Source organism: Lolium perenne, chromosome 5 (assembly GCF_019359855.2).
Source record: "Lolium perenne isolate Kyuss_39 chromosome 5, Kyuss_2.0, whole genome shotgun sequence".
Taxonomy (NCBI): domain Eukaryota; kingdom Viridiplantae; phylum Streptophyta; class Magnoliopsida; order Poales; family Poaceae; genus Lolium; species Lolium perenne.
In genome coordinates this window covers 127,533,514-127,605,602 of record NC_067248.2, presented here as the reverse complement: position 1 = coordinate 127,605,602, position 72,089 = coordinate 127,533,514, and the positions used below count along the sequence as shown (strand labels likewise).

The window sequence follows — 72,089 nt, the reverse complement described above, 5'->3', positions numbered from 1 at the left end:
CTATGGCTACTAATGAAGTAACTTGATCACATGCTACTTGGGTTTTAGGTTTGGAAACAATCTAGGCTTCACACATAAAATAGTGGAGCTAGGGTTTCTAGTGGAATTAGGGTTTGGGGTTTCACATACAATTATGAGGTTGTAATCTTCATTCAATATGAAATTAGGGTTTGCTATTTACCATATAGTCTTATGGTTAATAACTTCAATTTAAAGTTGAAGTTATTAGTAATTTGTAAATAAAAGAATATTGAATTTAGCATTTTATTCTTTTTAAACAATTAATAATTTGGGTAATTATTAATCAGGGTTTAAATTTCTCTAATAATGATTTAACAAAATAACAAATTAAGATAATTATTTTTAATGTTTTCTATGTTTGTTTACTGGTTTTTATTTAATTTGAACAGTTTTCCTAATTTCTGAATTTTAATTGTATTAAGAATTAAAATTAAATGTTTAAATAACAAGTATTAAATAATTAAATTTTTATTGAAAATAAAAATTTCATTTTATATTTTTATTGGATAGAGTTTTCTTTTCTAAGAATTTTAATATCTTATATTTATTTTTCTGAGTTATATTGGATTTTCTACAATTTGCCAAAGTTGCAGTAATTTGCTGGAATTGAATTTAAACAGTAATGACTAAATGCACCCGAGATTCTACCCAAATAGTCACTGGCTGGTGGGCCAGTGACCAGGTCATCTGCCACGCAGGCATTGACCAAGGTCAAATTCGCCATGGTGGCAGAGGGGACTCACTGCCGGTGGAATTGGCGACGATCGCCGGCGATACGGCGCTCGCGCGGGCAAGCTACCCATACAGCGAGGCTCAGCGCGCCGAGGTGAACACGCAGGTACCATCACCGCCTCTATTTGGTCGCCGGAGCAAGCTCGCCGGCGATGCCGCACGGTGGTGCTCACGGGTTAACGGCGCGGCGACGATTCGGGAAGCAATAGGGCTAGGCGAGCATGCTAGGAGGGTCAGTGGCTCACCAGGAGCACGATGCGCATGACGGCGAGGTCGGAGGTGACCTCGTTCGCCGGAATTGAGGGCTCCGGCCGTCGAAGAAATGAGGTCGGCGGCGGCGATTTAGGTCACGGCGGCTCGATTCCTCCCGTGGGCGTAGCAAGTCGAGGACGGCGGTTGTGCTGGTGTGCTCGGCTTGGCTCGGGGAGGCCTCCATCGCCGGCGGTAATGGATACTAGCGGAGCCAGGGTTTCGGTTTGGGGGAGAATTGAGCAGGAGGAGGAAGAACTCGGGCCAGAGATTGTCTCTCGGCTTTTATACGGTGTTGGAGCACGCCTCGTCACGCCGTCGAGGAAGGAGAGAGGAGAAGAGGAGCACGACGTGCTACTGGCGTCCATGCGCGTTGAAGAGATGAGGACGAGTGTAACACCCCAAAGTTCAAGGAAAAGAAAGTTAGAGAATTCCAGAGAACAAAATTTCAAACCAACAAAAACTTTTCTTTTGCATATAGTACCATGCATAGGACTTGTGCATTTGAGTGATATGCCATGATGATTGTTAGTACTTGTTTTTTTTTTATATATGCTCTAAAACCCTAGAGTGATCATATGAGGATCACCAACCAAATAAATCAAAGAGGAAGAAATTCCAATATTTGAAAAACCCTAAAAACCCTCACATATGCCCTATGGCCTTTTTATAAATTTTGACCCTAGACCTATTTGGTCTTCACCATTAGTTGAATAATGTTGTTAAACACTTATTACAACTTTTGGAATCAAGGGTTCACAATTCAAATGATTTCCAACACTTTTCCCACTCACATGTGATGATGGCCAAATCTGCCAATTTTAGTCTGATCCCCACTTTGAGCCCCTGCAACTCAATTTTCTCAAATCCATTCTTGCTAACTCCTTGCACCTTTTCAAAGTCAACATCAAGGTGAACAACTTTGATGAAGACCACCCTGCCAAATTCATCTTTGATCACTAGCTATGCTCATCCAAAGTTGCAACTTTATAATAAGATCAACAATCTCCACTTAGCCATTTTGGCCAAATTTTGAAATCTAATTTTTCCACCACCACCTCAATTCATCTCTGGTCAATTACAACTTATCCCAACACTCACATTTCAAAAAGGTTCACCATTTGAATTATTTCAAATTTGGACATTTTTGTGAATTTCCAAAATTGGGCACTATTTGCAACTATTGCAAATAGTGATCTACATCACCTAATCTAAACCAAAGCTATACTACATTGTTCCCTGGTCCCCTTAAACCCTCAAGGCAACATAGTGGAGCTAAGGAGAGGAGGAGAGAAGCTAGGACATGGCCATGCCGGCCATGTCGCCGAGCTCGACCACCTCCCCCTCTCTCCCTTGCTCGCCAACCCTGGCCCCCTCGCCACAGCACGCCACCACACCGCCTAGCCTCGCCCAGCTCCGCCCTGGTCGACGAAGACGTCGACAACGCCCGGAACACGCGCGCCCAAACTCGCCCTGGACGCCGCTCGCGTCGCGCGTGTGCACACCGCGGACACGCACTGGCCACGCGCTGCGCCATCACCTCACGCTCGCCCTGGCCTCGCTGATCAGCCGTTGAGCACGCACTCGCCACCTGGACATCGCCAGACACGGCCAAGACCACGACCCGTGCCCGCCGTCGCCGTAGACGACGACGCGATCCCGCGACCAACGCGGCAGACACGGATGCAATGCTTCGCCCACAGACACCGCCCGACCGCGCCATTGCCACCTACAGATTCGCCTGGACGAGGAGAACGTCGTAGCACCCTTGCCTAGCCCAACACCACGCCGGAACCGCCGCACCTCGGTCGACTTCTTCACGGCCACGCAGCACCCTTGGCCATCTATAAATACGGAGTTCCTTGGACGAAGCTGAGCACACCATCTCGTTCACCATCCTCCACTGCTTCTCCCCCACCCAACCACTCGCTCGATTGTCGCCGGAGCTGCTCCAATTTGAAGATCGGAGCCCGCCAGCATCGCACCTCGCCGCCGTCGATTGGAGCCAATCCAGGAGTTGCCGCCGGTGCCAGGAGCTTCGCCGTCGTCCACATCTACATCACGCACACTGCCAGCCACCGCGGGAGCCCTGGTTAGCTCTCCCACCCCCTAGGCTCGCCGCCAGAACCTCTGCTTCTCGCCGGAGAAGACGACGACCGTGCGCCGTTGGATCGCCTTCTAATCCAACGCGCCACGTCGCTCGTACCGTTTCGGGTTTTAAACGCCGCTGACATGCGGGACCCTCTGTCAGGCAGCCCGCGCGGCACTGGACCGTGGCTGGGCTGGCCTTGGGCCTGTTTAAACCTTTTCGGCCCAGCTTCGTTTTCCCGCCGGCCCTTTTATTCAAATTTGATTTAAACAATTACATCCCTTTTTCAATACTGCCCAAACTTTGAAATTAAATAGTTTCAAATTGGCTAAACCAAATTTAGTGATTTTGATATTGTTGGAAAGCCACTGAAATTCTCTACAACATGCCACTGGCCTCATGGTCAAATTCTTTGCAGAATTAATGTGACAAAAATAACAAGCCAGGGACTTTTCCCTATTCAAATAATTCTTAAAAATCAACCAAAATAGATATTAAGTTAATTCCAACTCTAGTAGCTCACATTTGACTTACACTAATTGTTTATGCAATAAAATGGTGGGGTCACTTTGCATGATCATGCCATGGTTTAATGAATGGATATTTTGACTAGTTTAACTAGTTGATATTGTCCAAAACTATTAAAGTTAAATTGTGTGAAGTCTTATACTTCATTTAAACTTGTCTCACATGAATTCATGGGATGTTTGGACCCCTGGTTCCAAAATCTCCTATATGAATTTCTTGAGATTTAAATCAAATGTAGTGTAAATTAAATGGTATGAGGTGTTTCACCTCATTTAAATCATTTTCCCAAATGATGATGATGATGAACATTTGACTTAGGTCAAGATGAGTTCATCCATGATTGTGGGGAAATTAAATCTTAAGAAGATTTCAATGAGAGGAAATTATTTCTCAAGAACCCTATGGAAACTATCATTTACATGTGGAATACAAATCCTATTTAAATCCCACAACCCATGCACCCTAGTTTATTTATGTGTGTGCATAGGGTAGTTTGTGTGTTTATTTGTGATGTGTGGAATAGCCATTGAATTAGTGAGTAATTATACTCGTATTCACATTTAGACGGTAGCACCGGAGAGTACGCCGAAGAAGAAGGTTGCTACCAGGAGGAGGAGGAGGAACAGTTTGAGAACTACCAAGGCAAGCTAAAATACTATGCAAGCTTTTATTCTTGCCAAGTGCAAAGCCCCTTGGGGCAAGGCACCATGTTTCTTATCTTTTCTTATGTGAACCCATCCCAAGTTTTTACTTTTTTTCTAAATGATTTACTTTTATAGTTAACTTTGGTCAAAATACAAGTTAGTTATTAGAGTAGTGAGTTAGTCTCTTCCAAGCAAAGCAAGGTAGCACCCCTCATGAATTAGAGCTAGTGCTAATGAACTAAAACTTGACTACTCTAGATGGGAATCTTGTGATTTTGAAAGGATTTTGAAACCTTGGAATGAAGATGCATTCCATTGAATGATTTTTGAAGGTGAATATGACCAAGAGAAGATGGTGATTTTTGATAAAACATGATGTTGGTTTGAATGCGATACCTTTCCAATTATTAAGTACCCCCACAATACCCGATTATGGGTATGGCTTAACTGGAAGTTTCTGCGTCTTAGTATGGGTTCCCTCTAAACAAGCGTCATCGGGGTTATGCCGAAAGCTGCCTCTACCACAAAAGAAACGATACGATATGATGCGAAATGAGGTGAATGTCCGGCCCAAGCCCTGTGCGATTCCAGTGCCGACCGATTGTCTTCACCGGGAGGCCAAGCTCATGGGGAGAGGTGCTCATACTAGGATTCGTAAGTGAAAGGTTATGGTTGATGATCCGCGTCTTGTGTTACGATTATTCGGGAAATCCCGACGGATGAAATCAAATGTTGTGGCACAAGTGTGCAACCTCTGCAGAGTGTAAACCTATTCGAATAGCCGCGTCCACGGTTACGGACGGTTGGAAAGGCCATACGATTTCCGATGTCATATCTTTGAAAATGATGTTGAAAGGTGATGGTGAAATGACTTGTGGTGGATTGATTTGAAATCACCACTTGAATGGTGGGAATGACACTAATGTTCCCACTTGAGTTAGTTAGCACTGGAGTAAGCTTTTTCTCAAAACTTTGTGAACTAAAACTAGCTTTATGCAAATAAACTAGAGCTTAGCAAACCCTACTAGAATGTCTAGCACTTACATTAGTATTACTTTGCGAGTACTCAACGTACTCACGGCTTTGTCCCTGGCTATTCAAATGGCCAGAGTATGAAGACGACCAAGGAGATGACCAGCAGACGCCTACGACAACTAAGCGCCTTCCGACGTCAAGCGTTGGCTTTGTGGACTAGAGAGTCCTTGTATCTTACGCTTCCGCTATGTTGAACTATGAACTTGTGTTTGTTCGTTGATCAATAGATCAACTATTCGTGTAATATGGATCAGGTGATTCCAATTTGTAAGACTTATGGTTTGTAATGAATGATGACTGTGATACTTAACTATTATGCCTCGCAACAACAATATTCCTGGGATTGCGATGTATGACATAATAGGCATTCGGACTTAAAAATCCGGGTGTTGACAAGTTGGTATCAGAGCCATTGTTTGACCTTAGAAGACCTTAGTTAAAATGGGCGTTCTGAAAAATTTAACTTTGAAATCAAATGAAAGAATTATTTGTGAAAATTTACTACACTCTTGTCTTTGAGACTTTGCCAAAATGTGATGAATCATGTCTATCTTGTTGAATCAACTTAAAATTTTGCCACACTTTGCACTCTCTAACTTACTCATCCAATTCTCTTTCAGATGGAGCCGAATGAACCCCTCAACACCAAGTTTTATCAGCTTGGGAACGGAGGAAGCTTGATCTTCGAGCATGACCTCGACTCCCTGTCGGATCACCTTGGCCGCCCACACCCCGAGTTTCACGGGATTCAGGTGGACGACCAGCCAGGAGGGGAACTGCAGTGGATTATCACTGCCGATTTGAGGGGCAAGCTGGAGCCTCCCACCTCGGAGAGGATCCTTTTCTCTTTCAGGGAAAGCAACTGGCTCGACGGGCTTGCACGTGCTCTTCAGGAAGCACTTGCTCGTCTGTGCGGACAGAATGCAGAAGCCCTTCGTGAGGAACGCTTTGCGCATCTCGCAAGGCGTAACTCTGACGGAAGACCCATGGATGTGCCACTCCACCCCCAGTTGAGGCACCATGTGGATCACTTGGACTTCATGCTCTACCAGACTCAGAGGGACCTCGACGCCTCTCGCGCTTACGCGAACCAGACCCATGCTCACATCATCGAGCAGGGTGAGGCGATCAAGCTACTCAACAACGACCGCAGGAACCTTCGCCAGCAGCGTGCCAAGAAGGACGCTACGATTCGCCGCCTTCGCGACCGGATCGCGTCACTTGAGGCCACTGTCAAGGCCTAGGAGGATCAGATTCTTCAGCTGGAGGATGACGATGGAGGCATCGACGTTCAGGGAGGAGACGCCTTTCTGAGCGATGACGATGACTTTGAGGAGGACGAGAACACCGAGGAGGAGGACTACGAGTTCCTGGAGGCCGGACAGGATGACTACGTCCCGATCGATATAGATGATGAGGAGTAGTTGCACTAGTCTCACTTATAGTAGGTGTGAGTTGTATCCCGTCCTTTGTATCGTAGCATGAGAATGGTTCTTAAAACCATTGGAGTATGTGTAGTTTGTACTATGTGTTGCATGAATGAATGAATGTTATGTTTGTCACGAAAAGATTACAAGTTTTCAAATGTTTTCCAAACTTAACCAAAATAAACCATAGAATGTTCCCTCTTATCTCATGATCTTCTATATCTTCAGATGGCCCCTCCGAATCGCACCAACGACGCGATGATGCAACTTCTGCAAACCACCTTTGCAGACCGGAAAACCGAGAGAGCCGAGCGACAAGCCAACATCATCGCCCTGCAGAACATCGCCAACCAAGGCCATGGAAATCATGACCACCCCGGATCCAAGCTCAAGAACTTCCAGAACACCAACCCTCCGGTGTTTAGCAAGACCGAGGAGCCCCTCGACGCCGATGATTGGCTCCAGACTATGGAGAACAATCTGGAAGTAGCTGGAGTGGAAGCCAACGAGAAGGTGTTGTTCGCCACTCACTATCTCGCTGGACCAGCTCGCGCTTGGTGGACATGTACCCGTGCCATGAACGGAGGTCAATTCATGACTTGGGAGGATTTCAAACTCAAGTTCAGCAAGTACCATGTACCCCCGGGTCTTATCAAGAAGATGAGGGATGAGTTCCGTGAACTGAAACAAGGTCGCATGACGGTGGTTGAATACCGCGACAAGTTTCTCACTTTGTCAAGGTATGCCCCTGATGAGACTGACACCGTTGAGAAGAGGAAGGAGAGATTCCTGAACGGACTGCATGATGAGATGCAGACTATCCTCGTCAACATCCCCTTCGCCGACCTCGAAGCCCTTGTTGACTCCGCCATCCAGATGGAGGGCAAGTTAAACCAAGCCAATGAGAACCGCAAGCGCCGCATGGCAAGTCAGAGTGGATCAAGCCACCCCCAAAAGTTTCGCCCTAGCTCAAGCGGAGGTTTCACTCCGAGACACAACAAACCCCCGATGCAGAACTCTCGCCCCAGTTATCAGAACCGGAGTGGAGGAAACTCCAAGCCAGGAGGCTACAACAACAACTACAACAACAACAACTACTACAACCGCGCTCCACCCCGAGCCCCGAACACCAACAACACCAACACCAACACCAACCCCAGAACCGGGAGCAATGCCATTCCCGTTGCGAACAAGCAGGACAAGAGCACTATCACTTGTTATGAGTGTGGTGTAGTGGGGCACTACTCCAACGAGTGTCCCAAACGTCTTGCCAAGCTCGCCGGCAACACCGCTGCCCCTGCTCAGCAGCAACGCCGTGTCTCCACCGGCAAGAAGTTCGTCCCCAACAACCCCAACAACCGCAACGGCCGCCTCTACCACATGAACGCCGAAGAAGCCCAGGAAGCACCAGATGTTGTGCTGGGTATGTTTTCTGTCAACCACACCCCTGCTAGAGTGTTGTTTGATTCCGGAGCATCGCATTCCTCTGTCACCGAAGATTTTGCATCAACAAGTAAAATTCAACCCCTCAGTTTGAAGCATGTCATGATAGTTCAAATTCCCGGATCAACCACCAAAGCCAGAAAATTTTGCAAAAATGTGCCAATCAAAATCCATGATGTAGATTTCTTTGCAAATCTAATCATACTTGGAACCAAAGGTTTGGAAGTTGTCCTAGGAATGGACTGGATGTCCAAGCACAATGGATTGATAGACTGCGCCAAGAAAGCCATAACCATGACTAGCAGCACCGGTATCGTAGTTGAGCACGTCTCTGAAAAATTACCCAGAAAATTTACCTGCAACCAAAGTGTATCCAAGCCAACTCTGGATCAAATCAGGGTCGTTTGTTGCTACCCTGATGTGTTTCCAGATGATCTACCCGGTATGCCCCCGGACCGGGATATCGAGTTTATCATCGAGTTAATCCCCGGAACTGGACCCATAGCCCAGAGAGCCTACAGCATGAACGCAGCCAAACTTGTGGAGCTGAAGAAGCAAATAGATGACATGTTAGCCAAAGGTTTGATTAGACCAAGTGCATCCCCCTGGAGATCCCCTGTCTTGTTTGTCGACAAGAAAGATGGTGCAAATCGTTTATGCACAGACTATCGTAAGCTTAACGATGTCACCATCAAAAACAAATACCCCCTACCCAAGATCGAAGACTTGTTTGACCAACTCACCGGATCCCGAGTTTTCTCGAAGATTGATCTTAGAACTGGATACCACCAACTGAAGATCCGAGCCACCGACATTCCAAAAACTGCCTTCACCACCAGATATGGGTTGTATGAGTACAACGTCATGTCGTTTGGATTGACCAATGCCCCCGCTTATTTCATGAATCTCATGAATAAGATCTTCATGAACTTCTTGGACAAATTTGTCGTTGTTTTCATCGATGACATTCTGGTCTACTCCAAGTCCGAAGAGGAACATGAACAGCATTTGGAGATTGTCCTAGAAACCCTGAGACAGCACCAGTTGTATGCCAAGTTTAGCAAGTGTGAGTTTTGGCTGGAAGAAGTTGGATTCCTCGGACACATCTTGTCTGCAGGAGGGATTGCCGTAGATCCCGCCAAAATCAAAACTGTTATGGAATGGAAAGCCCCAACCACACAAACCGAGGTCCGTGCTTTTCTTGGATTAGCCGGATATTACCGCAGATTTGTAGAAGGTTTCTCGAGCATCGCTCGACCAATGACCCAACTGCTGAAAAAGGACAGAAAGTTTGAATGGACCGACAAGTGCGAAGAGAGCTTTCAACAGCTCAAGAGTAGACTGACAACAGCCCCAATCCTGATCATGCCTGATATCGCAAAGCCCTTTGACGTATATTGCGACGCCTCCAAGACTGGACTTGGATGCGTGCTTATGCAAGAAGGCAAGGTGGTATCCTACCTTTCTAGACAACTCAAGCAACATGAGCAGAATTACCCAACCCACGACCTCGAGCTTGCAGCCGTGGTCTTAGCCTTGAAAGTTTGGCGTCATTACCTCATGGGTAATCGATGCGAGATCTACTCCGACCACAAAAGCCTCAAATATATTTTCACCCAGAAGGAGTTGAACATGAGACAACGCCGATGGATCGAATTGATCAAGGATTACGACATGGAGATTCACTACCACCCCGGCAAGGCCAATGTGGTAGCGGATGCTTTGAGTCGACTGCCGTGCCAGTTGAACTCCATGCTCGCAACCGAACAGCCCAGTTTGCACCAAGAGTTTGAACAGTTCAGACTTGAACTTGTAAGTGAAGGATTCCTAGCCAGCATAGCACTGCAACCCACCTTGGTTGGTCAGATCAAGGAAGCCCAGAAAGACAACGCTAGCATTGACGGAATCAAGAACAGATAGCCGAAGGAAAAGCCCCCGGATTCACCGTAGACGAAGCCGGAGTGCTGTGGTACAAAGAACGTCTCTGCGTACCATCGGACTCTGACTTGAAACAAGTCATCTTGCAAGAAGCCCATGACACCCTTTACTCAATCCACCCCGGAGGTACCAAGATGTACCAGGACCTAAAGGAACAATTTTGGTGGCACGGAATGAAGAGAGAGATCGGTAGCTATATCGCTAAGTGTGACATCTGTCAGAGAGTCAAGGCAGAACACCAAAGACCCGCTGGACTGTTGCAACCCCTTGATTCCAGAATGGAAATGGGACTCCGTAGGAATGGACTTTATCACCGGACTGCCCAAATCCAGCAAAGGCAATGATTCCATATGGGTAGTGGTCGATAGATTGACCAAAGTCGCCCATTTCATCGCCGTCAAAACCACCTACCAAGGCCCCAAGTTGGCTGAACTTTACATCTCCAGAATAGTCGCCTTGCACGGAACCCCCAAATCGATAGTGTCTGATAGAGGATCACAGTTCACCTCAAGGTTACGCGAAGGTGCATGAAGGACTAGGCACTCGCCTAAATTTCAGCACCGCCTATCACCCTCGGACCGACGGACAGATCGAGAGAGTAAACCAGATCTTTGGAAGACATGCTTAGAGCATGCGTCTTTGGAATACGGATCCAAGTGGGAAGACTGCCTACCTTACGCAGAATTCTCATACAACAATAGTTATCAAGCCAGCCTACAGATGGCCCCCTTTGAAGCCTTGTACGGAAGGAAGTGCCGTACCCCCCTGAACTGGTCAGAAGTCGGAGAGAGTCAAGTTTTCGGCCCAGACGTTCTTCGTGAAGCAGAAGAGAGGGTTCACAAGATCCGCGAGTATCTCAAGACTGCGCAATCCAGACAGAAGAGCTACGCCGACAAGAGACGTCGGGAGATGACCTTGGAGATCGGAGATTTCGTCTATCTCAAAGTATCTCCCTTGAAAGGGATGCAAAGGTTTCAGCTGAAAGGAAAGCTTGCACCTCGCTATGTGGGACCTTTCCAAGTCCTCAGCCGCCGAGGTGAAGTATCTTATCAACTGGAGTTGCCTGAAGAAATGTCGGCTGTGCACGACATTTTTCACATCTCACTTCTCCGAAAATGTCTTGAAGTCCCTGAGAAGACCGAAGTGTTCAAGAACATCGATCACCGATCGGTGGATATCAACCAGGATCTGACTTACCGCGAAGTGCCGATTCGCATCCTAGAAGAAGCTTACAGAACCACCCGCACCCGAAGCATCAAGTTTCTGAAGATCCAATGGAGCAATCATCACCGAGGATGAAGCCACTGGGAACGCGAAGACTTCATGAAGAAGGAGTACCCAGATCTCTTTAGTACCTAACTTTCTTTTGATCTCGGGACGAGATCTTTTGTAAGGGGGAAGGGTTTGTAACACCCCAAAGTTCAAGGAAAAGAAAGTTAGAGAATTCCAGAGAACAAAATTTCAAACCAACAAAAACTTTTCTTTTGCATATAGTACCATGCATAGGACTTGTGCATTTGAGTGATATGCCATGATGATTGTTAGTACTTGTTTTTTTTTATATATGCTCTAAAACCCTAGAGTGATCATATGAGGATCACCAACCAAATAAATCAAAGAGGAAGAAATTCCAATATTTGAAAAACCCTAAAAACCCTCACATATGCCCTATGGCCTTTTTATAAATTTTGACCCTAGACCTATTTGGTCTTCACCATTAGTTGAATAATGTTGTTAAACACTTATTACAACTTTTGGAATCAAGGGTTCACAATTCAAATGATTTCCAACACTTTTCCCACTCACATGTGATGATGGCCAAATCTGCCAATTTTAGTCTGATCCCCACTTTGAGCCCCTGCAACTCAATTTTCTCAAATCCATTCTTGCTAACTCCTTGCACCTTTTCAAATTCAACATCAAGGTGAACAACTTTGATGAAGACCACCCTGCCAAATTCATCTTTGATCACTAGCTATGCTCATCCAAAGTTGCAACTTTATAATAAGATCAACAATCTCCACTTAGCCATTTTGGCCAAATTTTGAAATCTAATTTTTCCACCACCACCTCAATTCATCTCTGGTCAATTACAACTTATCCCAACACTCACATTTCAAAAAGGTTCACCATTTGAATTATTTCAAATTTGGACATTTTTGTGAATTTCCAAAATTGGGCACTATTTGCAACTATTGCAAATAGTGATCTACATCACCTAATCTAAACCAAAGCTATACTACATTGTTCCCTGGTCCCCTTAAACCCTCAAGGCAACATAGTGGAGCTAAGGAGAGGAGGAGAAGCTAGGACATGGCCATGCCGGCCATGTCGCCGAGCTCGACCACCTCCCCCTCTCTCCCTTGCTCGCCAACCCCGGCCCCCTCGCCACGACACGCCACCACACCGCCTAGCCTCGCCCAGCTCCGCCCTGGTCGACGAAGACGTCGACAACGCCCGGAACACGCGCGCCCAAACTCGCCCTGGACGCCGCTCGCGTCGCGCGTGTGCACACCGCGGACACGCACTGGCCACGCGCCGCGCCATCACCTCACGCTCGCCCTGGCCTCGCTGATCAGCCGTTGAGCACGCACTCGCCACCTGGACATCGCCAGACACGGCCAAGACCACGACCCGTGCCCGCCGTCGCCGTAGACGACGACGCGATCCCGCGACCAACGCGGCAGACACGGATGCAATGCTTCGCCCACAGACACCGCCCGACCGCGCCATTGCCACCTACAGATTCGCCTGGACGAGGAGAACGTCGTAGCACCCTTGCCTAGCCCAACACCACGCCGGAACCGCCGCACCTCGGTCGACTTCTTCACGGCCACGCAGCACCCTTGGCCATCTATAAATACGGAGTTCCTTGGACGAAGCTGAGCACACCATCTCGTTCACCATCCTCCACTGCTTCTCCCCCACCCAACCACTCGCTCGATTGTCGCCGGAGCTGCTCCAATTTGAAGATCGGAGCCCGCCAGTACCGCACCTCGCCGCCGTCGATTGGAGCCAATCCAGGAGTTGCCGCCGGTGCCAGGAGCTTCGCCGTCGTCCACATCTACATCACGCACACTGCCAGCCACCGCGGGAGCCCTGGTTAGCTCTCCCACCCCCTAGGCTCGCCGCCAGAACCTCTGCTTCTCGCCGGAGAAGACGACGACCGTGCGCCGTTGGATCGCCTTCTAATCCAACGCGCCACGTCGCTCGTACCGTTTCGGGTTTTAAACGCCGCTGACATGCGGGACCCTCTGTCGAGGCAGCCCGCGCGGCAGCCGGACCGTGGCTGGGCTGGCCTTGGGCCTGTTTAAACCTTTTCGGCCAAGCTTCGTTTTCCCGCCGGCCCTTTTATTCAAATTTGATTTAAACAATTACATCCCTTTTTCAATACTGCCCAAACTTTGAAATTAAATAGTTTCAAATTGGCTAAACCAAATTTAGTGATTTTGATATTGTTGGAAAGCCACTGAAATTCTCTACAACATGCCACTGGCCTCATGGTCAAATTCTTTGCAGAATTAATGTGACAAAAATAACAAGCCAGGGACTTTTCCCTATTCAAATAATTCTTAAAAATCAACCAAAATAGATATTAAGTTAATTCCAACTCTAGTAGCTCACATTTGACTTACACTAATTGTTTATGCAATAAAATGGTGGGGTCACTTTGCATGATCATGCCATGGTTTAATGAATGGATATTCTGACTAGTTTAACTAGTCGATATTGTCCAAAACTATTAAAGTTAAATTGTGTGAAGTCTTATACTTCATTTAAACTTGTCTCACATGAATTCATGGGATGTTTGGACCCCTGGTTCCAAAATCTCCTATATGAATTTCTTGAGATTTAAATCAAATGTAGTGTAAATTAAATGGTATGAGGTGTTTCACCTCATTTAAATCATTTTCCCAAATGATGATGATGATGAACATTTGACTTAGGTCAAGATGAGTTCATCCATGATTGTGGGGAAATTAAATCTTAAGAAGATTTCAATGAGAGGAAATTATTTCTCAAGAACCCTATGGAAACTATCATTTACATGTGGAATACAAATCCTATTTAAATCCCACAACCCATGCACCCTAGTTTATTTATGTGTGTGCATAGGGTAGTTTGTGTGTTTATTTGTGATGTGTGGAATAGCCATTGAATTAGTGAGTAATTATACTCGTATTCACATTTAGACGGTAGCACCGGAGAGTACGCCGAAGAAGAAGGTTGCTACCAGGAGGAGGAGGAGGAACAGTTTGAGAACTACCAAGGCAAGCTAAAATACTATGCAAGCTTTTATTCTTGCCAAGTGCAAAGCCCCTTGGGGCAAGGCACCATGTTCCTTATCTTTTCTTATGTGAACCCATCCCAAGTTTTTACTTGTTTTCTAAATGATTTACTTTTATAGTTAACTTTGGTCAAAATACAAGTTAGTTATTAGAGTAGTGAGTTAGTCTCTTCCAAGCAAAGCAAGGTAGCACCCCTCATGAATTAGAGCTAGTGCTAATGAACTAAAACTTGACTACTCTAGATGGGAATCTTGTGATTTTGAAAGGATTTTGAAACCTTGGAATGAAGATGCATTCCATTGAATGATTTTTGAAGGTGAATATGACCAAGAGAAGATGGTGATTTTTGATAAAACATGATGTTGGTTTGAATGCGATACCTTTCCAATTATTAAGTACCCCCACAATACCTGATTATGGGTAGGGCTTAACTGGAAGTTTATGCGTCTTAGTATGGGTTCCCTCTAAACAAGCATCATCGGGGTTATGCCGAAAGCTGCCTCTACCACAAAAGAAACGATACGATATGATGCGAAATGAGGTGAATGTCCGGCCCAAGCCCTGTGCGGTTCAGTGGACTGTTGTCTTCAGCTTTGGGAGGCCAAGCTCATGGGGAGAGGTGCTCATACTAGGATTCGTAAGTGAAAGGTTATGGTTGATGATCCGCGCATCTTGTGTTACGATTATTCGGGAAATCCCGACGGATGAAATCAAATGTTGTGGCACAAGTGTGCAACCTCTGCAGAGTGTAAACCTATTCGAATAGCCGCGTCCACGGTTACGGACGGTTGGAAAGGCCATACAGTTTCCGATGTCATATCTTTGAAAATGATGTTGAAAGGTGATGGTGAAATGACTTGTGGTGGATTGATTTGAAATCACCACTTGAATGGTGGGAATGACACTAATGTTCCCACTTGAGTTAGTTAGCACTGGAGTAAGCTTTTTCTCAAAACTTTGTGAACTAAAACTAGCTTTATGCAAATAAACTAGAGCTTAGCAAACCCTACTAGAATGTCTAGCACTTACATTAGTATTACTTTGCGAGTACTCAACGTACTCACGGCTTTGTCCCTGGCTATTCAAATGGCCAGAGTATGAAGACGACCAAGGAGATGACCAGCAGGACGCCTACGACAACTAAGCGCCTTCCGACGTCAAGCGTTGGCCTGTGGACTAGAGAGTCCTTGTATCTTACGCTTCCGCTATGTTGAACTATGAACTTGTGTTTGTTCGTTGATCAATAGATCAACTATTCGTGTAATATGGATCAGGTGATTCCAATTTGTAAGACTTATGGTTTGTAATGAATGATGACTGTGATACTTAACTATTATGCCTCGCAACAACAATATTCCTGGGATTGCGATGTATGACATAATAGGCATTCGGACTTAAAAATCCGGGTGTTGACAACGAGCCCTCCCCAGATCTTTTGACGAAGAGGTATGTGGGCTGTCTGGGCCGTTGATGTCTACGGGAGCTTCTATTCTTGTAGACAGTGTTGGGCCTCCAAGAGCAGAGGTTTGTAGAACAGCAGCAAGTTTCCCTTAAGTGGATCACCCAAGGTTTATCGAACTCAGGGAGGAAGAGGTCAAAGATATCCCTCTCATGCAACCCTGCAACCACAAAGCAAGAAGTCTCTTGTGTCCCCAACACACCTAATAGGTGCACTAGTTCGGCGAAGAGATAGTGAAATACAGGTGGTATGAATGTATATGAAGCGGTAGCAACGGCACCGAGAAAAGTGCTTTGTCTGTCCAGGACTGGCGTGTGGTTGATGGTGGTAATATTGCAGGCAGTACAAATGCAGTAGAACAGTAAACAAGCAGCGATGATAGCAGTATTTAGAAACAAGGCCTAGGGATCATACTTTCACTAGTGGACTCTCTCAACGTTGATCACATAACAGAATAAATAGATAGATGCTAGACTCTACACCCTCTTGTTGGATGATGAACACCACTAACTGTGTAGGATTACACGAACCCTCAATGCCGGAGTTAACAAGCTCCACAATATTCGATGTTCATGTTTAAATAACCTTAGAGTGCATGACAGATCAACATAACCAAACCAAGTACTAACATAGCATGCACACTGTCACCTTCACGCTACGAAAGGAGGAATAGATCACATCAATACTATCATAGCAATAGTTAACTTCATAATCTACAAGAGATCACAATCATAGCCTACGCCAAGTACTACACGATGCACACACTGTCACCATTACACCGTGCAGGAGGAATAAACTACTTTAATAACATCACTAGAGTAGCACACAGATATATTGTGATACAAAACACATTGCAACCATAAAGAGATATAAATAAGCACTTCACTATGCCATTCATAACAGTGAATAAGTATTCTGTGAAATATAGCCTAAGAGACCCACACGGTGCACACACTGTCACCTTTACACACGTGGGACAAGGAGTCTCCGGAGATCACATAAGTAAAATCCACTTGACTAGCATAATGACATCTAGATTACAAGCATCATCATATGAATCTCAATCATGTAAGGCAGCTCATGAGATTATTGTATTGAAGTACATAGGAGAGAGATGAACCACATAGCTACCGGTACAGCCCCGAGCCTCGATGGAGAACTACTCCCTCCTCATGGGAGACATCAGCGGTGATGAAGATGGCGGTGGTGTCGATGGAGAAGCCTTCCGGGGGCACTTCCCCGTCCCGGCGGCGTGCCGGAACAGAGACTCCTGTCCCCCAGATCTTGGCTTCGCGATGGCGGCGGCTCTGGAAGGTTTCTCGTACCGTCGCTTTTTCGTTTCGAAGATTTAGGTCGAGGGGCTTCTTATAGGCGAAGAGGCGGCGTCAGAAGGGGTCTGGGGCCACCAGACAATAGGGCGGCGCGGCCAGGGCCTGGGCCGCGCCAGCCCCATGTGTGGGCCCCCTGTGGCCCCTCTCTGGCGGCTCTCGAGTGTTCTGGAAGCTCCCGGGGATTCTAAGATGCTGGGCGTTGATTTCATCCAATTCCGAGAATATTTCCTTACTAGGATTTCTGAAACCAAAAACAGCAGAAAATAGGAACTGGCCCTTCGGCATCTCGTCAATAGGTTAGTTCCGGAAAATGCATAAAAATGACATAAAGTGTGCATAAAACATGTAGATATCATCAATAATGTGGCATGGAACATAAGAAATTATCGATACGTCGGAGACGTATCAGCATCCCCAAGCTTAGTTCCTGCTCGTCCCGAGCAGGTAAACGATAACAAAGATAATTTCTGGAGTGACATGCCATCATAACCTTGATCATACTATTGTAAGCACATGTAATGAATGCAGCGATCCAAACAATGGTAAATGACATGAGTAAACAAATGAATCATATAGCAAAGAATTTTCATGAATAGTACTTTCAAGACAAGCATCAATAAGTCTTGCATAAGAGTTAACTCATAAGGCAATAATTCAAAGTAAAGGCATTGAAGCAACACAAAGGAAGATTAAGTTTCAGCGGTTGCTTTCAACTTGTAACATGTATATCTCATGGATAGTTATCAATGCAAAGTAATATAACAAGTGCAATATGCAAGTATGTAGGAATCAATGCATAGTTCACACAAGTGTTTGATTCTTGAGATGGAGAGAAATAGGTGAACTGACTCAACAATAAAAAGTAAAAGAAAGGCCCTTCGCAGAGGGAAGCAGGGATTAAATCATGTGCTAGAGCTTTTTAAGTTTTGAAATCATATAGAGAGCATAAAAGTAAAGTTTTGAGAGGTGTTTGTTGTTGTCAACGAATGGTAATGGGTACTCTAACTACCTCGCCAACCAGACTTTCAAGAGCGGCTCCCATGAAGGACATTATCTCTACTAGCAAGGTAGATCATCCCTCTTCTCTTTTGTTTACACATGTACTTTAGTTTTTATTATGGGTGACACTCCCCCCAACCTTTGCTTACACAAGCCATGGCTAACCGAATCCTCGGGTGCCTACCATCAATCTCATACCATGGAGGAGTGTCTATTTGCAAAATTAAGTTGCTTACTGATGAATCAGAGCAAAACATGTGAAGAGAATTATTAATGAAGTTTGATTAATCGGGGCTGGGAACCCCATTGCCAGCTCTTTTTGAATTATTGGATAAGCGGATGTGCCACTAGTCCATTATGAAAGTCTGTCAAGAGTAAATGACAAGGTTGAAAGATAAACACCACATACTTCCTCATGAGCTATAAAACATTGACACAAATTGAGAAGCATTTTGAAGGTTTAAAGGTAGCACATGAAGTATTTACTTGGAATGGCAGAGAAATACCATGTAGTAGGTAGGTATGGTGGACACAAATGGCATAGTGTTTGGCTCAAGGATTTGGATGCACGAGAAGTATTCCCTCTCAGTACAAGGTTTAGGCTAGCAAGGTTATTTGAAACAAACACAAGGATGAACCGGTGCAGCAAAACTCACATAAACGACATATTGTAAACATTATAAGACTCTACACCGTCTTCCTTGTTGTTCAAACTCTTACTAGAAATTATCTAGACCTTAGAGAGACCAATTATGCAAACCAAATTTTAGCAAGCTCTATGTATTTCTTCATTAATAGGTGCAAAGTATATGATGCAAGAGCTTGAACATGAGCACAACTGTAGGATAACGTTGCATAGAAAACAAAAAATTTCCTACGGCGAACACGCAATCCAAGCCAAGATGCAATCTAGAAGACGGTAGCAACGAGGGGATGATCAAGACTAACCCTTGAAGAGATTCCAAAGCCTATAAGAGTAGGCTCTTATTGCTGCGGTAGACGATCACTTGCCGCTTGCAAAAGCGCGTAGAAGATCTTGATCACGATCGGTTCCGGCGCCACGAACGGGCAGCACCTTCGTACTCGGTCACACGTTCGGTTGTTGATGAAGACGACGTCCACCTCCCCGTTCCAGCGGGCAGCGGAAGTAGTAGCTCCTCTTGAATCCGACAGCACGACGGCGTGGTGTCGGTGGTGGTGGAGAAATCCGGCGGAGCTTCGCTTAAGCGTGCGGGATATGGTGGAGGAGAGAGAGACCGCTAGGGTTTGGGGAGAGGGGCGCCGGCTAGGGCACCCTTGAGGGGTGCGGCCATGGTGGTGGCTTGAGTGGCCGGCCAGCCCCTCTCTCCCCCTCTTTATATAGGTGGAAGCCCCAAGGCTTAGGTCAAAAAGTCCGAATAAGACCCCAACCAAAACCTTCCAAGTGTCCAAACCTAGGGGGAGTGGGACTCCCCCCTTTCCTTGGTGGGGTGGCCGGCCACCATGGTGGGGAGTCCACTTGGGACTCCTCCTCCCTTAGGTTGGCCGGCCAAGGTGGGTGGAGTCCCTTTGGGACTCCACCTTCCATCCTTATTTCTTCCGGACTTTTCTAGAACCTTCTAGAACCTTCCGTAGAACCTTCCGGATCATTTTAATTCACATAAAATGACTTCCCATATATGAATCTTATTCTCCGGACCATTCCGGAACTCCTCGTGATGTCCGGGATCTCATCCGGGACTCCGAACAAATATTCGAACTCCATTCCATATTCAAGTACTACCATTTCAACATCCAACTTTAAGTGTGTCACCCTACGGTTCGAGAACTATGCGGACATGGTTGAGTACTCACTCCGACCAATAACCAATAGCGGGATCTGGAGATCCATAATGGCTCCCACATATTCAACGATGACTTTAGTGATCGAATGAACCATACACATACATTACCAATTCCCTTTGTCTCGCGATATTTTACTTGTCCGAGGTTTGATCTTCGGTATCACTCTATACCTTGTTCAACCTCGTCTCCTGACAAGTACTCTTTACTCGTACCGTGGTATGTGGTCTCTTATGAACTCATTCATATGCTTGCAAGACATTAGACGACATTCCACCGAGAGGGCCCAGTATATCTATCCGTCATCGGGATGGACAAATCCCACTTTGTTGATCCATATGCCTCAACTCATACTTTAGGATACTTAATCCCACCTTTATAGCCACCCATTTACGCAGTGGTGTTTGGTGTAATCAAAGTACCTTTCCGGTATAAGTGATTTACATGATCTCATGGTCATAAGGACTAGGTAACTATGTATCGAAAGCTTATAGCAAATAACTTAATGACGAGATCTTATGCTACGCTTAATTGGGTGTGTCCATTACATCATTCATATAATGATATAACCTTGTTATTAATAACATCCAATGTTCATGATTATGAAACTAATCATCCATTAATCAACAAGCTAGTTAAGAGGCATACTAGGGACTTCTTTGTTTGTCTACATATCACACATGTACTAATGTTTCGGTTAATACAATTATAGCATGATATATAAACATTTATCATAAACATAAAGATATAAATAATAACCACTTTATTATTGCCTCTAGGGCATATCTCCTTCAGTCTCCCACTTGCACTAGAGTCAATAATCTAGTTTTACATTTGTAAAGATATAACACCTTGGCCTTCCGGTGTTTTATCATGTATTGCTCACGGGAGAGGTTTTTAGTCAACGGATCTGACACGCTCAGAAACGTATGTATTTTGTAATTCATTTGCGTCTCAACGCATCACTCATTTCCAAATGAGTCGGCATTAAATATGTTTGGTCTTCTGGTGGAACCTTAATTCCGCGGTCTGAAATATGTCACTAATATTGTCATACACAATATAGCTTCAAAGTTCTGATTCCATCGGAACTACACCATGTTCTCAAAGAACCTCTTGACTTAACATCCTTTGTCATTGTCAAAACAATGACATACTCTGCCTTCTTTTGTAGAATCCGTCACAATATTTAGAACTCTTCTAAATCTAGCATAGACAACTTCTAGCTCATTGTGCTACCTTTTAAACAACACTTAGTCTAATTTGAGATTGAATTTATATGTGACAAAACCAATATCGGTGTAACACCTTACAGCGATTTGTTTGTCATTTCTTCATACAAATATATATATATATATCCTTAGTTCTTCTAAAGTACTCAAGGATATTCTTACTGTCGTCCCATGATCATCTTATGAATCATTCCGGTATATGCTCATAACATTTTAGAGCACAAGATATCTGATTTTGTACATTTTATTCGTGATCTAAAATCACTCATGTGTTTTTACTCATCGAGTGTCAGATACACTCAAATCTTGTTAAACCTTCACATGACAAGAACATTTTCTTAATATTTCTATATTGAACTATTTCAATATCCATTCTATGTACTTTGACTTAAACTTATCATGTGTTTTAATCTATCTTCATAGATCTTGACACTAAATATGTTTTAGTCCATATCCTTTCATTGAAGTTAATTTTCAATGAAACATTTTAATCAAGTATATAATTACATTATTTATAACCAACTATATGTCATCTACATAAAGTATTATAAATATGTCTCAGCGCTCCCACTTAATTTCTTGCAAATGCAAGCCTCTTCATCATTTCTGATGAAATCAAAAACTCTTTGACTATTTCATCTGGTGAAGATTCCAACTCCGTAATACTCACTTCATCCAATTGAAGTTCGTATTCCTATCTAGTATTCTACGGACTAGCAAAACAATTGGTTGTATCTTGTATACATACTTCTGTTAAGTAGTGTATTTTGCCATCCTACTAGCATATCTCATAAAAGAAATATGTAGTGATTACTAGAATAATCCATATAGACTTTAAGCATTGCTACGGAAGATCTAGTCTTATCGTAGTCAACTCTTTGAACTTTGTCGTAAACAATTTTTTGACAAGTCAAGCTTCTTCAAGGATATTTCATCCAAGTCCATCAATTTTATAGATCCATTTACTTTCAAAAAGTATTCATCTATCTTGGATTTCATGGCGTATAGCCATTTTAACGGAGTCAGGGCCCATCATAGCTTCTTTGTTTGTAGTTGGTTTATTATTGTTCAAAATCAATCCTTTGTCCACAAATCATTTATTTGATCACAAAGTAAACCATACCTACAAGGTTCAATATGTACTTTGATCTCCATGGCTAAAACACTTTTTAGTCATGGGAGCCATGATCGTCGTGGCCGCTTCCGAAACCAATTCCGATGCTGCGCTACTCTGATTATTATGCTCAGGTTCATAAACCTTATCAAATCATATTGTCCTCCCACTCAAATACTTCACTAGAAACAATTTCTCGGAAATAAGAAACATTGACAAACACTTTTGTCTTTGTCTCGTGGGAAGAATTCCCAATTAAATCTCTGGGATAACCAACAAAGACATTCATCCGATTTTGGTTATAAACTCTTTAGACCAAAATTTAAAGAAAAAACTATTAGGGTTTATACCCATACCATAACTTGTATGGTGTCATTTCAACGGATCATGATGATGCTCTATTTAGTGTAAAAGCGGTAGTCACTAAAGCATAATCCACAAAAATATAATGGCGTCATAATATTTTATCTCATCATTGATCCAACAAGGTTTGGATACATCTCTTGGATACTTCATCATCACTATGATACTCCAATAAATGTGAGTTGTAGAACAATTTCATAACTCTCTTAGATGTTCGCTAAAACTCGTAATTCAAATATTTCCACCATGATCCAATCATAGATATTTGACTTTTCTATTACGATGATTTCCACTTCATGTTGAAATTTATTTGAACTCATTCAAATGTTTCAAACTTCTTCCTTATCGAATATATCCATATATATATACTCAATTCATTGTTGAAAGTTTTCATGAAGTAGAAGAATCTCCCGCACACAACTATGCTCAGTGAACCATATACATCATTATGTATTTTTCCACTAAGTTAGTTGCCCGTTGGCCTATGAACGGCATTTTAATCATTCTCTTTTTAGAAAAGATTTGCAAGCGCCAAATGATTCAAAAATCAAATGACTCCAAAAATCCATTTACATGGAGTTCCTTCATGCGTTCCTTTCTAACATGACCTAAATAGCGGTTCCACAAATAAGTGGAATTCAAATTATTTGCCTTATGGCATTTTAGCGTCAGTGTTTATGTATGTGTGTTTCACCATTAAGATTTATAATAACTTATCCATTGTACATGGAGTAATGTCATAATTTAAACAACTCATTGTTTTCATTAGACCAGAGCAAAATAACAATTATTAAGTTCTTTATTATAAATTCTAAGGGCTTAGATAGAATGCCAACGACGAACATAATAACACTTTATTTTGTTCCAGACGTGTATTCCTATCATATTCCTTGTCAGTCACTTAGGCCATTGTATTCTTGTATTGTGTTGTTTTGTATGACACTTCATACCAACCAATATAGTACTAATACCCAAGAATTTCATAGTGTGACCTAACTAGGAATACAACCATAACATGTATATCATTTATATACACCTGAGCTAGACTTTTCTAGTCTTTTCTTTCTTTCTGCCAAAATATCTTTTGCAGTTTCTCTTTTAGTTTTCCTCATTATTCAGAAAAACACTTCAACATCAATAACTTCTAGGTTTGTTGGTCTAATACCAATAACCTTGAGGTTCTTATTTTGAAGTTGATCATCATATGACAAGTGTTCTAGATTTCACTATTAGTAACTTTGTAATACGATGAACAATTTCACTCATAATTTTATCCATCAATTCATGACAACTTTCCGAGACCATGTCTGTACATGCTAGGCTCGTAAAGTTTTAACCTTGGTATTTGCATGTGCAAATCTAGCTTGCACCCGTTGTATGCACACGTAGAATCTATCACACCCGATCATCACGTGATGCTTCGAAACGACGAGTCTTAGCAACGGTGCATATTAAGGATGGTCACTTCATGGATATGTGAATATCGTTAGTGCCCCAATAGTTGGAGGATTGTGATGCCTTGCGTCTTCAACCTTCGTACATTCCCATAAAACTTATGAGTTCATGTAGTCTCACCAAAATATATTCTACCATCTTGCAATAAGGTCTTAGATATCACTTATATCTCATACCTTGATTATTTCTGAAAACTAAATTTTCAGCTCCTTACTTTTCAAACAAATTTGAACTTCAAGTTTCACGGAGACAAGATAACTTTAGGTACTAATTGAAACCATAACTCTTTGAATTAACAATGTGAGGTTTACTAAAAGCTTGCAGTAGGACTTAATCAATTCTTGATTCTTTAACAATACGGTACCAATCCGTAAAGTTTCTTGTCAGATTTTAACAGTATTTCTATCTCAATAACAAGACTAGCGCATAGTAGAAAACGGATGCCAATACTACAAAATTAATTCAAAATACTATTCAGACTATGTTTATGATAATTAGTTCATGTTCTAATCTAATTACTAATGAACTCCCACTTAATACAACATCCCTCATAGTTGTTAAGTGGTACACGATCCAAATCCACTACACCAAAACCGATCATCACGTGAGATGATGTAGCTTCAATGGTGAACATCAACATGTTGATCATATCATCCATATGACTCGTGTTCAACCTTTCGGTTTCCGTTGTCCCGAGGCCATGTCTGTACATGCTAGGCTCGTCAAGCAAACCCAAGTATTCCGCGTGTGCAACATGGCTTACACCCGTTGTATGTGAACGTTGAATCTATCACATCCGATCATCACGAGATGCTTCGAAACGACGAACTGTTACAACGGTGCATACGAGGGGAGAACACTTTATTATCTTGATATTAATGTGAGGGATCATCTTATAATGCTACCGTCGCGATCTAAGCAAAATAAGATGCATAAAGGATTAACATCACATGCAGTTCATATGTGATATGATATGGCCCTTTAGTCTTTGTGCCTTCGATCTTCATCTTCAAAGCACGGACATGATCTCCATCATCAACGGGCATGATCTCCATCATCGTCGGCGTAGCGTCAAGGTTCATGGCGCCGTCTTCATGGTTGTTCACCTCATGTAGCAACTATTACAACTACTTTGAAATACTACTCAACATGAAATTTAAAGACAACCATAAGGCTCCTGCCAGTTGCCACAATACAATAATGATCATCTCATACATATTCATCATCACATTATGGCCATATCACATCACCAAACCCTGCAAAAACAAGTTAGACGTCTCTAATTTGGTTTGCATATTTTACGTGGTTTAGGGTTTTCGAGAGAGATCTAATCTACCTACGAACATGAACCACAACGGTGATACTAATGTTGTCAATAGAAGAGTAAGTTGAATCTTCACTATAGTAGGAGAGACAGGACACCCATAAAGCCTCTTATGCAATACAAGTTGCATGTCGAACGAGGAACAAGTCTCATGAACGCGGTCATGTAAAGTTAGTCCGGGCCGCTTCATCCCACTATGCCACAAAGATGCAAAGTACTCAAACTAAAGATAACAAGAGCATCAACGCCCACAAAACCATTGTGTTCTACTCGTGCAACCATCTATGCATAGACACGGCTCTAATACCACTGTAGGATAACGTTGCATAGAAAACAAAAATTTTCCTACGGCGAACACGCAATCCAAGCCAAGATGCAATCTAGAAGACGGTAGCAACGAGGGGATGATCAAGACTAACCCTTGAAGAGATTCCAAAGCCTATAAGAGTAGGCTCTTATTGCTGCGGTAGACGATCACTTGCCGCTTGCAAAAGCGCGTAGAAGATCTTGATCACGATCGGTTCCGGCGCCACGAACGGGCAGCACCTCCGTACTCGGTCACACGTTCGGTTGTTGATGAAGACGACGTCCACCTCCCCGTTCCAGCGGGCAGCGGAAGTAGTAGCTCCTCTTGAATCCGACAGCACGACGGCGTGGTGTCGGTGGTGGTGGAGAAATCCGGCGGAGCTTCGCTTAAGCGTGCGGGATATGGTGGAGGAGAGAGAGACCGCTAGGGTTTGGGGAGAGGGGCGCCGGCTAGGGCACCCTTGAGGGGTGCGGCCATGGTGGTGGCTTGAGTGGCCGGCCAGCCCCTCTCTCCCCCTCTTTATATAGGTGGAAGCCCCAAGGCTTAGGTCAAAAAGTCCGAATAAGACCCCAACCAAAACCTTCCAAGTGTCCAAACCTAGGGGGAGTGGGACTCCCCCCTTTCCTTGGTGGGGTGGCCGGCCACCATGGTGGGGAGTCCACTTGGGACTCCTCCTCCCTTAGGTTGGCCGGCCAAGGTGGGTGGAGTCCCTTTGGGACTCCACCTTCCATCCTTATTTCTTCCGGACTTTTCTAGAACCTTCTAGAACCTTCCGTAGAACCTTCCGGATCATTTTAATTCACATAAAATGACTTCCCATATATGAATCTTATTCTCCGGACCATTCCGGAACTCCTCGTGATGTCCGGGATCTCATCCGGGACTCCGAACAAATATTCGAACTCCATTCCATATTCAAGTACTACCATTTCAACATCCAACTTTAAGTGTGTCACCCTACGGTTCGAGAACTATGCGGACATGGTTGAGTACTCACTCCGACCAATAACCAATAGCGGGATCTGGAGATCCATAATGGCTCCCACATATTCAACGATGACTTTAGTGATCGAATGAACCATACACATACATTACCAATTCCCTTTGTCTCGCGATATTTTACTTGTCCGAGGTTTGATCTTCGGTATCACTCTATACCTTGTTCAACCTCGTCTCCTGACAAGTACTCTTTACTTGTACCGTGGTATGTGGTCTCTTATGAACTCATTCATATGCTTGCAAGACATTAGACGACATTCCACCGAGAGGGCCCAGAGTATATCTATCCGTCATCGGGATGGACAAATCCCACTGTTGATCCATATGCCTCAACTCATACTTTCCGGATACTTAATCCCACCTTTATAGCCACCCATTTACGCAGTGGTGTTTGGTGTAATCAAAGTACCTTTCCAGTATAAGTGATTTACATGATCTCATGGTCATAAGGACTAGGTAACTATGTATCGAAAGCTTATAGCAAATAACTTAATGACGAGATCTTATGCTACGCTTAATTGGGTGTGTCCATTACATCATTCATATAATGATATAACCTTGTTATTAATAACATCCAATGTTCATGATTATGAAACTAATCATCCATTAATCAACAAGCTAGTTAAGAGGCATACTAGGGACTTCTTTGTTTGTCTACATATCACACATGTACTAATGTTTCGGTTAATACAATTATAGCATGATATATAAACATTTATCATAAACATAAAGATATAAATAATAACCACTTTATTATTGCCTCTAGGGCATATCTCCTTCAACAACAATTGCCAAGTATCAAATTATCCAAGACATTTTAGCAATTACTACATGTAGCATTTCCCGTTTCCAACCATATAACAATTAACGAAGCAGTTTCAACCTTCGCCATGAAAATTAAAAGCTAAGAACACATGTGTTCATATGAACCAGCGGAGCGTGTCTCTCTCCCACACAAGCATTTATTCAAACCAAACAAAAATGAAAACAAAAGAACACAGACGCTCCAAGTAAAGTACATAAGATGTGACCGAATAAAAATATAGTTTCAAGAGAAGGAACCTGATAATTTGTCGATGAAGAAGGGGATGCCTTGGGCATCCCTTAGATGCTTGAGTCTTCTTGAAATATGCAGGGATTAACCACCGGGGCATCCCCAAGCTTAGAGCTTTCACTCTCCTTGATCATATTGTATCATCCTCCTCTCTTGATCCTTGAAAACTTCCTCCACACCAAACTCGAAACAAACTCATTAGAGGGTTAGTGCATAATCGAAAATTCACATGTTCAGAGGTGACACAATCATTCTTAACACTTCTGGACATTGCACAAAGCTACTGAAAGTTAATGGAATAGAAAAATCCATCAAACACAGTAAAAGAGGCAATGCGAAATAAAAGGCAGAATCTGTCAAAACAGAACAGTCCGTAAAGACGAATTTTAAAGAGGCACCAGACTTGCTCAAATGAAAATGCTCAAATTGAATGAAAGTTGCGTACATATCTGAGGATCACTCACGTAAATTGGCATAATTTTCTGAGTTACCTACAGAGAATTTTGCCCAGATTCGTGACAGCAAAGAAATCTGTTTCTGCGCAGTAATCCAAATCTAGTATGAACCTTACTATCAACGACTTTACTTGGCACAACAATGCAATAAAGTAAGATAAGGAGAGGTTGCTACAGTAGTAACAACTTCCAAGACACAAATATAAAACAAAATTACTGTAGCAAAATAAACACATGGGTTATCTCCAAGAAGTTCTTTCTTTATAGCCATTAAGATGGGCTCAGCAGTTTTAATGATGCACTCGCAAGAAATAGTAGTTGAAGCAAAAGAGAGCATCCAGAGGCAAATTCAAAGCACATTTAAGTCTAACATGCTTCCTATGAAAAGGAATCTTGTAAATAAACAAGTTCATGAAGAGCAAAGTAACAAACATAGGAAGATAAAACAAGTGCAGCTTCAAGATTTTCAGCACATAGAGAGGTGTTTTAGTAACATGAAAATTTCTACAACCATATTTTCCTCTCTCATAATAATGTCCAGTAGCATCATGAGCAAACTCAACAATATAACTATCACATAAAGCATTCTTATCATGAGTCTCATGCATAAAATTATTGCTACTCCCAACATAAGCATAATCAATTTTATTAGTTGTAGTGGGAGCAAATTCAACAAAGTAGCTATCATTATTATTCTCATCATCAAATATAGGAGGCATATTGTAATCATAATTAAATTTATCCTCCAAAACAGGTGGAACCAAAAGACCAATATCATTATAATCATCATAAATAGGAGGCAAAGTATCATCAAAGAAAATTTCCTCCTCAATGCCCGGGGGACTAAAAAGATCATGCTCATCAAAACCAGCTTCCCCAAGCTTAGAATTTTCCATATCATTAGCAACAACGGTGTTCAAAGTATTCATACTAATATGTTCCATGGGTTTTTTAATTTTCGGATCAAACCATCCATGTCTTAAATCAGGAAATAGAATAAGAAGCTCATTGTTGTCCATTATGCCTTACTAGTGTAAACAAGAAACAAAAAGATGCAATTGCAGGATCTAAAGGAAATAGCTTCGAGCACAAACACAATGGTGCCGAGAAAATCTGTTACACGGAACCGGAGTATGAGTGCCTTTTACCTTTCCTCCCCGGCAACGGCGCAGGAAAAGTGCTTGATGTCTACGGGAGCTTCTATTCTTGTAGACAGTGTTGGGCCTCCAAGAGCGAGAGGTTTGTAGAACAGCTGACAAGTTTCCCTTAAGTGGATCACCCAAGGTTTATCGAACTCAGGGAGGAAGAGGTCAAAGATATCCCTCTCATGCAACCCTGCAACCACAAAGCAAGAAGTCTCTTGTGTCCCCAACACACCTAATAGGTGCACTAGTTCGGCGAAGAGATAGTGAAATACATGTGGTATGAATGTATATGAGCAGTAGCAACAGCACCAGAAAAGTGCTTTGCTGTCCAGGACTGGCGTGTGGTTGATGGTGGTAATATTGCAGGCAGTACAAATGCAGTAGAACAGTAAATAAGCAGCGATGATAGCAGTATTTAGAAACAAGGCCTAGGGATCATACTTTCACTAGTGGACTCTCTCAACGTTGATCACATAACAGAATAAATAGATAGATGCTAGACTCTACACCCTCTTGTTGGATGATGAACACCACTAACTGTGTAGGATTACACGAACCCTCAATGCCGGAGTTAACAAGCTCCACAATATTCGATGTTCATGTTTAAATAACCTTAGAGTGCATGACAGATCAACATAACCAAACCAAGTACTAACATAGCATGCACACTGTCACCTTCACGCTACGAAAGGAGGAATAGATCACATCAATACTATCATAGCAATAGTTAACTTCATAATCTACAAGAGATCACAATCATAGCCTACGCCAAGTACTACACGATGCACACACTGTCACCATTACACCGTGCAGGAGGAATAAACTACTTTAATAACATCACTAGAGTAGCACACAGATATATTGTGATACAAAACACATTGCAATCATAAAGAGATATAAATAAGCACTTCACTATGCCATTCATAACAGTGAATAAGTATTCTGTGAAATATAGCCTAAGAGACCCACACGGTGCACACACTGTCACCTTTACACACGTGGGACAAGGAGTCTCCGGAGATCACATAAGTAAAATCCACTTGACTAGCATAATGACATCTAGATTACAAGCATCATCATATGAATCTCAATCATGTAAGGCAGCTCATGAGATTATTGTATTGAAGTACATAGGAGAGAGATGAACCACATAGCTACCGGTACAGCCCCGAGCCTCGATGGAGAACTACTCCCTCCTCATGGGAGACAGCAGCGGTGATGAAGATGGCGGTGGTGTCGATGGAGAAGCCTTCCGGGGGCACTTCCCCATCCCGGCGGCGTGCCGGAACAGAGACTCCTGTCCCCCAGATCTTGGCTTCGCGATGGCGGCGGCTCTGGAAGGTTTCTCGTACCGTCGCTTTTTCGTTTCGAAGATTTAGGTCGAGGGGCTTCTTATAGGCGAAGAGGCAGCGTCAGAAGGGGTCTGGGGCCACCAGACAATAGGGCGGCGCGGCCAGGGCCTGGGCCGCGCCAGCCCCATGTGTGGGCCCCCTGTGGCCCCTCTCTGGCGGCTCTCGAGTGTTCTGGAAGCTCCCGGGGATTCTAAGATGCTGGGCGTTGATTTCGTCCAATTCCGAGAATATTTCCTTACTAGGATTTCTGAAACCAAAAACAGCAGTGACCCAGCTGGCCCTTCGGCATCTCGTCAATAGGTTAGTTCCAGAAAACGCATAAAAATGACATAAAGTGTGCATAAAACATGTAGATATCATCAATAATGTGGCATGGAACATAAGAAATTATCGATACGTCGGAGACGTATCAGCCGTGTTGGTGGGCTGTGGTGTTGGGCTGCTTGGTGGCTACACGGCCAGGTAAGGCTCTTTTCCCTCTTTTTCTTTTATCTGTTTTCTTTTTCTGTTTTATAATTCTGTTTTGAATTCAAATTTGAATTCCTTTCTATTTTACAGGTCTTGCTTATTTGAAACATATGAGGATTAGTTCAAGATACTGCAAGGTCTTGAGTGGTGTATTTGCAAATTTAATGTGGCACTATAACATTGGTTTAATTATTATTATTGGTATTTGAATTTCAATACCCCTATGGACATGAATTTTGGATATCATCTTGGAAAGATTCAAATTAGTTTCCAAATGATAGTATTCTTATTGAGTGGTATATAGAGTTTTATTTGATATTAACTTGCATAATATTTCATGTGAGCAACATTTTGTTAAGGTTTTGTAGGTTTGATGATAACCCATATTAAAACTATCATTAGTGTTGTGGTCTCTTAATCCTTTGAAATACTTAGAGTAAATATTACTCTCCTCAAGGTTGGGTCTTAATAATATAAGTGGTGGATCAACACCTATGGGTCTTAATAATATAATTCAGCACTAGGTTAATCTTAGGTTCATTATTGAAACATAAGATGTAGCTTGTGAGCAATTCTAGGGTTATAATGAGGTTCACCTAATGGCAATTGATTTGAATCTCAACTATGGCCTGGTTTGTATCATGATTACTATAGTGATACATAAACTAGGGTTGAGGTTTAATTCTAGGTTGTGAGATGATATGACACCATATTGCATGTGCTAGGATTTAATTTCCCCTAATCATGATAAGGTGGCTACTTGCTTAATAGTTGATGTTCACCTTTAGTTACTAAGGACTTGAGAATTGGTTTTACCTTATACCAATAGATTTCTATTATATCCTTAATCTATTGTTAAAGTAACTAAAGTTGTTATAGTTCTTTTTATAGTTAACTTTGGTCATATGGATGTATGGTTTCTCACCATATTAAGTATAGAGTTTAACTCTAAGGCTGTCTTAGGTTCTTTAATCTATGGAATAAATGGTATGTAGAGGTGGTAGGATGCTACTTATGATCACCAAGTGATTCACAAGTTAAGGTTGGGATATAAGCCTGGATTTGATTACTAGTGATCTTCCTATAATTTTATGTGAGGATGAGATCTACTTATTCTAGTAGGGTTTAACTTATCCTCACATACCTCAAGAGCATGATCGTGAATTAGGCATGATCAACTTGTTCTTAATATCTCCACCTCAAGTTCTTAGGGTTTATGATCATCACTCCATTTATAATGATCAAGGTTTGGATTCCTAAGGTATCTCTCACTAAATAGGTTTCTCACTTCCATGATCAAGCATTGTCTTGATCAACTAAGGTATAGTACTTCTGATTTACCTTCTTGAATGGGACTACTAGGGTTGCCTCATTAGTTTATATCCCAGGGGAATGCCTGAGATATTACTGAGGTTCTTTCTAGGGAATGATGATATAATCATCTGGGTATATGGATAGTTCTTTCCCTCAAATCCAATTTTTGTCTCACTAACTTGAGTGTAACACCATAACTTGAGCTCTCTCTCATATGAATAGTTATTCTAGGGTTTATGGTGTTTTCCCAAGATCTCATTAGATAGTAAAGGTTTAAGTCTCCACTTAGATGCTTAGTTGGATTAGTTACTACTTTACTTCATCAATTCATGGATATGATCTTACTCCATTTGGTATTAGCTATCTCACCACTCCCAGATGAAATGGTTTAACTCCTAATACTTAAGTTCAAGATTTGTTCTTGGTTCTTAATTAGGTAAATCTAGAATTGGTAAGAATGGTCTCTCTCATTTGGGAAGGTCTTTAATACTAACCTGAGGTTAGGCTCCATAGAGATTGATGTGATCATCAATATCTATGTTTAACATAAATGGTTTCTCTCTCTAGGGATTGTCTTGAATAACATCCCAGGGTTTCTCTGAAAGATGATGATTTGATTATATGAATGTATATCCAAGGTTTTAGCTTAAGGTTTTCCATTGCTTCTCTAGTAATTTAGAACTCTCTCCTCTATAGGTTTGATGTAATATAATTTGGAATAGAGAAGAATTATATTTCATGGTAGGATCAAGGATTAGTTTAAGACATGGAAAAGATTAGTCAAGAATGGTTTCTCCATTTTACTGTTACTTAATTCCAATTAAATGGATGTTCATATGTTATGGCAAGGAGTATCATGTTGTCATCTTTAATAAGATCAAGTAGTTGATCCTTGATTAATAAGTTCTTGTGTTGGTTTTAGTTCCATTTGATCTAACCCCTTAGATCAAATCATCTCTACTCAAAACAAGGTTCTAGCAAAGTCACATTGAGGTTTATAGCGCTTGATTTGATGAGCTACTTCAATTCCACCAAGATCAAGTGAAACTTCAGTTACTGTGACTGTTTTACTTTAAAGCGCGAAAATTTCCCAGATTTTCTATGCATGAATGCAATGCACACATCTGTTTACTCTATTTTTGTAACCCCAATACCTGGGATATTACATGCAATGATAGGCCTTGTGTTAACAAGATACCAGAGACTTCCTATCACACTTCTGTATAGTGTTGCATCGATAGGTTCAGTGTCATCTTTCTTGCTGATTTTCGGACGGCACTCCATCGGTGGTGGCACTCCAAATTGTTGTTGCAGGGCCGATGATTCGGCCGGTTGGACGCGCGGTGGCTGATGGCGGCGTGTCGGCGCGGCGGGGTCGCATGAGGGGGTGGCGATGGAATCGACAATGGCGGGAACACGCGCAGAGGATTCAGCTCGACGGTTGGCTATAGGGCGCGCCGTCTTGGTTTTTCTGCGCGCTGGAGCAATCAACCAAATATGTTGCACTCGATAGTGAGTTATCCCGCGCGCTGAACTTTTTTTTTACCGCACGCTTGGTTTCCTGCTGAAGAGCCGATTTCCGCCTTCTAGAAAAAATACAATTTTTAGAGCACGAAGACTTTTTTTGGGCGTATGTTGGAGATGCTCTAAAGTCTCCTCTCTAAGAAAACATCTGAATTTTAGATACTACTATCTTTTATTTAAAAAGTAAAAGCAGCGTGCGGGACAAAGCGTTTTTGCACCTCAAAGTAGATGCTTCTGTTTTTTAAAATAAGTTTTAAACACATTTCAAAATGTTAAAAAATTGCGAGAAGAAAATGTTACACGTACACATCTCAATGTTCTATGTTCTCGTGAAGTTGTTTCACAAAAAACTAATATTGTTTGTGTCGTGTGTAAAAAAGATAAAATTTGGTGCTAAAAATATTTCCTATTGAGACAATTCTTGATTTTTTCCACAAAATATCAACATGTATGTGCGAAATTTTTGGTCGAATATTTTAAAATATTTTTTATAGTGGCATGAGCATATGCAGCTGGGATCAAAAGTGTATTTCCGCGTGTGTAGGGATTTTTTAAATAAGACTATATAAGATGCAACAGGATGGAGATATTGGTGCCGTCGGATGAGAAGTGGGAGCGATGGTCGAAACACACAATCGGACCAATTCACCGACGCAAAGAGTTGTCCAAGAAAACTAGGAACTCTTCGTCGCGAGGCGTGGCCGCCGGAAAAGCTTTACATTGCCTGCCTCGCTACCGACCGTCGACCGGCGATCTCACGGATCTCCATGCATATGACGGTGCCATAACCGCTTCCGGCAAGCCACTCGCCCTTCCCCTCCCACGCTTCCCATTCCCGGCGCCCACCCCAACCAACCAACCCTCCCGAGTCCCAATGGACGCCGTCGCGTTCCCGCCGCCTCCGCCGCCCTTCCTCGACGACGACTTCGATTTCGGCGACTTCACCTTCGCGCCCGCCGCGCCTCCGCCGCCGGCTGATTTCGCGGCCTTCGACGACGACTGGGGCGACTTCGTGGTCGGATCCGACCCGGACGCCGCCACCGCTCCCAAGGACAAGCCGGCCGCCGGAGCCTGGGAGAAGCCCCGCGGCCCTCTGCCCCTATCCCTGTTTGGAGCCGATGACAAGGAGGAGGAGGAGGAGGAGGACGCAGGGCCGTCCATGCCGCCGCCCGCGAGCGCGCACCAGCGGACCCCGTCGTTCGATTCCAAGGGGCTGAGGGCCGCGGATCTGAAGGACCTCATCGTCGGCCTCTACGGATCTCAGCCCGCGCCCGCGCCCGCCACCGACGCGCCAGAGGCGAGCGCGCCGGAGGTGGCGGAGGAGGACGACGACGGGTTCGGGGATGACGGCTGGGAATTCAAGGCCGCGCCTCCCTCGGTTGCTGGACAGGAAGGAGGCGGACTAGCGCGCGGGGATGGAATTAAGGTAAGCTTGTGATTTCTTCCCGTGGTGATCAACACCTTCCCTAGATGCCTTTGTCGACATTTCATGATCTGTACAGTACAGTAGAGTGACATCAACGATTCAACGGGATCTGTAAGGAACGTAGTATCGATTGCGCTAGTACGGTATCACGCTCACAACTGACGTGATAAGTGTAACCGTTTCTGAGCTTCCGGGGTCTTCGAATTGCATTATGGCGGTCCATCATGGTATTTTGTTAGATCAGTACATCATGGTATATCTTCCAAGCTAAAGAAACTTGGCACTTCAGCAAACACATGCAGGTGCAAAGGAAAGGGTTAGCTAGGTTATGAAGCAGGGGGTGTTTATTTCTTACTAATCTGCTGCTACTTGCTAGTCCACGGAACTGTAAAATTTCAAACGATGATGTTTATCTGGTTTCATTCCCAGCAATGAAATCGGGTGCTATGCCCCTTAATTCGAAAAAAAAACATGCTAGTCCACTAGAGCTAGCTCAGTTTAGAATATTTCTGGCTCTGCTTTGGCGGGAATTGAATTTGTGATCGTTCACATAACTGAAATGTTTGAGTACAAAGCTATAACTTGCATCCATGGTTGATTCGAAATATGCTACTGCCAACTTTGTGTATTCGAAAATGCCACCGGAAAAAACGACTTAGGCAAAATGCCACTGTTAAAAAGAGTTAATTCGATGTATGCCGCTGGCACAATGGCCTATTTCGAAGTATTCATCTTTTTGAGTGACGTTTTTCTTAAGTTTTTTTGTTTTTGTTTGCAATGGCATTTTTCAAGTAGGCGGTGTTGGCAGTCACATAATGAGTTACTTTATTAATTGTAATCCCTACAAAAACAAAAAGGACCAAATCCATGTGTTGCATGAATCACTGTGTATTTTTGTATAAGAAGAACATACTCTACCTCATTATCAACCTTTTTGTCAGTTTCTTCTAACCCTTCGTTTTCTTTCTCCCAATCTGGTTTGATCTGAATGTTTTCATTTTTTCAGGGTATGCCAAAATCATTGGACAATGACCAGGAAGACTGGTCACTATTCACTAGTGTGAATAATAAGCAGAACCATGTCCAGACTACGGATCATGTTGGAAATCATGAGTCCACAGGACAAAGTACGAAGAACTTCAGTTATCATCCAGATAGTAGTTCATCCATACTCAACTTGTACAAAGAACACAACCTAGTCGATGATGTGCATGTACCTCAAAGTTGTTCAGAAAGTGTGCTGAGCTCTTCTGATATGTTCTCCAACAATGAAATGGTAAGTATTTTATGGTTGTTTTACTTACCGATGGATACCATTATTTTATTTCGATATACGCTAATGATCAGTGATCAGAACTCTTCGTATGGAACAGATGAAAACCATTCCATTAAATCAGCAAGCGATAGCATTTTGATTGATTTCTACCATAAGCTGAGAGAAGAGGCAGTGGCAATGATATTCCGGTATAATAAGGATATTAAGGTGGGTCACTTTTTATTACATTTAGCAGAGACATCTTTTGTATTTTTTCCCTTTGTAATCCAATAATAATTATGGATTCAGGAGGCCCAGAAGAGTCCTACACATTTAGATACAACTAACAAGGTGGCAGCAATAGAAGGGGAGATTCAGGTATGCTCTGCTTATGTTCTGCTATATAAACTTTGTCCGTGAATTTACTAATTGATGTCTTATGTGCTACAAACAAATAATTTATTTGCTGCAAGCAAAAACATTACTTGGTGTGAATTATTGAACTGGTCATAGTACTCCGCTCAATTTTTTTTAATAATTTCTAGGAAATTTTGGAGAAACTACAAGATTCTTCATTTGCGGAAGGCTTTTGCATAGAGGAACAACCTTCAAGGGATGCATGTATTTCTGAACTGCTTAAAATTATCAAAGAGGAACAAGTGAAGGATTTTGAGCAACAATATCATTTAGCAGAAAAATTAGCACTGGTATGTGTCATCCTCATTATCCACACATCTTAGTAAGGAGTCATCTCTATGATTATCAGCCAAAAAATGTAGTCAACATTTTTTTTCCTTGAGAAAACGAGACCATTTCTTTTTGTTTTGTTTGATTTTTTGGGAGAATCTTACAATTTATTCTCTAGTAACTCGAGATCAGTTTCTATTGATGAAAGCATGACTGAATTTGAAAAATGATTTGATTACTGCATTCCTTGCAGAGTTCTGCCGTCCTTGTCAGACGAACCCTTATCTATATATTATAAACGAGATTATTTTGCTTCTTCAGTATAGAATATGTGCAATTGATCAGAGTTTACCATTTTACCTTCCGCTTGTTTTTCTCAGTGATTCATGATTTGATCTTCTTTGGTTTGATAATCTGATAATTAAATATAGGCACAGCATGACATGAGTTTGGCAGTTGAGCTTTACAAGCATAGTGTGTCAACCCTACTTATCTTGGAACTAGCATCCAAAGAGGAGCAATGTGATTATGTAGCCGCATGGTACAGTTTATTTCTGTCCTGTGCTCAGGAATTGCAGCATGGTGCTATGCTTTGGCAAGAATCTTGTCATGCAAAAGTCTGTAACCAAGTAATCTCTGAAGGTACATATATTTTGGACAATGAGTGGTACTGAATCATTTGTGTTACAAATAGAAGATCAACCATAAACCTGGTTTTCTGTTGGTTGTACAGGTGTTCATTGCCTTATTGCTCTTGGGGAGATCTACAGAGTTGCACAGATCTTGCATTTGTCCTTGCAGTATTTCAAACCTTGGGTTCTTGCGGATCCCGGAATGCTTAATAAAATGTCAGCTTGTTGGGACAGCTGCACTAATGCATGGACTGGTTGTTTAGAAACAGCTCTCGGAACAATTATTGACAGCGGTCACTCGGAGGCATCTGTCGTGAAAGCTCTTCTGGAGACTATCATTAGTATTAATGAACTTGAGGTGGCCAATCTTCAGAATGGCCTTCCCAACAGTAAGTTGACATGTCAACTAACACTTCTGCCAACTGGTCTGGTACCAGGTAATGCATTCTTGCCAGAAAGGAAAAATCAAGTTAAACTGTAAGTGCCTCTTTCTACCAACTAACAAGTTACTTTCTTCACTTAATGCAGAACTGAAAGTGATCGTGTGGAACGGTAATCACTATTTTGTTAAAGTTGCAAACTTGTGGGCGAATCGGGTGTCTTCCAACCCTCCTCGTTTTTCACTCACTCATGTCTCTACAATGAACGGTACAACCAACAGCTGATGTTCTATTTAGAGGATGAAACTTGTAATTCAATCCGGTGGAGGCATCAGAAGAAGGGTTCTGTGCCCAAAAAAAAAAAAAATCATCAGGTTTCCTTGCAGTACAGCAATATAGAGTAAAGTAAAACATCTCCTGGATCTGTTGACCCGTGTGGCACGGCGGAGGGCTTCTGGAAGGTCAATAGATGGGGATTTCGTTCCAATACTGGTCGAAGGCCATTCTTTTGTACTAGTATTATCACGATTCTTTGCATAGTGCCCGGTAGCGGCACTGGTATAGTGAGCCTAAAGGGCTGTTTTTCTGCAGTAAGCATGTATATCATACATTTAATGTTGAGAACAGTGCAGCAACTGAGTTGTGAGAAGCAACAGAAGCTGCTACGACGGCGTAAATTGTGAATTGTCAACTACAAAAATTGGTGTGAAGGGGAAGAGGGGAAGTTGTATTGATCTGTTCTTGCTATATGTATAGTTGCAAGCAGATATTGTTTGGTCCAATGCCACATATTGCCAGTTGTATACAAAGTTCTGTCGCCGTTGGTCCAATGCGCGCATTTTCGCCACCAGGAGAACAAAGGTGCCTGACAAACCCCTCTGTGCACCACCACTCCATTCCCCACACTGAGTGCGACAGGAGCAATCAGTATCAGTAACAAAAGAGGTGGAAAACTGGGCCCATGTGAGGCCAAGGCCTTGTTTGGCCTACAACTAACATGATTTAGGTCTACAACTTTAGGGTACCAAATGAGAATTTCCCAAGTAAGAAAGTTTTCTTCCTTAGGGCGACGCAATGGTTCAAATAAAACGCAATCGTTCTGTGTTATATGACAATGTTTGCAAGGACTCTGCCGTCCTGAAGGAAAAAGGCGTCGCATCCACCTCCTCCTCCACCATAAGTCGGTTTCCCCTCCTGTGGTCGGCCTCGCCGGCATCAGGGGGGGTGGGAAACCTGATCTATGAGTGCAGGTTTCAATAAAAGTAGTGCTTTTCTATAAGACCGGGTTAGGATTTTAGGTAGTCATCCTCTTTTGGTTCCCAAATTAATGGAGATGATATCATCTACAGTAATTGATCTGTAATTGATCTCTGGCTCATCTTTTGACGACGAGATATTTCTCCCGGCATCAATGACGATGTTGGAATGATGATGTTGGAAGATTAAAATTCTCTAGGTATGGTTCTTCGGATCTTGCTTCGTCAGATGGACTTAGGATCTTTTCTCATGGTTGTCGTGAGGATGTTTGTCCTCGCAATATTATGTCCTCGACAATGATAAATTCGTATTCTTGGCTCCCCGGCGATGTCGACTAAGCTGTTCGGTTCCTTTACATTGGCATACTAGTGTTGGTACTCTTGCCGATGATGATTGACTATTTCAATGGTTGCGCGTGCACGTACGCTTAGCTACTCCTGGGCATTTCGTCGGGCCAGGTTTCGGCCGTGCCTAAAAAAGCCCGACCGTAAATTCCCAAGCCTAGGCCCAACCTAGCCCAAACTTCGGGCTTACAAATCAGGCTCGAACCCGGTCCCAACATAGGAAAGCTCGGCCCGATCTGACAAGCTCGGTCCAAACTAGGCTTAAATCCAGTTTTCTACAAGCTCGAGCCTGGCTCAACCCCCGATGTTCAGGCTCCAAAATCAGGCCCGAAACCTAGCCCGGCCCGGGCTGCCCATGCCTAGCTGTAGGCTTAGCATAGCATTGCAGGTCAAATTAAAGTTATAGAAGAATCTTCATTTGATATATTTTTTTGGCTGCGTCCAGGAAAGTATAAGATTGTGGAGAAATATTTTTGTACTTACACGCATGAGTGTGAGTGTTTCTACCATTTTGCTTTGAAATTCAGATAAGATAAGGAGAGAGAAAGAAATACTTTTATACTTACACGAGGCATGAGTGTGAGTGTTTCTACCATTTTGCTTTGAAATTCAGATAAGATAAGGAGAGAGAAAGAAATATTTCCATCTACTAAGGCGCGCGAAAATCTCGAGAAACAAATCGACAGTCCAAAAGATGAGATTGTGTCATGTAAGAAGAAATAGTTTGAAGACCTCAATGATTTGCTAGTTTCTTTCAAATTTTATTTTATCAATTTGCTAGTTTCTTTCAAATTTTATTTTATCATAATTGAAGTCATGTATCTTTGCCATGTACTATTTATTATTACTAGGACAAAACCCGTACGTTGCTACGGCGTCTAAAATCGAGCATGTTTCGTAAACCTTAAACTCTTGCTACGACGTCACATTAAACAAAATGAAAGAACTTTTATATATTTATAAATGAATAGGAAACATGCTCATTCTTAAAAAGGGAGAGCAACATATATGTTGCAACGGTTGTCGGGCGTCCGTCATGTGGAGTTGATAATGCCACCATGATGGCGAGCTCTTACTCCGTGTGGTTGTTAAAAGAGGTTACCGGTGGATGCGCGTGATGGGGATCAATCTCCTGCATGAGCCCGTAGCCGCTCCTGTGTTGAGCTGAATCATGCCATCGATCTTCCGTTTCCCCTTCGTCATGCGCTTCCCCTTCGTCATGTAGGCACCCAGGCACGACGCAGCTCGCCCATGTGTGGTACTAAGGGCATCTCCAACACAGAGACCCAAACGGATGGTATATTGTATCCGTTTGGGTCGTCTCGCGGACATGCGGATATCACACGGACGCGTAAAAATGTCCACCTCTATTTTTATTCCCCAATGCCCGCAGCACGCAAATTGGCTCGGCGTGGTCCAAGCAGCCAGCTGACGCGGCCAGAGCGTGCGTCCAAGCCGTCCTCTTCTAGTCCGGCTGCCGCGGTGGCGCACCCGCCGCGCCGCCCTCCTCCGCCGGTTGGAGCAGAAGAAGGTGCCGAGGGAGAGCCCCCGGCGCGGCCCCGTTCCTCGCCGTCGCGGACGCTGTCCTGTTTGCCGCCGCGGGCGCGGCCCCGTCGGTGCGAGCGTCCTTTTGGGTAAAAACGTGTCCCAACGAGCGGACCCAAATGCAAAACAGACGGCCCGCGTGGTCCAGCACGACCCAAACCTCGACTAAATTTACGGACACTTTGCGTCATCCGGACAGACGAGGACATGCGTGGATGGATGGTCGTTTCTATCCGCGTATGGCCCAGAGAGACAAAGCCAACCCACCACTCTCTCTCCTCTGTCCAGCTCTCTGGCTTCTTTTTCCCATTGATGCTCCCATGGATGCCGGCGGGAAGGCTCGCCTGGCGCACTGCCGCCGTCGCCCTCGCATAGAGGCCTCTGTTGTGCTAGCCCTTTTTTTTCATCCATGTCGGAGTTCGCCGCCGGCGAAACGAGCTCCGCGACGGCCGCCACTACATCGACCTCGAGCACCGCGCCCGCTGCGAGCCACGCCTCGCCGCCGCCCCGTGCCGCACGCAGGAGACGGCGCCCGTGCTCCGCCGAGCCTCCCCGCGCGCCTAGCATCGCATGCTCCCGCTCCACGGCCTAGCTGCACGCCTCGCTCCAGTGCCGTCCTCAACCACCGTCGCCCAGCGCCTCGCCTCCCGGGCCTCGTGCGCCGCCGTCGGCACACGACCCTCGCCACGACGCCGGCCTCGAGGCCCTCTTCTCCGGCTCACCACACTCCGGCTCACCCACGTCGACCTCCTTCCGTGGCCTGCGCCCGCGGCAACGGACCCCGCCCGCGTCGGCGACGAACGGGGCGCCCGCGGCGAACGGGGCGGTGACGAACTGGGCGCCCGCAGCGAATATAGGCACAGAATGACTATAGGCGGGTAAACGGAATTGATCAGATATCCTCTGATAACAGCCAAGTCGACAAAGAACAGACAATTCAAGAGCCAAATGCGTGAAAACTAGACTCGCATCACCCGTAGGAAAGGGTGTACAGTCTCAATTTCATTATTCCACCCGATCATTTAAGTGATACACTGCAGTAAAACCTGAGCAAGTTTCCATAACTAGGAACGTAGGTTTCAGAACTGGAAGGTGGATCCTATGATGACACCATAGGGAAAATAGCTCGTTTAGCAAAACTATAGGATTATACATATAGCCACCAAGCAACGTTTTGGCCTAGTCAAAAATCTGGCAAACCATGAGCTAGGCTAGTAGTAGCCTAGTCGTCCAGCTCAATGATCTTCACGACCGAGGAATCTCCCACCTTCTGACAGACGACAACACGGTCGTGCGATTTGATCACACCGGACACCTTGCCGTGGTCAAGAGCAACCTTCAAAACTGACTCATTTGTAGTGCTAGTAGATTCAGCCTGCGGGACAAAGAGAAACAAGATCAATGCAAGTTATCAGCCAAGCAATAGTTGGGTCGAAAGCAAATCAAGCAATTATAGTTACCCGATACAAAAAATCAAATTCATTCAAGGTGAATATAGGGCACCAAGCCTCACTGCACTGTTGGACAATAACACAGAATCTATAGACCAACCTAACCAAAAAAAGTTGAATAACTATTGATTTACAAATTTTATGATGCAACTGTTTTAATCTGAACTACATTATTACATCTGGATCTGCAGTCCACTAGCCTAGTACTATCTGCAAAGCATTCTGTGTTACCACAGTTAAACCTGGGAATACGCACGTATGAGTTTTGAATTTTCGCCTATATCATCTTTATGATCAGAACAAGGATGTTGAAATCAGCAAGGAGTACTATATTTTATATGCCCATCAACTTAAAACTGGCAGGTATCTGAAGCTACAAGCAACTAAGAAGCCATTCCTCCACCATTGTGAGGGTCATCTGGTTTTGCAATTGAACAGAACCAACAAGCATGTTCCGCATACATATGTTTAAATTATAGTGCCAACAAAGGTAAGGCTAGTTAACTTACTGGGTGACGTGGATCAGCAAGCATGGGAAAGAGGCCTCTAACTATAAGTGATTGTCTTGCCTGCAAGAAAATAATGCAACAAATATGAGTGACAAGTGTATGAAACTCCAGGAGTAAGCTGTACTGTTTCCCATATGAAAAAACAATCTATCAGTACATGTTGATTAGCAAGGCAAGCTATTGCACTTGGAAAAATAAAGAACCACTACATATCAGCAACAAAAGTATCAAAGAGATGGGAAGGATGTCATATCAAGGTCAACTACCAAGTTAATAGCTAAGTGCCAAACATTTTCTAGCATATTGTATCACACAAACTTATATATAGTCCTTCTGTATGCAGTACCATGCTAGTTTGAAGCATTACCCAGATAGCACATACAGAAAAGTACTAAAGCAGGCTGCAAAAAACAGGGCTGTTACGTACTTCAAATGCGCCCGTGAAGCTCCACTTCAGTTGGTTTGTTTTAAGACGAGGAATGACAACAGACAAAACAGGCATCGTGGGCCTGTACTTGGCAATTAGCCTGCAGATAGAACAAACAACATATGAGATTAATTTCCATTTAACTACAATCCTATTACAAGCAATATTCTTCTATTTCTACCTTGCAGCCCTTCCAGACGAGGTAAAGCAAATGATGACAGAAGCCTTCACTTTGATAGCAGCCCGCACCTAGCAAATAGATAGGAACTATTTTCAGACTTATAAACCCAAGTTTCATATCTCTGGAATTGAAGACAGAAAATGTCCCATGTAAACAGTACAAAAGGTCAGAAAATTAGAAGAAACAAAGTACGCACTGCAGAGGAAGCAATAGATTCCAAGTGAGTCATGGGTTCTCCCACGTATTTCACGGTCCGCTTGAAGTATAAATCTTGGTTGAAGACCTTCTCAGCCTGTAAAACAAAACACAAACACATATCAACAAATCTGATGGTACCCTAGTAGCTGCAGAGGAAAAAGGCTGGAAGCGGTGAGCTTCCATTTGAGTACTAAAGACATAATTGTTGAGGACATTGAGGCGCTATTTGGAAGAATGGCATTTCTTGGGGATGTTTTGGTATGCAAGTCAAGAACTACCAAAACTTTACCAACCAATACTACTCTTCCAAACAGGCCACAAATTCTTCCTACTGTTGAAATAGCCTCAACTGGGTACAACCCACGGAGTGTCTATGAAGAAAACATAGATGTGGGAAGAAATTTTACCTCAGCACAAATTCGGCCTACTGTTGAAATAGTCTCAACTGGGTACAACCCACGGAGAGTCTCAGCACCAAGGAGAATGGCATCACTACCTGAGCAAAACAATTGGGATTCCTGTTAACCTTTTTTCATAATAGCTAAAGTATATGAGAATCTGCAAGAAGCAGGAAACATCATCATCAACTCACCATCCAGTACTGCGTTTGCCACATCAGTTGCCTCCGCACGAGTAGGCCTGAGGTTGTCAGTCATACTGTCCACAACACGAGTAACGACAGCAGGCTTTCCAGCCATGTTGCACTTGTGGAGAGCAGATTTTTGAAATAAAAACACCTGCAGAATGGGTAAGTAAGGATTAAATTAAATTACAATTAAAAGCAGTTCGCATTGGAGGACCCTTAATCGAAAAAAAGGGACACTAATAATTCAATAACATAACAATGTCACTAAGCTTCATGTGCAGCGGTAAAGTACGTTTCAATCAAGCAATGCCTTCATAACTACTAAAGGAGGTTGAGATAACAAACCTTTTCCGGTGGAAGATCAATTCCGAGGTTACCCCTTGACAGAATTATACCATCTGCTTCTTCCAGGATTTCATCAAAATGGTTTAAGCCCTGCAAAGGAATAAGGAGTGAATAGGTGGTAAAAAAAATCAAATTTGCTCAGAATTGTTGAAGGAGTATCTTTGAGAGGCAGTGAGCCTCTTGAATTTACCTCCACATTCTCTATTTTGGCAAAAATCAAAGTTTGGCTAAGATCACCCAACTTTGAGAGGTACTCGCGTGCCTGTAGAAAAATACTAGCGCCATTAGAAACAATCTGAAGTACAAAATGCAAACAAACTATAGGAATACAATTAAATGAAGATGGTAACTATAAAGAACGGCAGTTTGAAGTACACTAAAAGTATCCTGAGTTACTTACTTGGCGCACATCTTCCGCATGTCGCGTATAAGAAAGCGAGAGGAAGTCAATCTTGTTTGGGGCACCCCATTTTTTCATAACCTGAAAGTGATGCATGCTCATAAGTGGTACGATGAGTTATAGCAGGGAGCTCCACTTTGATGAATATTTATTGTTTTTTCATTAGAAGTCTTGTAAGTTCTGAGGCAGGTTAAAATACAAGTAGCAATCAATACGCCAGGAGAAGAGTTCCTTACATCCTTGTCCTCATCAGAAAGTGTGGGTAAGTCGATATGGATCTGGGAGCAGTGCAGTGTGAAGAGTGACCCAGCCAGGGTAGCTGAGTTCTTGATCACACAAACGACGTCATCCCCTTGGACTTCAGAAACCTACATCAGGAAGATGAGAGTTTTGGTATCAGAAAAGATGAATAACAAACAAAATACTGTAACAGGCATATAAAATATCAGATATGTCAAATGCTAAATTGCAGCATGCCAGACTGTTTACCTCCAGCCAAACTGAAGTAGTCTCACTGCCTGTGAACAAGTATTGCCCAACAAATATAGTGTCCCCTGGCTTCAGAGCCTGCAAAGAAGCAAATGATAACTCTTATTTACATGAGTGCGTAAATATGATCAGCAATTGGGATCTACTTGTAGCTACAACCACACAAGTAGATGCAGACAGCGCAAGAGGTTTTACCTTGGCGAGTCCAGAGAAGTTGATGGGCAGCAATTTGGAGGAGGCCTCCTGGCCCTGGTGAGGGGTGAGCACAACAGACTCGTTCTCTTCAAGCGAGATAGTGACCTCGCTCTTGTTCACCACTTGCAGCTCAGGGCCGACTGTGTCGAGCATAACCTGCCCACCAAGAAAGGACACAAATGTCAGGTCAACTGGGTACAAATTTCGCCTAGCTAGCATCAGATCCATTCTAATACTAGTTAACTGGCAGCAAAATCTACACCGCATGTTCGGCTGTGTGCTTGCCCACATGTAAACAAATTATATGTACTTATGTCCACGGATCATTTTTCGGCAGTGATGGCACTTACGGCGCACAGCTTCTTGGTGGCCTTGATGGCGAGCTTGAGGTTCTCGAGCGTCTCCTGGTGGTACGCGGCATCGCCCCACGAGAAATCGAAACGGGCCACTGCGAAATCGCCACAATTGTTGCATCAGATTATTAGTACAAAATCTGCCGTTCACGGGAGCGAATTGGGTGGATGGATGGTGGCACGAACCAGACATGCCGGCCTTGAGGCAGGCGGAGATGGCCTCGACGGAGCGGGACTTGGGCCCCAGCGTCCCCACGATCTTCGTCATGGCCGGGAAGAAATTCTGTCCTCCGTTTGAGCGGGGGTTTGGACAGGCGACCAGTTAGGGCTCGGCGATCCGCACACGCACGCACAGATCAGCAAATCTGGAGGAAATGGGGGAAGGACTTACGGGCTTGGACGGCTCGAGGATGGAGACCATCCGGATGGGCTCCTCGAGGAGCAGGTTGGTCGAATGCATCTTGGCTCGCTCGGATCGGATCGGCGGCGACGGCGGCGAGGCGGCGACGGCGGCGAGGCGGCGGGGCTGCCCTCCTCCTCCTTCTTCTTCTTCCCCAAGCAAGGAAAGGGAAAATGTTGGAGACCTAGTGCGATTGCGATTGCGAGATGCTGCTCCGCTCTTTTATTAATCCATCCCGGAGAAAGGCATATGCCTTCCGGTGGGCCGAAGCGGCGGTATGGCGACACGCGGGTTTTGACGGCCGCTGCCTGGTTTTTTGTGCGGCGGTGGGCCGGCCCGACCCGGACCCGTGAACCGGGCGGAGGCATGGAAGGGAGTTTTTGACTTTTTCTGTGCAAGCTTTGACTCGTTTCTCTGGTTTTTTTTTCGTTTTTCTTGACGTAGACTTGCTTCTCGTTCTCTTCTGATGTGCTGTCCCTCGACATGGACCGTGGCTGTCTCTATTTTTTTTTTCACTTCCTGTCTTGTTTGACAAGTTGTTTTTCTCTTCTAGAGCGTTGTTTATGACCTGGAAAAGCGACGTTTACTGCGATACTAAATGGTTGCCGCAGTGGTAGCGGATTTGTGATCGTCATTGGATTGTTTCCGATTTTCCTTCCCGAAGTTAATACAGTACTACAATCTATGTCTTGGCCACACACGAGCGTCAACTTGAGATACCAAGTCATCTCTAAGTATCTTTTTCATGTGACGTCATCTAGAGAACACAATAACAATTTGTTATGCTATGGATTACCTCGATCTTGACATATTTTTTAGCATTATTATTGCTATGATTATTAATACTAAGTTTTCTTAAAAAAATATTAAAATTAGAAAATACGTGATCAAGCAGGACTTCTTGTACAATGGAGAAAAACACATCTTACACTGAAAAAGATTATGATACCTTTACAAATAGAAACACATCTTACACGTGTCGGCGCAGGGTACTATGATGATGGGGCGACACGGCCGGCATCCTCCACGCATGGCATTATGATGACGGTGCCAACATGACTCACATCGTCCATGAATGGTACTATGATGGTGGGGGCGACACAGCCACCATCCTTCGCACGCCTAGCGTTGACGACGGCATCCAGATGCCTGCCATCCCCCGCGTGTCTAACTCTGATGAAGGAGTCCAGATGCCCTTTATTCTTCACGCATGCTTGGATATGAAAGGACAACTTATTGATTAGAATCGGGAATGGGAGTGGAGGTGAAAGAACAAGATGCAACACAGTGAGTAGAATAGATGAAGACCATACCTTATAATCGGGGGTGAAGGTGTATGACTGCGATGCGGAGGTTGCCCTAGATTGAGGGACAGTACCCGACATGGACAACCTTCAGGTCTTCAACTTTCGCATCTCCTTGCCACGATGAGAGTGGGAAGGGTAGGAGAGAAGGGAGTTGGTGAGATCTAGTTTTCATTGACACGATGGTTCGATCTATGATTGTATTGGCTAGTAGGAGTGACTAAGAGTGAGTGAGCTGGCCTGCGGAATGGGGAGTGGATAGATGGCACTAAAGGTTCCATGTACTATTATATAGTAAACGGTGCAAGAAAGTGGGAGATACCTTTATTGACCACTTGTGTCCCTTAGGACCCAACTTATTGTTACTTGTTCCAAAATTAAGCACTCTACCCATACATGGAGAGTGGGACCCCATCACCTCCTACCTTTTCTCGAGTCTGTTTAGCAGGAGCCACATTATTGGTTTCATTTGCTCATTTGCACGGTATGCACGATTTACATTCTTGTTGACTTCAATGTTTATATTTTAAATTGTACCTCGTGTGCCTCCTTTTTCCTGGCCGGTTGTTCCTCTGGGTCCATTTCGAAACACCGGTCGGACTCTATCACGGGTACCTTAGTGGGGTGGCTCCCTAAACTTTCTTGTAGCATTGGGAATGGTCTTGTTACGAGACTCCGTCTTTATAAAGCATGGTTGATCATGTGTATGGTTACATTTGGGCAAGCCCTACAAGGTGTACTTCTTATCGATAAGCCGTGTCCACGATTATGAATTACTTGGAGCATGTATGGCTTGATCATAGAACATCTTATACCTTTATATTGTTGCTTATAATTTGCTAATAACTTCTGTAGTAATATAGCATTACTACAATCAATATATAATAAAATATTTCAACCGTGGAGTGACCATACATTGATTTTTCGCTATAAGTAAAGGGGAGATGTGTGTTTGGCTGCATTATACTTGTGTAGTGTCTATTTGTTACTACCTTTATGCGCTCTCTTATCTTCTGTGAGTAGACGGATGTTGTAGTGTGTCTCTATTGGTTTTGGTGCAAACTTTCCTCCCGCTAAGTCCACCATATAGTCCAGCGAGCACAACCTAGTTCTAGTCTCGATGAGTATGTGCATTGGTACGCACACTCTGCTTTCTCCCTCTTTTGTGAGTAACCGTTTACGGGAATGTTTTGATGGGTGAAAGGATCGTATGGGCAACTAGATGGGGGTGAATAGGTTCTAATCAAATTTTAAATCTTTTCTAAATTAGGCTTGACACATAGGTAATTCTCTAAATATGCAACTATGTGAATTTACCTATATGATAAGATGCAAGCAACAACACAAGATACAAGATACAAGTAGAAGTGTGGTACAAGGATAGAGGTAACCGAGAGAGGAGCACGCGGAAACATAAGGGTTGATTCCCATAGTTCCTTCCTTTTGAGGGGAAGCACGTCTAGGTTGGAGGGGTGTGGTGCCACGAAGGCCTACTGTAATCGTGTGTAACAACAGATGTCATGGGTAGGCTTAAGATAGGGGCCATATGTACGCAAGGGGATCCGGGAGAGGGGAAGGTGAAGGTGAAAACCCAGGGAAAACTAAAGAGACAAGATCAAGCAAGATGTATGTATTCGATCTTCAAGAACGGGGAGCTACACAACTTGGCCTCTGGCCAGAGGTTGAAGAAGTACGGCAGCTAGCCTACCTCCTATCGTAACTGCCCCTGATTCTCTATATCGTCTGTCTGCCGTCCCGTACAGGGGTACCCCTCCTCTCTTTATATAGGGGAGAGAAGGCTTACAAGAGAAGAAATCCTAGGGGCATCTTAGCTAACCTAAGCTACTTTATAAAGCTTCTTTGGCTCCAGGATGACGCTTCCTTCTTTAATCATAGACCAAGTGACCTCGTCCGGCCTCTTTTACGTCATCCTCCTCTTTGGCGTCAGGGCTTCAATTAAAGATGAACTGTTTCTGTCATCTTGTCCTTTGGTCCTTAAGGGAATCTTTGACCGGGGTGCCGACATGCTATAGTTGAGCCTATGCCGGATCCCCGGTATCTTCACCTGTGAGAACCGGCTTCTTATCCTTTGTATCTCTCAAGTTTCATCTCTTAGGCATAGCCCCGGTTTAGATATCACGGGTTGCCCTTACTCCGGCATACCCATGTTGGTATACCAGTTTGTATTAACTTAGCACTGCTAAACTGAACTTCCAGAATCCGGATGAATCTTTAATCTGGTATACAAATACGTTATCATGGCATATTTGCCATAGCCTTGACCTACCGGGGGTCATCCCCCCGACATTAGTCCCTGATACGTCCATTTTGCATCACTATTTTATATCATAATTTACTGTTATTCATTGATATATTTCATATTTAGAGGTGATACTTATGTTATTTCATCTATTTTGCATGTTTCATGATTATTGGAGGATCGCGCACCGGAGTCAGGATTCTGCTGGAAAAAGCGTCGTCCGAATGCAATATTTCGGAAGATCAACAATTGACGGAAATTATATGAAAAATCCTATTTTTCCAGAAGACGAAGAGAGCCAGAAGGAGGAGCCGAGGAGGGCCGCCATGGGCCCCCCTCACAGGCCGGCGCGGGCCCTGCCCTGGCCGCACCGCCATGTGGGGAGGGGGCCCACAGCCCCCTCTGGCCTCCTCTCCTTCGCGTACATCTTCGTTCCGAAAACCTAAGCTCCAGAGGATAGTCGCGAAGAGTCACAGCCGTCTCTGCGGGGCAGAAACACCAGAGAGAAAAGAGCTCTCCGGCAGGCTAAAATCTGCCGGGGAAATTCCCTCCCTGAGGGGGAAATCGACGCCATCGTCACCGTCATCGAGCTGGACATCATCTCCGTCATCATCACCATCATCTTCATCATCACCACCGCCGTCTCCACCGCTGCATATCGTCACCGCTGTAACAATTTGGGTTGGATCTTGATTGTTTGATAGCGGAAACTCTCCCGGTATTGATTTCTACTTGTTATTGATGCTATTGAGTGAAACCATTGAACCAAGGTTTATGTTCAGATTGTTATTCATCATCATATCACCTCTGATCATGTTCCATATGATGTCTCGTGAGTAGTTCGTTTAGTTCTTGAGGACATGGGTGAAGTCTAAATGTTAGTAGTGAATTATGGTTGAGTAATATTCAATGTTATGATATTTAAGTTGTGGTGTTATTCTTCTAGTGGAGTCATGTGAACGTCGACTACATGATACTTCACCTTTATGGGCCTAGGGGAATACATCTTGTACTCGTTTGCTAATTGCGGGGTTGCCGGAGTGACAGAAACCTGAACCCCCGTTGGTATATCGATGCAGGAGGGATAGCAGGATCTCAGAGTTTAAGGCTGTGGTTAGATTTATCTTAATTACTTTCTTGTAGTTGCGGATGCTTGCAAGGGGTATAATCACAAGTATGTATTAGTCCTACGAAGGGCGGTGCATTAGCATAGGTTCACCCACACAGCACTTATCAAAACAATGAAGATTAATCGGCTATATGAAGCGAAAGCACTAGACTAAATTCCCGTGTGTCCTCAAGAACGTTTGGTCATTATAAGTAATCAAACCGGCTTGTCCTTTGTGCTAAAAAGGATTGGGCCACTCGTTGCAATTGTTACTCTTGCATTTTACTTACTCGTACTTTATTCATCTGTTACATCAAAACCCCCTCAATACTTGTCTATGAGCATTTACAGTGAATCCTTCATCGAAACTGCTCGTCAACACCTTCTGCTCCTCGTTGGGATCGACACTCTTACTTATCGAAAATACTACGATACACCCCCTATACTTGTGGGTCATCAAGACTATTTTCTGGCGCCGTTGCCGGGGAGTGAAGCGCTATTGGTAAGTGGAATTGGTAAGGGAAACTTTTACTGTTCGTGCTGATTTTATTTACACTTTCTTGCTATAATTCATTATGGAGAGATCTTCTCTTGAATTTCTATTTGGAAAATCTACTACTACTGCAAAGGTAGTGGATGAGGCGCCAGGTGAGAAAGAGGTTCCATACAAAATACCTATGAAAATTATTGAATGTGTTGTGGATAACCGTTATGCAGGGGATGGAACTGTCCATCCTGGTGATCATTTACTGTTCTTACATGAATTATGCGGTTTATTCAAGTGTGCAGGTATTTCTATGGATGAATTTAGGAAGAAACTATTCTCTATATCGCTGTCTGGTAAAGCGGCGCATTGGTACAAATTACTGAATAATGGGGATTCTCTTGAATGGAATGATATTGTGCCCCTATTTTATTCTAAGTTCTATCCTCCAAGTGAAATTCACAAAGACCGGAACCGCATATATAATTTCTGGCCTCATGATGGAGAGAGTACTGCCCAAGCGTGGGGGAGATTGAAGTCTTTAATGCTCAAATGCCCCATTCATGAGCTTCCTGGTAATATTATCATTGATAATTTCTATGTAAGACTTTCTTTTCAAGATAAGACCTTGATGGATACTTCTTGCTCTGGATCATTTACACGCAACAAAGAAGAGTTTAAGAGGGACCTTCTTGATCGGATCCAGGAGAATACTGAAGGATGGGAGAACGACAAAGATAGAGAGTCAGGTATAAATTATGATTATAAATGAATTGAAACTTTTATGGATACTGATAAATTTCGTAATATGAGTGCTACTTATGGTCTTGATTCTCAAGTCGTTGCAAATCTTTATAAAGCTTTTGCCTCTCATTATGAATTTCCTAAGAAGAATTTTGATAAGTATCATGAACCGTATAAAGATAAAATTGATTCATCTATAAATAAATGTGTTGTAATTGAAACTGTTGATCATGTTATTCCTGAAGCTTATATTGAAAAAACTCCTTTCCCTGCTAAAATGAAGGAGTATTCTGTTATAAATAGTGCGGTTAATAAAAGTGAAAAGAAACCTATAGAACCTGAAGAGCAAATAAAAGTTGAACCTGCTATTGCAATAGTTAAAGATCTTGTGACTGAAAGTGTGGAAGATGGTCATATTATTTTCTGTGAAGATGCTTCTAATATTGTTTCACATCCTAATAAGTCTAGAAAAACTAGTGTTCCTATGCTATCTGTTAGAATTGGTGATCATTGTTATTATGGTTTATGCGATATTGGTGCAAGTATTAGTGCTATTCCTTATGAGCTCTACACGGAGATTATGCACGAAATTGGTTCTTGTGAACTTGAAGATATCGATGTGGTTATTCGGCTAGCTAATAGAGAAACTATCTCTCCAATTGGTATTGTTCGAGATGTGGAAGTTCTATGTGGTAAGATTAAATATCCTGCTGACTTTTTGGTACTTGGTTCTGCTGCTAGTAAACATTGTCCTATCATTTTTGGTAGACCTTTTCTAAATACTTGTGGAGCTGTTATAGATTGCAAGAAAGAGAAAAATTTGACTAAATTTGCTGGTGAATCTTACGAGTTTAATTTCTCTAAATTTGCCAAAACTCCTTATAAAGCTGATTCGCCTAATAATGATTTTAGAGTTGAACATTGTGCATCTATTGCTCTTGCTCCTAATAATCCTTTGCAGCAACATTTGGAGAATAGTGAGAGTGAAGTCTTTAGGGGAGAAAGAAATGAGCTTGATGAAATTTTCCTTCGTCAACCTATTCTTAAGCATGATTTACCGGTAGAAGATCTAGGTACAACACTGCCACCAAAAGGAAGATCCTGTTTTTGATTTAAAACCATTGCCTGATAATCTTAAATATGCTCATATTGATGATAAGAAAATATATCATGTTATTATTAGTTCTAAGCTTTCAGAGATTGAGGAAGAAAGGTTATTGGAAATATTGAAGAAACACCGAGGAGCTATTGGCTACACTCTTGATGACTTGAAGGGGATTTCTCCCTCTATTTGCCAACATGCCATTAATATGGAAGATGATGCAAAGCCTGTTGTTGAACATCAGCGTCGTCTAATTCCTAAGATGAAGAATGTGGTAAGAAATGAGGTATTAAAACTTCTTGAAGCTGATATTATATATCCTATTGCCGATAGTAGATGGGTTAGTCCTGTGCATTGTGTTCCTAAGTGACAAGGGATTAACTTGTCAATGTCTACGGGTTGTAGACTAGGGTTTAGTTGGAAGTAGAGGGCAAGTAGATCTCGAAGGTTTCAGCTGAAAAGTACTCGACGATATGAAAACTAGGGTTTGTGAGACAATGATTCGATGCCATCTTTGTCCCTCGACTCCCCCTTATATAGGAGGTGGAGCCGAGGGATTCGTATTGTACAAGTTACAGAGTCCGGGAGGGTTTCCAACTCATCCCGAAAGATTACAAATATTATCTTCTAATACAACTCTAGCTTTCCTTAATAACAACTTGGGCTTCCGATTCTTCTTATTCTTCGAGTCGTGGGCCTTCAGTAAACCCCAGGTACTATCTTCGGTAGGCCCATTGGGGATGCCTATGTCAGTAGCCCCCGAGATTTTGCTTGAATCGTAGAGTCAGGGAAAATCTCCACTGTTTATTTTTACTCTACAACTTTAAACTTCTCTATATTTCTTCATATGAATTTCTATATTGTACAGGGATAATGGTAATTGGGGCTAGTTCATCTGACGGATTAGGTACTAGTTAACTGCTCTAGTGGCAATCCGCAAAAACCTACTTCAAGATCACGTCCCTGGACATGATCTCGGGATACTGGTGTAAACTTCGACAGGTGCCGCTTAAGGTCTTACCATTCTGTCGAGTCCCAGTCATATTTATCGGGTACCTAACGCGTCCGTTAGGATTTTCTTCGTATCTGTTGACACAGATAAAAGTAGCAAACCAACGTCAGAGACGGCGCCACGCCACACAGAACAGATTTGGGGTCTTACCTTCGCAAAGTTTTGTGGCATTCAGAAATTGTTCGCAACTTTGGCGTTCTGAGAATATATTGTCGAGTGCTTATTCGGCTGTTGGAATGGCACATTTTATTGAGTCAACGGATGACTTATATTGCTCTCCCGATGGGAGTATATGTAGAGTTATTTATAACTCGAAATATACTCTCTTGTTCTTCTATCTTTCTTCTTTTTTATAATTTCATCGGGTACGCGAACAGCGTTCCCGATGGGAGTAGCCCCCGAGGCTACAGCCAAGAACTTTTACTTGGGTGTAGGCTCCACGCCTTATGTCGCTATATTTTCTTTCTCTCCCGAAATTTTCAAATCTCTCGGGTGCACAAACAGCACTCCCGATGGGAGTAGCCCCCGAGGCTATGAGCAAATATTTGTATTTGATCATAGGCTCACACCATTTCTATTTTGTCTTTCTCGAATTTTTCATTTTTCCAAAGTAGCCCCCGAGCATTTGATCAAAAACTTGTATTTGATCAAAGGCTCTCCAATATCTTTTGTTGTCGCCTTTTTTATGAAAATGTTGAGTCAAAATTTTCTCTTTGCGAAGATGACATCATTGCTGACGATAGCCACGACCGCTGTTCCTGGAAATCGCGAAAAGTTCTCTCTCGCTGCCTTGCGGGCCCAAATTACGCATCGTATTGACACGTCGTGCAAGTGGGGGACACACGTCCTCCGCTTTTCCTGGCGCACGCACTGTAACTCTTCCAGGGTGAAATTACTTTTTTACCCCTGTTCCACGTGTACATCATCTGCCTCACGCTTTTTCCATCCAACGGTACGCCGCTTCGCCGCACCTCTATTTAAGGTCACCATCTTCTTCCTCCAGCATTTTCGCTCGCGCCGCTCCTCCGCTCTCCTCTGCAAAAATCCCCTCTTGCGCCCCATAACTCCTTGAGCTCAACCACTCTCACACTGTACTCCTGCGCCATTGTTGATGCCACCGCGCCGATTGATCAGGCACATCACTCCTGAATCAAAGATGGCTTCCGCAGATCTAGGAAGCGCTGAGTGGGAGAGATCCAAAATCTCTGCCCAAGACATCAACCTCCTGAAGAAACTGGGGATCAGCAAGAAGCCAAAGGCGCTATGCTTCCCCAGCGAAGAGAGCTACCCAACCCCTCCAATGGAGTATCGGGTTAGTTTCGTCGATCATCTCATCCGCGGCCTCTCTGCCCCCATTCACAATTTTCTCCGTGGGTTGCTTTTTGTTTACGGATTGCAACTTCATCACCTCACACCCAACTCTATCCTCCATATTTCCATCTTCATCACCCTTTGCGAATCCTTCCTCGGCGTCCAGCCTAACTGGGCGCTGTGGAAACACATCTTTTTTTGTCGCCGCAATGGATCTCCCAATGTCGCATATAACATAGGCGGTGTTGTTATCTGCGTTCGCCCTGATGTCGAGTACTTCGATGTCAAATTCCCTGACTCAGTACAAGGGTGGCGCAAAAAATGGATGTACATCCACGAGGAGAATCATGGGTGTGTTGAAGACGACATTCCTCCTTTTGATGGTGCCGAGAAAATCTATCGCCGCCGCTCCTGGGACGCAGAGGCTACCGAGGAAGAAAAAATGGCGACGGAGGCACTGATGACGCGCATCCACGAGCTTCAAAGTACCCGCGGTAAAGAACTGTCGGGTATCCAAATCACGGCCTATTTCCTTAGGATCAGGGTGCAGCCTCTGCAGGCTCGCAAAAACCCCCTCTGGAAGTATGCTAGCGACAATGATGTGGATCGGCTGCCGGTGGATTTGCCGGTCAAGGATTTAGAAAAACTTGTCCGGAAAATCTCCTCCCCCAGCAAGAAAGATGCTGTCCCCTCTTCTTGTCGCGTAAAACCATATAGCGCCACCAATGCGCTTCCCAAGGTAACCTTTGTTGACTTGCTCATTTTTGTTTGACATCCTTTGCATAACTCTTTTACTGACATCCCTCTTTGTTTTCTTATAGAACCATCCAGATCTTGTCTCTCTTCCTCCCCTTCCTGAAGGCGGAGAAGTCGAAGAACGAGCCGTCATCACTGATGACAACCAAGATGCTCCTTGCCCTGATAGTGAACCCGCAGGTTCTCAAAAATCTGCGGGATCCTCTGAAAAGGAGGCTGGCTCTGAGGCTACCACATCGGCACACTCTCCTCCTCCTGCTGTTTCTCCAAAGAACAAAAGGAAGAGGACAGACGTCAAAGATTCCGGCACCTCCAAAGCCGAAGAAGCTGCTCCTTCAAATCGGAAGGCAGCTTTCGATCCATACCTTGACACCCTCGTCAGTTCGTAAGTCACCCCTTGTTTCTTATTGTTTTGCTACTTGAAGATTTTTGTCTATCTTGCTTCTTATACTGTCGCCATTTAATCGTAGTGGTGACGAGGAAGAAATGCCAGCTATTGATGCGACTGCTCGAACGAGTACGTCGCATACTCTAGTTGTTTCTGAGGTGCAAGTTGAAGGAGAAGAATCTTCGCCTCCTCAACAAAACACCGACGCACCTACTCCTCCTGCAAGCCCCCTTGTCCCTTCACCAAAAAGGGCGAGGGTTGAATCAGTCACAGAGCCTACCTTACAATTGGGTAGCTCCTCGACTCCTCTTTTGGATGATGTAAGTCCTTGAATGCTTTCTGATGCTATCGATGTTTTCACTTTTCCTTCCTTTCATTTTGTGCTATCGCACTTTTTCCCCTACCGACGCTTTCTTTCTCTACCTTTTTTAATAGCCCTTGATTAAGGAATTCATCCGCTTCGGTGCCCAATTCGTTGGGTACCGCGAGTATGCTAGCAAAACTGAAGGTAATGTCTTTCTGCTTCTCTTTACCCTTGCCTTCTTACTCCTTTCTTGTCGTGATTTTGACTGGATTTAACTATCATGGCAGAAAAACTGACAGAGGCAAACGTGCCGACACACTTGCTCAAAAATTAGAGCAAAGTGAGGAGGCTCGTAAGAAGGCCGAATCAGATGCTAGTAAGGCTAGGGCAGAGGCTGACAAGGCCAAGGCTGACGCTGCTGGTGTCGAAGAACTTCAGAAGAGGCTTCATGACGCCGAGACTTCGTTGAGCGAGCATATAGCCGCACAATCTGCTCACGAAGACGCGATTACTAAACGCCTGAAGTCGCAAAACCGTCGCTTTGTCAGTGAGTACCCGAACCATTTTGTATTCTTTAGACTTGCTTTTCTTTACTCGTTTGTTGATCAATAAATTTCTGCCTCGACAGGTAAAACATCTCAGGAATATGAACTTGAAGATCCCGACAATGATCCACTTCTTGACGCACTTGCTTTCTTGGAATTTCACGGCGATGAAGCACGCGAAGGTCTTACTGTGGCTAGGGAAGGATTGTCGCGGCTGTACCCTTACTTCTTCCCGAAGAAAAAGGAACCCGCGACTTTTCTTGCTCTTGCCAAGTGCTTTAATCCCCCAGAAGATCTTGGACTGAAGCTTCGCCAAGAAAATATGAAGGTTGCCATTGAAAGCACTATCGCCCTAGTTGCTGACAACCAGCAAAACAGCGACTGGACCAAAGTTGGCGACACACAGGAGATGGAGACCACGAAGTGGCAATCGCTGATCAGGGATGCAAAGCCCAACACAAAGAAGATCCTTGCCTTTCTTGGATTTAGGCCTACTCCTGCTCCTAGCTCGTTGAAGCCGGAGGTCTAGTAGAATGCCCTATCTTTTTCTGTTTTTATTTTTACTGTTTCTGTTGATGTTGTCGTCACAGTAGCTTTGGCGACAACTATCGTAGTGATTCTTTTGAAAACTCCTTCTGTAATATCTGTGTAAATTTCCCGAAGATCAATGGAATTCTATTTTGCGTGATCATTGATACTGAAATTTTCTTTTCCAGTTGATATTTGATAAATACTCCGCAAATCCTCATCCTGCCGATACTTTTCCTGCTTCCTCCTTCTCGAAGAAGACACTTGTCGATGATGACCTTATCGAAGGTTCTTCAAGTAAACACTCCTCGCCAGATTTGCAAGAACTTCGCCAACAACTTCAGTCCATGAAAAAGCAACCTCTTGCGATGATGGAGCAATCCCGCAAAGCATCCGAAAGAGAGAAAATTGCCCTTCAACAAGCTAAAGAAGCCATAACTGCCAAGGAAGCTGCTATTTCGGAAGCTGAAAAAGCAACTACTCGAGAAAATAGTATGCTCGAGCTAATGACTGAAGCTAGTGTGGATATGTTAGGTATGCTTTTTCAACCCAGAACTTCTTCTGTCTTTTGTTGTACCCCCTTGTTTTTTGAATTTCTTGTTCTTTCGCTTGATAGGTTTTGTTCTCGACACTGCTGCTGAAGATGAAAGGGTTAATGTAAGAACGAACCTCCTCGTTAACCTTTCTCTTAACCACGGATGTCTGTTCTGGGCCACTCCCGAACGAACCCAACAGATTGTCAGGTTCCAAGACCGAGCCTGTCAGGTTCGCGAATTCCTTAACTTCTGCACGAGAACCTTGACCCTTGTTTACAAAACCATGTTCCCTCGAGATGAAGCTCCCGATACTCTTCTTGGATTGATGGAAAAGTTTCGAGATGCCCCTCGTATTCATAACTTTGTACGAGCTCAGTTGACTGCTGGAGCAAGATTCGCCATGATCATGATACATATTTGCCATCCAAAATTATATCTGACGAAGATTGTCTCTGACTGCCTGGCCAAAAAATCGCGACGAAAAAATAACGTCGACGAAATCAATGACATGGTGACTCCTGTGGCCGAAGCGATGATGGATGAGCTTCTTCGGATGGATTCTGAATTTTTCGTCAAGGGGAGCTATGCTGAGCACAAGACAATTGCTGCAAATAACAAAGGCTTATCCATAGATAGTATATTAGGCCTTGACTGAGTTGTACTATATTGCGAAAAGTTATGTTTATTTTTGCCGAATTCTTTGTATTGATGAAGTTGTCTGTATTGTAAAGTGTAATCTATATTGCGAAGCCCCCGAGCCCTTGGCTGGAGCTTATACTATTTTGTCTTCTCGAAGAATTTACTGTTTTGCGAGAATATATGTATTTTGCTATCGTGGGTTATGAGCCCCCGAGCCTGTCGAAAAAGAAAGATGTATATCATCACTATCTTTTATTATATTGCAGCACCGCGAGCCCGCCTCATTAAAAACCTTTCCAGCCCCACTCGGTGCCCTGAAAAGGAAAAGAGTGCGTCTGAAAACTCGCGGGCGTTTCAGTACATTGTATTTTTACAAAGGAGGACTATATTTCGGCTCTAAGCGTAGAACCGCCTGAGCTGCGCCACGTTCCAGGGGTTTTTCTCGGGAACCCCTGTCTTCTTGTCCTTGATCCTGTATGCTCCTCCTTCGATTACTTCTGTGATGATGTAAGGGCCCAGCCATGGCGACTCGAGCTTTTCGGTACTTTGTTGATTGAGCCGCAGGACCAAATCTCCGACCTGGAAAGATCTTGGCCGCAGTTGTCGACTGTGGTAGTTTTTTAGGTCTTGCTGATACTTGGTAACTCGTGAAATTACTTCATCTCGAGCTTCGTCTAGTGCATCTACATCGTCATCCAAAGCTCTTCTTGAGGCTTCTTCATCATACTCTCTGACTCTTGGGGAGTCATGCTCTATTTCGATCGGTAGTACTGCCTCAGCTCCGTGGACTAAGAAAAACGGAGTTTCTTGTGTCGCCGTGTTTGGTGTTGTTCGAATACTCCACAAGACACTTGGCAATTCTTCTGGCCAGGTATGTCGAGCCTTTTCAAGTGGTCCTAGCAGGCACTTTTTAATACCGTTGCAGAGAATACCATTGGCTTTCTCGACTTGACCGTTGGTTTGCGGGTGCCCAACTGACGCGATGTGCAATTTGATGCCTACTTCTGCGTAGTATGCCTTGAACTCCTTGGACGTGAAGTTACTACCATTGTCTGTGACGATGCTATGAGTTACTCCAAATCGAAAAACGATGCCCTTCACGAATTTTATTGCTGATGCTGCATCTGGTGAATTTATCGGCTTTGCTTCTATCCACTTGTTGAATTTCTCGACAGCAACCAACATGTACTCGTATCCTCCTGGCGAAGCCTTGTGTAATTTTCCCACCATATCGAGACCCCATTGGGCAAAGGGCCAAGACAATGGTATTGGCATTAGCTCTGCTGCTGGAGAGTGGGGTCTTGCAGCGAATCTCTGGCACGCGTCGCGGGTCCGTACTATTTCTTTTGCATCCTCGATTGCTGTCAACCAGTAAAATCCAGCCCGAAAAACCTTGGCCGCAATAGCTCGACTGCTCGCGTGGTGACCACATATTCCCTCGTGTACATCCTTTAAGATTATCCTTCCTTCTTCGGGTGTAACACACCTTTGCAGCACGCCCGAAATACTTCGCTTGTATAACTCCCCTTTGACCACTGTGAAAGCTTTGGATCGTCGAATAACTCGCCTTGCTTCAACTGGGTCGTTGGGTATTTCTTTCCTTAGGATATACGATATGTACGCTTGCATCCATGGGACTTCTACCATCATCACCAGCTCTTGGTCCTCTTCTTCGTCTGGAGCTTCGTTGAGAGGCGCCGAAGTTTTCTCCTCCTTCTTCTTCTTCTTCTGCGCCTTCTTTGGCTTTGTAGATCTCTCAGCTATCTCTTCCCAAAACACACCTGGCGGGATTGGAAGGCACAGCGACCCGATGTTTGCGAGAACATCGGCTTCATCGTTGCTCAGCCTACTGATGTGATTTACTTCGCATCCATCAAACAGCTTCTCAAGCTCGTTGTATACTTCCTTGTATGCCACCATGCTATCATTGACTGCATCACATTGGTTCATAACCTGCTGAGCTACCAGTTGTGAGTCGCCAAAGATTTTTAGTCGAGTTGCGCCGCAAGCTTTCGCCATCTTCATCCCGTGTATAAGGGCTTCATATTCTGCTTCATTGTTAGATGCGTTTGGGAACGTCATCCGTAGGACATACTTCAATTTGTCGCCTTCAGGTGATATGAGTATCACTCCTGCACCAGCTCCTTCTACTCTCTTGGACCCATCGAAGTTCATGGTCCAAGTTCTCGATAAGTCTGGGGGTCCTGTATTTCGTAGCTCCATCCACTCTGCAATGAAATCTAGCAGAATTTGCGACTTTATTGATTTTCTTTTTTCAAAAGTGATGTCCCGAGGGGAAAGTTCTATTCACCAAAGGGAGACACGCCCTGTAGCTTCTGGATTGTTCAGTATATGTGATAGAGGTGCTTCATTGACCACTATTATCGGGTGTGCCGAAAAATAGTGGCGCAATTTTCTTGCTGTCGTGAATACTCCATATGCTAACTTCTGGTACTGCGGGTACCACTGTTTGGAAGGCGATAAAACTTCACTGATAAAATATACCGGCCTTTGCACTCCATGGAGTTTCCCTTCTTCTTCTCTTTCGACGACTAGCGCCGTGCTAACCACCTGAGGTGTGGCTGCGATGTATAACAGGAGAGGTTCCTTTTCTTTCGGCGCCACCAAGATTGGTGTTGTCGAAATTGTGCGCTTCAAATCCTCGAAGGCTCTATCGGCCTCTTCGTTCCACTGGAATTTCTCTCCTTGCTTGATTAAAGCATAGAACGGTAACGCTTTTTCTCCCAGTCTGGCGACAAATCTGCTTAAAGCTGCGACTCGCCCAGTTAACTGCTGTATTTCCTTCAACTTTGTTGGCTTCCTCATTGTTACGATAGCTTGGATTTTTTCGGGATTTGCTTCAATCCCTCTTGCTGAGACTAGAAACCCAAGAAGTTCTCCTGCAGGGACACCAAAGGAACACTTCATCGGGTTCAATTTGAGGCAAAACTTGTCGAGGTTGTCGAAAGTTTCCTTCAAATCCTCGATTAGCGTTGTCCCCTTTTTTGATGTTATGACGACATCGTCGATGTATACTTGTACATTTTTCTCAATCTGTGTTGCTAAGCACTTCTGCATCATCCTCTGGTATGTTGCTCCCGCGTTTTTCAGACCAAAAGGCATTGTTCTATAGCAAAACACGCCATAAGGTGTGATGAACGCTGTTTTGACTTCATCTTCTTCTTTCAATCTGATCTGGTTGTAACCAGAATATGCATCCAGGAAGGAAAGACGTTCACATCCTGCTGTGGAGTCGATAATTTGATCGATCCTCGGGAGGGGAAAGTGATCCTTTGGACAATGTTTATTCAGACACGTAAAATCGGCGCACATGCGAAGGACTTTAGTGTTTTTCTTCGGCACCAACACTGGATTTGCTACCCATGTGGCCTCTGTATGCAGCTCCTTGATAAAACCAGCTTCTCTTAGCCGATCGATTTCTGACAACATAGCTTTGCGGTTTGGCTCCGAAAAACGCCGCAAAGGTTGTTTGATTGGTCTCGCTAATGGATCCAAGTTTAGGTGGTGCTCGGCATGTTCCCTGGGTACTCCTGGCATGTCAGCTGGACACCATGCAAAGATTTTCCAGTGCTCACGGAGGAACTTGACGAGCGCGCTTTCCTATGCGAGGTCCATGTCGTTTGCAATGGACGTCGTCTTTTTCGGGTCTGTCGGGTGGATCTGCACCTCCTTAGAATTTTTCTCAGTGTTGAAAGTTGATTCTTTATTTGGCCTTCCTACATCTGGCAACACATCATAGTCAGTCGTGAGCCTTGACGCCATGTACTCTGCTTGCATCCCGAAGGTTTCTGACAGTCGATGAAAATCCTTATCACACTTATCGGCTAGCGCAAAGCTTCCTTTGACTGTGATTGGTCCCTTAGGTCCAGGCATCCTCCATAACAGGTATGTATAATGTGGTACCTCCATAAACCTAGCATATGCTGGGCGCCCCAACAAAGCGTGGTATTGTGATGGGAAATCCACGACTTCAAATTCCAGCTTCTCTATTCTGTAGTTTTCTCGGGTCCCAAACTGGACGTCGAGATTAATCTTCCCCAGCGGATAACTTGGCTTCTCCGGTGTAATACCGTGGAATCGGGTGTCGGTTGGTTTCAGGTTTGCTAGGGATATATTCATCTTCCTTAATGTATCTGCATACATAAGGTTTAAACTGCTACCGCCATCTATGAACACTCGAGATACCTCGAATCCTGCAATTACTGCTGGTAAGATAAGTGATGATTGCCCTGGTCGAGGAACTTGCTGTGGATGATCCGCTATTGTGAATCCAATATCTTGCCCTGACCAATTTAGATACTCAACCGTTGGTGGAGGCATCTTCTCTGCCATGAACACCTGTCGCGAGATTACTTTCTGAGCTCTATTGGATGGCCAGCCTTTCTGAATCATCGAGACCGCTCCATTGGAATTGGGATCAACATAAGGCGGTGGTGCAGGTGCTGCCGCAATTCTGAGCTGATGTCGATTATCGTCCGTAATTGCGGGAGGAGGTGGCAGGTGAATCTCACTCCTGGGTCCTTGAGGATTTACGGGCGCCGCACGAGCATTGGCATGCCCTGCCCACCTTAACATTGCCTGGAAATTTCGGCAATCCTTTTGCAAGTGTCCTGACTGTCTTTTTCCGTTATTGTCGAGATAAAAATGCATCTGACACGGCCCGTTCATCATCTCCTCGGGAGACACAAAAGGCCTCTGAAACCTTGACCCTGTATTTTGCCTGTTGTTTCGAGAGTCATCTCTGTTGTCGCCTCGCTGCTCGCTGCTCCTCTGATAATCATCTCTATTGTTTCCTCTGGCGTTTGCTCGGAAGCCAGCCGAAATTTGCCCAGGAGCATCATAGCCCGAGTACTGCCGAGGAAATCGTCGACTATTTTGATAATTTCGGCCGCGGTCCTCCTCTGGTGATCTATGCCGTTTGTTGTGAACAGCATCTTCTCCATCTGCCCATCTGTTTGCTATCTCCACTAATGTGGATACTGTCTTTGGATTGGTTCTCCCCAAATCCTCGACAAAATCTCCTCGCCTGATTCCTGCGACAAACGCATCTACCGCTCTCTCGTCAGATATATTCTCTGCCGAGTTTTTAATGATATTCCACCTTTGGATGTATTTTCTCATTGATTCATCTGGATTTTGTCGACACGCCCTCAATTCCTCTAGCGATGCAGGTTTTTTGCAGGTGGACCGGAAATTCTTGACGAACACGTCCTCGAAGCTATCCCAGCTGTCGATAGATCCTGGAGGAAGCTTTTTTATCCAAGATCGCGCGGCTCCACTTAAATGCACCTGGATGCTTTGCATAGCTGTTGCTCTGGTTCCTACTGTAAGCTTCACCGTCTCGAGGTAATCAACTAGCCAATCCTCTGGATCTTGCAGACCGTCGAATTTTTTGAAGTTATCAGGCAGTTTAAACCCTGAAGGGACTCGAGTTTTTCGGACTCTCCTCGTGAAGCATGGCAAACCGCACATGTCCACGTCGTTTAGTTCTGGGGAATGCCGATGTTCCATTCTACTTTGCCGTGCTCTGTCCACCCTTGCCTGCGCTGCCGTGTCTCTTGCTCCACTTGTTCCTTCGGGAACCGCTGCTGCTGCCGCAGGTCGTGGACTATTTTGCCTTGCTGTTCCTTCGGGAGGTGTTGATGCAAACGCCGTTCCCATGGCTCCGACTCCTGCCATTGCCATGTTGTACAGTGCCTCCCTTGGATCTCCTGGAGGTGGCCTGGATGCAAGGATAAAGGCTTGTGTCTCCATATACCCAGCTTCTGGTGTCTTGGGGATAATATTCCCTCTCGTGTCTATCGACATAAAAGACATGTCGAGGTTTTGAACCAAGTGTTCTCTTTCTCCTTCAGGTATGTTTTGCAACCTTGATCTTGCTCTGTTCCGAGCTTCCCTGTGGCTATCTCCCGAAGTTCCAGATTGTCAACTCAGCTCTGCCCTTCGCCTGCTTGACGCGGAGGCTGCCTCCCTTCTTCTGTTCAGAGCAGCTGTCTGTTTTTCCAATTCCCTCGCAGCTCGTGCGAGCCTATATTGATATGCTTGCAACTCTTCTGGCGTGGCTGTTGTGGCCATTGGTTCTGAGCCATCCATAGCTCTTGCGGCTCTATCCCATGCTGCTTGCGGGAGTTGAACCCTAACACGAGGAGTAGGTCCGACATATTTGTTGCCTAAACCTCGTCGTAAATCAGAGGGATCGACGTATGGATTTCCCAAATCGTCGAAAGCCTCAGACATTTCCTCCTGATCGCGGCTTGGCTCTCCGATGGCATAAATCTGATGGTATTTTGTATTCAGATCTGTGCTGGGTTTGGTGACACCATCATAAAGATTGGTGAAGACCTTGCCCACTGTGGTGGATTTGTCGATGAAGTTGAAGCTGTCGACACTGCTCGAGTCATCGCTTATATAGGAGTCCGCGGATGACTCGAAGGACATGTCGCTGAAGATCTTGGCGAGCTTTTCGCTTGCCCTGGTGCTGATGAAGCGTGGCGATGAAGTCTCCTCTTCGTCTGACTCGATTGACGATGTTGAGCTCGAAAAATCGGAATCGACCGCCGACAATCCCGACGAGATCGGAATTTCGAGACGATACGTTCCCTCTTTCTCGACGCGAAAGTGAAATCTTCCGAACGTCATCTCCATAGGCTCCTCGGTCCATTGAGTTGCTTGCTGTTGATGAAGTCGACGATCTTGAACGTGCCATCGAGACCAGATCCTTGACGCCTCTAATCCCCACGGTCGGCGCCAATTGACAAGGGATTAACTTGTCAATGTCTACGGGTTGTAGACTAGGGTTTAGTTGGAAGTAGAGGGCAAGTAGATCTCGAAGGTTTCAGCTGAAAAGTACTCGACGATATGAAAACTAGGGTTTGTGAGACAATGATTCAATGCCATCTTTGTCCCTCGACTCCCCCTTATATAGGAGGTGGAGCCGAGGGATTCGTATTGTACAAGTTACAGAGTCCGGGAGGGTTTCCAACTCATCCCGCAAGATTACAAATATTATCTTCTAATACAACTCTAGCTTTCCTTAATAACAACTTGGGCTTCCGATTCTTCTTATTCTTCGAGTCGTGGGCCTTCAGTAAACCCCAGGTACTATCTTCGGCAGGCCCATTGGGGATGCCTATGTCACTAAGAAAGGAGGAATGACGGTTGTGCCTAATGATAATGATGAGCTCATCCCTCAAAGAGTAGTTGTAGGATATAGAATTTGCATTGATTATCGAAAAGTTAATAAGGTTACTAAGAAAGATCATTACCCTTTACCTTTTATTGATCAAATGTCAGAAAGGTTATCTAAAAATACTCATTTTTGCTTTCTTGATGGTTATTCTGGGTTTTCACAAATTGCTGTTAAAACTAAAGATCAAGAGAAAACCACTTTCACTTGTCCCTATGGAACTTATGCTTATAGATGTATGCCTTTTGGTTTATGCAATGCTCCTGCTACTTTTCAAAGATGCATGTCTGCTATTTTTCATGGCTTTTGCGAGAATATTGTAGAGGTATTCATGGATGATTTTTCTGTCTATGGGAATTCTTTTGATAATTGCTTGCGAAACCTCGATAAAGTTTTGCATAGATGTGAAGAAACTAACCTTGTTCTTAATTGGGAGAAATGCCATTTTATGGTTAATGAAGGAATTGTATTGGGACATAAAATTTCCGAGAGAGGTATTGAAGTTGATAGAGCTAAAGTTGAAGCAATTGAGAAGATGCCTTATCCTAGGGATGTTAAAGGTATTCGTAGTGTTCTTGGTCATGCTGGGTTTTATAGGAGATTTATTAAAGAATTTTCCAAGATTTTAAAACCTCTTACTAATCTTCTTCAAAAAGATGTACCTTTTGTTTTTGATGATGATTGTAAGGAAGCTTTTGAAACTCTAAAGAAAGCCTTAACAACTGCTCCTATAGTTGAACCTCCTGATTGGAACTTACCATTTGAAATTATGTGTGATGCTAGTGATTTTGCTGTAGGCGCTGTTCTTGGACAGCGAGTAAATAAAAAATTGAATGTTATTCATTATGCTAGTAAAACCCTTGATGCTGCTCAAAGAAATTATGCTACTACTGAAAAAGAATTGTTAGCTGTAGTCTTTGCTTGTGACAAGTTTATATCTTATATTGTTGATTCAAAAGTTACAATCCATACCGATCATGCTGCAATTAGATACCTAATGCAAAAGAAAGATGCTAAGCCAAGGCTTATTAGATAGGTGCTTCTGTTGCAAGAATTTGATTTGCATATTGTAGATAGGAAAGGTGCTGATAATCCTGTTGCTGATAACTTGTCTAGATTGGAAAATATTGCTTATGATCCTGTTCCTGTTAATGATAGCTTTCCAAATGAACAATTGGCTTTAATAAAGGTGAGCTCGCGAGATAGCCCTTGGTATGCTGATTATGCTAACTTTATTGTTTCCAAGTACTTGCCTCCAACCTTTTCAGCTCAGCAAAGGAGGAAATTCTTTTATGACTTGAGGCATTATTTTTGGGATGACCCACACTTATACAAAGAAGGAGTGGATGGTATTCTGCGAAGATGTGTTCCCGAATATGAACAACAAGAGATATTGAGTAAATGTCATGGTAGTGCTTATGGAGGACATCACGCCGGAGATAGAACCGTGCAAAAGGTTCTACAATCAGGTTTTTATTGGCCAACTCTCTTCAAGGATGCAAGGAAGTTTATTTTATCTTGTGATGAATGTCAAAGGGTTGGTAATATCTCCAGACGCAATGAAATGCCTATGAATTATACTCTTGTTATTGAACCATTCGATTGTTGGGGATTTGACTTCATGGGTCCTTTCCCTTCTTCAGAAGGTAACACTCATATACTTGTCGCTGTTGATTATGTTACTAAATGGGTGGAAGCCATACCCACAAAAAGTGTTGATGGTGAGACCTCTTTAAGAATGCTTTTAGATATTATTTTTCCTAGATTTGGAGTTCCTAGATATATCATGACTGATGGAGGTTCTCATTTTATTCATGGTGGTTTTAGAAAAACTCTTGCTAAATATGGTATTAATCATAGAATTGCTTCTGCTTATCATCCTCAAACTAGTGGGCAAGTAGAATTATCAAATAGAGAGATTAAATCTATCTTGCAAAAGACTGTTAATAAATCTAGAAAGAATTGGGCTAGTAAATTGAAGGAAGCACTATGGGCTTATAGAAGTGCTTATAAAAATCCCATGGGTATGTCACCTTATAAAATGGTTTATGGAAAAGCCTGTCATTTACCTTTAGAACTAGAGCATAAAGCTTATTGGGCTATAAGAGAATTAAATACAGATCCTAAACTTGCCGGTAAGAAAAGATTGCTACAATTGAGTTCTCTAGATGAATGGAGAAGTGAAGCTTATGAAAATGCTAAACTCTTTAAAGAGAAAGTTAAGAAATGGCATGATAAAAGAATTATCAAGAGAGAATTTAATGTTGGGGATAAAGTCCTATTGTATCGGTCTCATCTCAGATTCTTTGCAGGGAAATTACTCTCAAAATGGGAAGGACCATATGTCGTTGAGGAGGTATATCGTTCAGGAGCAATTAAAATTAGTTCTCTCCAAGCCGATGCCACACAAGTGGTGAATGGACAAAGACTCAAGCATTATATCTCTGGTGATTCTTATAGTGAAGATGTTGATGTTATTCGAGTTGTGACACCGGAGGCTTTCATCAAAGGTCAAATTGACAGTCAGGTAGAGTTCGACTTTGAATAGGTAACAGTACTGGTAATAAAAAGTTCGCGTTTTACTTTCCGAACAATGTTTTTGCTGTTTTTAGAAAATATGAAAAATTACGAGATCGAAACGGAGTGGAGGAGACGCACGAGGGCGTGCCCCCATAAGCCGGCGCGGGCCCCAGCCTGGCCCTCGCCGCCCTATGAGGTGGGTCCCTCGTGGCCCCTCTCCGACTCTGGTTCGACCTGGTACTTCCCTTTTGACGTAAAAATTTCTGCTATATAATCCCCCGGACCCCTGGAGGTCCGTATATCGTTTTCTCGACGTGTTTTGTTTCGAGCTGTTTTCTGCCAGGATCTGCTTCAGATCTAGAGCAATCATGTCTTCGTCGGGAACTCCGAAGGACAGCTTCTTTGAGGACGTCGTCAACCCGTACATGAACGAGTTGAAGATGCACCCCAAGGAATTGCTGCTCGTTGATGGAGAGTTGCAGATCAAAGATGTCCAGGGTCCTAAAGGAGAAGGAAGCTTGGAAGACAGGATGGAGAAGCTAGAACAAGAGGTCTTCAACTACAAGAAGATGGCTGAGCGTGAAGTGGACATCTTCCACAAGATTGTTTCTGAACTTATTGATGAACACAAGAAGGAGACTGCAAAACTGTGGGATGACATCCTATCGCTTCACGACACAACCAACAAACTCCAAGCTCAACTCTATGATGTTCAGAATCAAAACTGTGAGTATGAAAACAGGTTTAAACACATAAGCTATGCTGCTAGTTTCAGGATTCCCGAGACCAAGATGTCGTTTGTTGATGGAGAGCCTCTTCCTTGGAAGTCTGATGATGGGAAGAGTTCATCACCACCACCGCCGAAGGAGTAATTCATCATCGGTATTGGCATCCCCTTGGTTTGTTCCAAGCTTGGGGGAGTGCCGTGGTATCACATCATCACTATCTTTTACTTTTTACTATTAAGTAGTGTCATATCATGAGTAGGGAAGTTATCATATAAGATGGGTTGCAGTGTGGAAGTATCTCTCCTTAGTTGGTTGTCTATGTATCCCTTGGTGTGAGTTATAGTTATGGAATATTAATGAGAAGTCTTATCATTTACATATCGCACATCTTATTTTAGTTTGCAATCTCTATTATATGATTGATCTTGTTGTTAGTATTGGTATCACTTTGGGAGCATTGAGTAAATCTATTTGGTTTTGGCAAACTTAGCATTGGTCAATAGCAACAACACTTTGAGGTTTCAGTAGAAAAGAGAAATACATGTAGTTGTTTCATTGTCTTCCTTTCTTGTTAGCTCTTAGCTTATTATTCTGAAGCTAAAATTGTTTGTGCTTACAAGGAAGATGCATGATTGTTTCTATCACATGTATATTTGTTTGCTTCCCTCAACTCTTATGCTTGCTAATCAACCTTGCTAGCCAAAAACCTGTACCGAGAGGGAATGCTTCTCGTGCATCCAAGCCTTAACCCAAACCTATGCCATTTGTGTCCACCATAACTACCTACTACATGTTATCTCCTGCCATTCCAAGTAAATACTTTGTGTGCTACCTTTAAACAATTCAAAATTTACTATCTCTTATTTGTGTCAATGTTTTATAGCTCATGAGGAAGTATGTGGTGTTTTATCTTTCAATCTTGTTGGGCAACTTTCACCAATGGACTAGTGGCTTCATCCACTTATCCAATAATTTTGCATAAGAGCTGGCAATGGGGTTCCTAGCCCCGATTAATTAACTTTCATAATTTTACAATTAGACACTCCTCCATGGTATGTGATTGTTGGACGGCACCCGAGGATTCGGTTAGCCATAGCTTGAGAAAGCAAAGGAGGGTAGGAGTGTCATCTAAATAAAACTAAAATAAAAAGACACCCCTTCATGGTATGAGATTGTTGGCAGGCACCCGAGGATTCGGTTAGCCATGGGTTGTGAAAGCAAAGGTTGGAAGGAGTGTCAACCAAAAATAAAACTTTATGGGAGCCGCTCTTCGAGAGTTTGTCTGGCAAGGGCGTTAGAGTACCCGCTACCAGTCGTTGATAACAACAAACACCTCTCAAAATGTTACTTTTATGCTCTTTATATGATTTCAAAACTGAAAAAGCTCTAGCACATGATTTAATCCCTGCTTCCCTCTGCGAAGGGCCTGTCTTTTACTTTAT

The 72,089-nt window shown here is 43.6% G+C and overlaps 2 protein-coding genes across 2 annotated transcripts; one reads left to right on the top strand and one right to left on the bottom strand.

The window, feature by feature from the left end:
* The first annotated feature begins 34,748 nt into the window (after nt 1-34,748).
* On the top strand, nt 34,749-39,231 carry LOC127299876 (uncharacterized). The gene is made up of 8 exons (XM_051329909.2): nt 34,749-35,537; nt 36,544-36,813; nt 36,892-37,020; nt 37,102-37,170; nt 37,338-37,499; nt 37,911-38,121; nt 38,213-38,548; nt 38,640-39,231. Exons 1-8 carry the CDS (start codon nt 34,986-34,988, stop codon nt 38,774-38,776), a joined length of 1,866 nt encoding a protein of 621 aa, XP_051185869.1. The 5' UTR covers nt 34,749-34,985; the 3' UTR covers nt 38,777-39,231.
* Nucleotides 39,232-42,586: 3,355 nt separating this feature from the next.
* LOC127299873 (pyruvate kinase 1, cytosolic) lies at nt 42,587-47,360 on the bottom strand. The gene is made up of 16 exons (XM_051329905.2): nt 47,163-47,360; nt 46,958-47,054; nt 46,769-46,866; nt 46,419-46,574; nt 46,224-46,301; nt 45,971-46,102; nt 45,735-45,815; nt 45,525-45,596; nt 45,335-45,424; nt 44,996-45,140; nt 44,811-44,899; nt 44,402-44,497; nt 44,206-44,273; nt 44,025-44,124; nt 43,598-43,657; nt 42,587-43,012 (listed from the first exon to the last, which is right to left on the bottom strand). Exons 1-16 carry the CDS (start codon nt 47,229-47,231, stop codon nt 42,860-42,862), a joined length of 1,584 nt encoding a protein of 527 aa, XP_051185865.1. The 5' UTR covers nt 47,232-47,360; the 3' UTR covers nt 42,587-42,859.
* Nucleotides 47,361-72,089: the final 24,729 nt, after the last annotated feature.

Bases quoted from the DNA above. Each gene is read 5' to 3' on its own strand.
- LOC127299876 (XM_051329909.2), top strand. From the start codon at position 34,986: ATGGACGCCGTCGCGTTCCCGCCGCCTCCGCCGCCCTTCCTCGACGAC. The intron at 38,122-38,212 runs GTACATATATTT...TTGGTTGTACAG, and splicing joins TAACCAAGTAATCTCTGAAG to GTGTTCATTGCCTTATTGCT. The intron at 38,549-38,639 runs GTAATGCATTCT...CACTTAATGCAG, and splicing joins GCCAACTGGTCTGGTACCAG to AACTGAAAGTGATCGTGTGG.
- LOC127299873 (XM_051329905.2), bottom strand. From the start codon at position 47,231: ATGCATTCGACCAACCTGCTCCTCGAGGAGCCCATCCGGATGGTCTCC. The intron at 45,425-45,524 runs GTAAATTCAAGA...ATTCCTTTGCAG, and splicing joins CCAAAATAGAGAATGTGGAG to GGCTTAAACCATTTTGATGA. The intron at 44,498-44,810 runs GTAAAATTTCTT...TTTGTTTTACAG, and splicing joins TAGGCCGAATTTGTGCTGAG to GCTGAGAAGGTCTTCAACCA.